Consider the following 71,294-nt stretch of genomic DNA (forward strand, 5'->3'; position numbering starts at 1 on the left):
TATTGTTAAAATCTCTGCAAAGAAGTATATTAGAAATCCAAATGTTGATCCCTCTTTCGAGGTAACATATATTGTTGAACAGTTGGGAAGACCAAAGAATGCTCAACAGATAACTCCAAATCAGTTACCAACTTCTTACAGTGGGAAGCAACCAAATATAGACTTGCCACCGCTTGTACCAATAATCGACAACAAGTTAGGTGTTAAGGTAAATTTATATAGACACAACAAAAAAAAGCTCCCCTTCTAAACTCTATATTTTATAGCCAATTTTTCTAACATAGTGACAACCCTTGAAAATGCATGGAACCAAAACTGATAATGACAATTTGGAGGTACCATTTGACCCAATGGAAATAGAAGGGAATAAGTAAGTTCGTTGCATTTTGTCCATATTGCTTGCAAATCCTAGTTCAAATATGCATTGTTGCTACTTATTCCAAAACTGGTATATACATTATTGTTCCTTAATATGCATTGCTTCAGATTCTTCCTATTTCACACTTGCAATCAGCTATTCCATAAGAAAACTACATATATGGCTGTCCTGTTCACGTTCTAACGGCATATTCCCCTTCCTTACATAATTGTGCAATACATAATTAATTAAGGCAACAATTATAAAATACTATCTGCTCCATTGTACCTCCAACATATTATGCATATTATTGCTCGCCCCTTAATAAGGTATTTAAAATTGAAGCGAAACACACGATGAGGGAACACCATCGGGAAAAAGACCATATATTTCATCAGAAGACAGCAGAATCTAACAAGAGGGCAAAGAGTAAAACTATCAAGAGCAAATGAACTCTTGTAAACAAGGTTAGTAAAGTATAAGCCTCAAACTCTGTATTCAATGCGTAATAAATTGTACACTAACACAATACTAAACTTGCAGGGATATCACATCACACTTCTGTTCTTTACCTTTGTATATAAAGATGGGTTAAGCCTCCACTCAAGAAAAGTGACAGACCCTTTTGGATCGCATCGTGTTACATACATGATGTGTATTTTGCAATACTGATAAAATACCTGCTACTATGGAAGCTTCAAAGGGAATTCTTTTCAAATATTAGTAGTTGTAAGAATACAAAGAATTCCCTTTAAATCTTCTATGTTCTTTTGTTGGGTTGTTTGGTTGGCATAAATACCTATACAAATGGTAAGCCACGCAGAGCATGCTTAGTTGGTGCCCTGAGTTCCATACCTAATAGAAACTGACGCCTGAATATATGCATGTATGTGTGTGTGTGTTTGTGTGTGTGCGCGCGCGCCACAAGAGTGTAGTGGAGCTTTTCCACCGTCAGACGAAGCATCGGCTTCTCGATACAAGACTGGGCCCAACCCATGGTTGGGCCCAGCCATGCATACGGAGCGCTCAGCACCTGAAACTTGCCACTTATTTTCGAATCCTTAAGCCCAATTTCAGCGTCTCAGTGATCCTAGCTTTACTGCTGTGTATGTATTTCATTCAACACCCCCAAAGAGAACTATCACTACTTCCAAAGTGTCCTGACAAGCAGTTTGTGCCTTGTTGCAATCCTAGGCTCTGTCCGTTGCTCGCTTCCTATTGCCTGTTGGCATCGCCACGCCACAGTTCGAGACTTCGAGGTCGTCCGGTTGGAGTCAGCAGCGCACATAGCCACGCAGGTGATTTTTTCACTGTAAATTGTGAAACCTGAAGTTCTGAACTGCCGGTTATGTCAATGTGATTTAGTTTTCACCTTGTGCAATTTATAAATGAGCCTTGAAAACATTCTTTTAAGAAGATTTGAAGTTACATGTAAAGATTGTTCTTTCAGCCTTTTTTTAAAAAGAAAATAAAATGGTAACCTACAGCTTCATCTGACCAACACCTCCCCTGAAAGATCCATATAAAGGCCTCGACCTCCTGAAGCTGTATATATTAGTTATTGCACACGATTGCGGAGGTGGTGCATCATGAACTATCTTTTGGTACTCGGCAGAATGGAGACCACCGTAGACTTGTATACTAAGTATCTTCTTTTGTGGTGCGTTGACTTTGACATGATTATCGAAGAACTCTATCAACTCTTCCTTCCTGAGATCCCTCAGTGCAGCAACCTGCAATCATAGAACTCAGTTACAAACCCCCCTCCAGTCACAAAAAAGAATCGCTTCATACACCGACACAATCTCCAAAATGTAACTTCCACCACTGATTTCTATTCTAATATATTTCTATAGTATATCAAAAGCAAAGTGTTATTGAATTAGCTTTCAAGACAAATATACCCATATCATTTTCAAATGTGCAATCTCAATATATAAATTGGATTGCACACAACCCGAGTCACTTATTTGTGACTGGAGGGAGTAATACACCAACAAGGGCAAATCAAAGAGCATGTACCTCTGCTTCCTTTCTATCAAATTTCAGAGTTCCCTCAGAAATCTCTCCCCAGAAAAATGCTGATTCCTCTCGTATGTTCTTGTATTTCTCCAGTTTCATATCGATAAGAGTGTTCACATTACTCTGCAGGGAGATCATACAATGCTTACAATGAAAATACAGAGCCATATTACGAAGCCACAGGATGCTGTAACAGAACAGAAGCAAATGGTTTTGCTAGCTAATGCCTGTGTTCATGTTCAGAACATCTTTGTTAGCACCTAACCTAACAATGTCCCTGGACGTGGTTCTACCTACTGATGCGGTTTGACACTTAGTTCCAAAACAAGACATCAATATCATGACAGAAGTCAGCTGCCACATTGATGCTCTCAAGGTCATGGGAATAAGATAGGTTAGATCACAATATCACATGACATCTACTCTTGTTCACCGCTGAGGTAGGAAAAGGATGAAAACAATGAATCTCATATCCTTAGGTTTAGATAGTTGGAAATGTGACATGTTTTCACATTGACTGAGAACAAGAATAGAGAACTCTTAGTAGTTGGGTGACTGACTGGCCATATGTTTGTATTTCTGGCTATTTCTTTGTCAGCACCATACAAGAATCAGGACCCTGTAGCAGCCAGGGAAGGGATTTTCAACTCTGATGACTGTGACAGTGATTTTTAGTGCTAATGGATGAGCATACGGTGGGACACACATCAATCTGTAGCTGCCAAATGTCCAGTGCTAACCAGGAAACAGGAACCAACATCTATTAAGATTGCAAAAAAAAAAAAAAAGAATATGCAGAAGAACTAGACCAAAGAAAAAGCCCTTGGAGATAGGTTAAAGTGTAAAACCATCAAGACAACCAAGATGAACAGAGAAGCACATCTAACCTTGAATTCTGCATCAGGCATTTCATAAAGGGTGGCTTCAAACATCTTAAGAAAAGCTTCAACTCTGGCATCAAGATTCCATGGATCCTGTCGAACCAAATTTATTTGAGAGTAACTATACATTTACAACCAAAGTACTCAAATTGCGAAGACGAAAGATTAGAAAAAAGAAACAGAAAATGGGCAAAAAGAGTATATTTACCTTCACTGTTGACTGGATTATAAATTGCAATCCACGGACACCTGAATCATTTCTGCACAAACATCAAAGCATTTTATGTCCAAACCCAATGTAAAAAATAAAAGAAGAAGATAAATTCTCAAACATTAATGAATCCCACTAAAGTCTCCAGTACCTTTGCCTAAGCAGCGCTATGTAGCCAAGTTGCTCAACCGATCGTAATTGATGAAAAGCTGGCTGCTTACCAACAAGAACAAGCAGCTGCAGTAGAACATTTTGTTTGACATTATCCTGATGAGTCTGCACTGGTGAAAATATTGTTATAGCATTATATTGTGTAACATAAACTAGTCAGATTAAAGGCAAAAAGAGCTGAGGAGAAACTAGAAGTTCATGAATTCATGATAACATGGTGCTGCACTGCTGACTCCATCTAGTTTAGCACTGTAATTACCCCTAAACAGTAATGTTCTTACTATCAGTGTCAGCCATTGTCAGATTCTGTTCTGTTCCAGTCTCTGTTTCCTTTTGTTTCTGACTTCTGGCAAACCAGTGATGCACACTGAGTTGATATCCCACTACAGAACCAATACTTCAACTACAATCGACATTCAAGATTTTTGCAAGATTTTTGCATACTACTATAATGTATTTAAAAAAATTCAAAGATTATTATAGCAAGCACACCATTGGTATCCCCAAGAGAAGAATGCTTCTGGAATACTGGTATTAATGCTTACAACTGCAGGCAGACAATCCTCTACTGTTGCAATCAGGGGCACCACATTAGATGGACATGTTTTGGCCCGTTTTAGTTTTTCAACAAAAAGCAAACATACACTCTATGGTTTTCAAGTATGATCAGCATCCAGTAGTATTCACATTCCACAGAGAAAGAAATGATTGCTCTTTCCGATTAGCCCCTGTGAAAACTCAGATAATAAAACCATAAGTGTGTTGGTACTGCAAGGCAATCTTATTTTAACACTTCATACAGAACCACCATTTCAGGTTTTGATAATTCTATCATTTCTAGAAACATATTCTTTATAAATCAAGGGATATTGAATTTAACCCATCTTGAGATTTCAGTAAATTTTTCAGAACATCTGAAGCATTTTGCAGTCTTCTTTGCCAATGTTTACCCCTCTTGTTCCTGTGCTTCACAACCAACTTCTGGTTTGTACCATTAGTTTTTTCTAGTTTTGGTGTTTATTTGTGTGCTGATATCATATTTCACAACATTTAATCTAACTTTCGTTCTGAAGCTTCTGCTAGGTCAAAATAGTATCTCGTCTTTAAATAAGTCAAACTGCCAAATTGCTACTATATGCAGATTCAACAGATGAACAGATGAAACAATAGAGAGAACGTTTTTCAGAGTGAATCACCAGTAGTTAACTGTCATTTTCACTGAATATCATCCGAGAGTAAACAAGTACAAAAGGCATACCTGAATATAATGCAGAAGAGCAGAATTTTCCTCTTGGTGATTTAAGCACATTGCTGGATAGTAGTATCTCAAACCCTTTTCAAGTTTTACAATTCGCTTGGCAAGATGCTGTGATGGTGATAATGGCTTGCAAACACTAATGGGTACATTAAATAAGATGTCTTCAACATGCTGGACAACACTTTTTGCTTCACTTGGTTCTATATTACCTGAAATCAATAGTATATGCAATCAATAATAACAACACTGCAGACCATTCTCTTGGTAAAGAAGCCAACAGAAAGGAAAAAAAAGTAGGACTATCAAATTAATTTTCTTGAGCAAGTATCAAAATATTCAACAAACCTGCAAAATAACACTCAATAAAAGTCTTTGCCAGCAAATGGGGCAAAAATTTCGCTAGATCGCTAGCTTCAAGATAAGAAAGTGCTGCAAGTTCCTCATCCCATGGCCATGCTTGTTCCTCCAATATCAACGAACAGTAATAAAAGACTTGCTGGTATGGCTGCTGGAATTTGAAATTCTCATAATCCTTTGTCATAATTTCCTGATGCAAAAAAGAAAAGGCCTTTAGTTCATGAAGTGCATAGAAATACAGCTCCAGCTTGCGATTACATCGCCCTGAGAGCCACAAGAGCTTGCAAGAGAATAATAAAAGAATGCATTACCAGGTGTTCTTTTTGATATTCTAACATCTACGGTAACAGAAGATATTGACCCAGTCAGAATTTCAGATGTGTGTTTCATTGGCAACAATCCACCAACAATTCCATTGTCCATAGCTATTCAGATCCATTTGCTTTACATGAAAATATATTGAAATATAGTAAACTAAAAAATCCTTATGGCATATTGTTCCACATGAACTCAGTCCCAGCCACCAATTTTCAACCTTTTACATCAATATTTTTTTTCTATTTGAAAGACAACATAGAGTGTTACATCATACTATGTAGAGTGAATCAAAACAAGACACTGAGAAAGCTCTTTGTTTCATCTTTGTAAGAGACAAACAGGGGACCAATAATAACATGGAATATCTCGCATGGACTCCATTCTAGCCTGATTTCTGGTCGATAATTATTGTTTATACATAAAAGTAATTTATTGATAGTAATGGGTGGCTGGTGAATTCTGCATTCCTCTTAGTGAGCAGTTTTTAGAGGCACCACATGATGCTTTTCCAAGTTACTCTGTCCAAGTCAAAATACTGCCAAGACACATCATCTGAACATACTAATATGATGTGTGTTTTATTATTCATCATCGATGAGAATTGAGAATATGTTAGTCTTACATCAATAAAGGTAGCTCTGCCACTGAATCATCTAGCTATTCTTGTATCTGCTAGTCTAGATAGCAACCATAAGAGAACAACTAGTGGTGGAAAAGGACCTGGACTGTCCATGTGCCTACTGGGCTTTCTTTGTTTGGGTTTCGAAAATTAGATATGATTGGATATATTGGATATCTATGTTAAGTATATATGATAACATATTATCCTGGTATGGTAACATATTATTCTAGCCTATATTGGCCCATAAGGACCGACTCTATATATTAACATCAAGTCTATTGGACACATGTGTTTCTTCTCTCCACAACTCCAGTCAAGTTAACATGGAATCAGAACAAGACTTAGGATTAGGCCTCCACTAATCCACTCAGATCCATTTTTTTCATCACCCTTGTCTGACACCATTGCGTCTGTCTCCACTACATCATCTGGACGCCGTCACGTCCGTCTCCTTGCGGTCGCCCGCCGTTGTCTCCACGTGCGCAGATCCGCCCGCTGCCTGTCTCCGCACACCTCCACACCGGACGCCACCGTCAAGCGTCCACCGTTGTTGCTCTCCAGTTCGCGGGCCACTGGACGCTGCTCTCCAGTTCGCGGGCCGCTGTCTGTCAAGCGTCCACCATCATTGCTCCCCAATTCGTGGGGTCGTTGTCTATCAAGCGTCCGCCGCCACCCATCAAGCGACTGTCGCCGCTTGCTGTCGGGATTTGCCTGCAGCCAGCTGCTGCTCTCCAGTTCGTCGTGGCCGCCCGTCTCCACATGCCCGGATCTCGCCGCCCGCCGCCGCACGTCTCCAGTCCGTTGTCTGCTGCCACCAGTTCACGGAGGATGTTGGGATCCGCTCGCTAGGCTGCTGCTGCTGGCATCCTCTCCAAGCTTGTTGGCAACTTCGCCCGTCAAGCCACCCGTCGCAGCATGACTCTGCCGCTGCATTTCATCTCTGTTGTGGTCACGTGCATGTTGTGTTGCACGTGTCCATAATCAGCTCGTCTCCACCGTCCCTGTCTCGCAACCCGTCGACGTCTCACACGTGCTGCTCTACAAAAAACAGGAAAGGGGGGTACATCTGTTGCTGCATTGTTCATCTACTGTGATGCTACTGTTTACATTGTTGTTGTTCATCTGCTATTCCTATTGTTGTTTGCTTCCAATATGTCACGATCAAGTGCAATTGCTATCCCTATTAAGCTTGATGGTCATATTTATTGAGAATTGGCTTTTTCTGTGAAAACTGTGTTGAGAGGTTATGCTCTGACATCTCATTTGACTGATATTCCACCTATTGATAAGTCAAAAGATGGTTCTGGTGTTGATGAAGTCAAGACTTGGCAGAATGATGATGGCCAGGTTATGAGTGCCATTGTCACTACAATGAAGGAGTCTTTGATCATGAGTCTGTAGCATCACAAGACAGCTAAGGAGATGTGGGACTATTTACAGTGTCAATATGTTCAGAATAGTTGTGCCTTCTTACATACTCTGATGACAGAACTTCATGGCCTTCAGCAAAATGATCTCTCCATAGATGAATACTACACTGCTTTTGATCGTTTGATAGGACCGTTGCTCTCCATAGTGCCTCAGTGTACTGGAGGGTGTTCATGCTGTTGTGATCAGAAGAATAAGTTCATTGAGAAGTTCCTTATGTATCAGTTCTCACTACGATCAGATTTTGAGTCTACTCGTATGCAGCTGCTCAACAAACCCACTACTCCATCCATTGCTAATGTATTATCTGTTTTGATTGCTGAAGAGACTCATCTTCGTTTGCTCAAGTCTGCTCTGGTGTCAGTACCTCATAGTGTACTTGCGGCCACTTAGAGGACCAGCACAGCTAGAGGCGGTTCCTCAGACAGTTGATGGTACATCTTGTCCTCGTTCGCTCAAGTCAACTGGTTGCTTACAAGCTGGTCACTACTGACGGTTCTATTCAGACAGTTGATGATGCATCTTGTCATATCACTCATCAGGGTGCACTTTCCACTTCTTGTTTTTCTGTACCTAATATTTCTTTTGTACCTCAATTATCCATGAATCTCCTCTCCGTAGGTTAAGTCACTGACCAAAACTGTTTTGTTGGATTTGACGCCTCATCTTGTTTTATTTAGGATCTTCGAAGCGGGAGTGTGAGTGGGATTGGCCGTCGTCGTAGCAGGTCTCCTGACCTCTACGTTTTGGACATTTTGTGTCTTCCTTCTTCCACCAGCTCCACCACTCGTGTGTCATCCGCTACATCGTCATCCGCTGCATCTTTTGCCATGTGGCATCATCGTTTGGTCACTTATGTGGATCGTGTCTGTCTACTTTGGTTTGTTAGGATCGTTTAGGTCGTACGTTCATTGAGTCCACTTTTCATTGTAAGGGTTGCAAGCTTGGTAAACAGCTCCAACTCCCATATTACAGTAATATTTCTCATTCTGCTAAAACTTTTGATCTTATTCATTCCGGTGTATGGGGTCCTCCACCTTTTTTTGAAGCAAAAGGTGGTCATAGCTATTATGTCATTTTTATTGATGACCATTCTCGATATACTTAGATTTATTTCATGAAACATCGCTCCCAGATGTGTTCTATATATCAATATTTTGCTCATATGATCCACACTCAGTTCTCTACTACCATTAAAGTATGTCGCTCTAGCTCTAGAGGAGTATATATTTCTTCTGTTCTTCGTCAGTTCCTCACCTCTGAGGGCACTCTTGCTCAGCTCTCATGCCCTGGGCTCATGCTCAAAATGGCATTGTTGAACGAAAGCATCGCCATCTTATAAAGACTGCTCGCACACTCCTCATTGCATCATTTGTTCCTTCTTATTTCTGAGGAGAAGCTATCTCTACAGCCGTTTATCTTATTAACCGGCAACCGTCTTCAAAGCTCGCTAGAAAATACCCAGGTGAGGCTCTTTTTAGTACTCCTAACTAGGATCATCTTCGGGTTTTCGGATATACTTGCTATGTCCTGCTTGCACCTCGTGAGCGAACTAAATTGTCTGTCCAGTCGGTTGAGTGTCTTTCTTAGATATATTCCTGAACATAAGAGTTATCGTTGTTATGATTCTTCCCCTTGTCGAATTTGTATTTCTCGTGATGTGACTTTTATTGAGGACCAGACACTTTATTCTATAATCCCTCAACTCAACCCTCATCCTCTCCCACAGAGTCCACTTCCTTTCTATGTCTTCCTCTTCCATTTGGTGATCATACCCTAGTTCCATCTCCTATGCCTTCTGCATTCACCTCTGATTTGGTTTTAGCTGCTCCATCTACTTCTGCTTTGGATTCCGCTCCTCCATATATTTCGCCTGTCATCCATGTCTATACTCGTCGGACCACAGTTCCTTCTAATCACCAATACAACCCCACCTCTTCGGCCAGTCCTAATGCTCCTGTCTTTACTGATTCTAATGTTGATGAGTTGCCTATAGGTCCTTGTTATAATCTGCGTGATCGTACTACTATTGAGGCTCCTGACAAGTTAGGGTTTCCCCGTGCGAGCGCAATTGTACCTGAGGAGCCATCTACTTATCAGGAGGTATCTAGTATTCCTGAGTGACAGTTTGCTATCTTTGAGGAGCTTGCTACCGTCTAAGGAGCTTGCTAAACTTGATCGTACAGGAACTTGGGATCTTTTCCCTTACCATCTCATGTAGTGCATATTATATGTAAGTGGGTGTTTAAGATTAAGAAAAAGTCAGATGGTTCGATTGAGAGATACAAAGCTCGCCTTGTTGCCAGAGTCTTTCAGCAGATCAAAGGTCGAGATTATGATGAGACATTTGCTCCTGTTGCTTACATGACCACAGTTCGTACCTTGATTGCAGTGGCTGCTACTCGTTCCTGGACTATTTCTCAGATGGATGTTAAGAATGATTTTCTTCATGGTGATTTGCATAAGGAAATTTATATGCAACCACCCTCAGGTGTTGATGCTCCTTTCGAATATGTATGTCATCTTCGTCGTGCTTTATATGGCCTCAAACAAGCTCCTCGTGCTTGGTTTGAGCGGTTTGTTTCTGTTATACAGGCTACTGGTTTTTCCTCTAATGATTATGATCCTGCTTTATTTATTCACCTATCTCCAAAAGGACGTATTTTGCTTCTCCTTTATGTTGATGATAATGTTAATTACAGGAGATGATGTTGAGCATGTTGCTCATGTGAAGAAGCAACTCAGTGAGCATTTTTCAGATGTCTGATTTAAGTCCTATTAGTTACTTCTTGGGGATTGAAATTATGACTTCTAAAAAAGGTTTCTATCTTTCTCAATCTAAATACATTTAGAATCTCATAGTTAGCTCTGGCATTACTGATAATCGGACAATTGCTACACCTATGGAGCTTCATTTGCAGCTTCGCTCTACTGATAGTACACCTCTTGAGAAACCCTCTCGATATCATCGTATTGTGGTAAGTCTTGTTTATCTCACTGTCACTAGACCTGATATTGCTCATGCAGTCCATATTTTGAGTCAATTTGTGAGTGCTCCTACTTCTGTGCATTTTGGCCATTTGCTTCGGGTATTACGTTATTTGAGGGGGACATCATCAAAATACTTGTTCTATGTCCGTTCTAGTCCGCTTTAGCTTTATGCTTACTCGGACTCTATTGGACGAGTGATCCGATGGATGTCGTTCTGTTACTGGTTATTATATTTTTCTTGGTACTTCTCCTCTTACATGGAAGTCTAACAGGTTGTTGTATCACGATCCAGTACAGAGGCATAACTTCAAGCTCTTGCCACTACCACTTCAGAGATTGTATGGCTTTACTGGTTGTTGGCTAATTTTGCCGTCTCTTGTGAAGCCCCCCCCCCCTCCCCCACACCTTTTCTATGTGATAATACTGGTGCTAAACAAATTGCAAATAATCCTATGAAGCATGAAGTCACAAAGCATATTGATGTTGATGCTTCCTTTACTCAGTCTCGCTGTTATCAGAAAACCATTACTCTTCAGTATGTGCCATCAGAGTTGCAAGTTATAGACTTCTTCACCAAAGCACAAACCCAAACGCATTATCGGCGTCATCTACTCAAACTTAGTGTTTTAGAGCCTCCTATACCACCTTGAGTTTGAAGGGGGTGTCAAGTATATATGGTAACATATTATCCCGGCATGGTAACATATTATTCTGACCCATATTAGCCCATGAGGACCGACTCTATATATACTAACATTAAGTCTATTGGACATGTTTCTTCGCTCCACAACTCTAGTCAAGGTAACAATCTACTGGGCCATCCCAATTTGTTAATTTGGACATTTGGATAATTATGAACTAGGACTTTGGACTGTCCATCAATCAAGCCCACACATGCTGCTATGTGCTTGAGTTCACATGGAAGATCGCCGAGCAAGGAAGAACAGCAGTGGAGAATGCGCATCTTTGTGATTCGTGGAGTAGGGCGGCGAACCTGCAACGGCCTTTTGTGGCAATCTTGCACCGCAAGCATGCATTTTCAGTGGTCGTGGAGGCATTGCAAATCAACAGCAGCACTGATGCGCGTACAAAATACGCATCCGGTGAGCAACAAGATCCTAACACCTATAACTCTATGCTCAACACTGTAACCAAAGAAAACGCACTCAACAGATTGAGCGGTTAGTTTGGTGCGTTCACAGGGGCGAGAAGAACGTAACAGACAACCAAAAGGACGAAGAGAGGAGTAGTCAGGAAGGCATCTACATAGACGCTCAAAAGGAATCCCAAAATTGAGAGCAGAGAAGGGTTGGATATTGACCAAGTATGGAGACTGCCTCAGCCCAAAAATGAGGTGAAACGAAAGAGGCAATCATAAGCGCGCAAGCTGTCTCAAGGAGATAACAATGCTTACGCTCAGCAACACCATTATGAGCATGGGCTCCAGGACAAAAGAACTAAGACAGCGTACCCCGTTCAGCAAGAAAGGTACGAAATTCGCCAGCAGAGTCAACATGAAAAACACAAATATGAGTGTCAAACTAAATACGAATCATAGTGGCAAAACGGCTATATATAGATAATACCTCTCTACGATAAGACATAAAATAAGTTTAAGTGTGGCAAGAAAAATCATCTATAAAGATCATATAGTACCTATGACCCTCTTTTGAAATGAAGGGAGCTGGACTCCATACATCTGAGTGAACAATATCAAAAGAACGTTGAGACATTTACTCACTATGAGGATAAGGAAGCTAAATCTGTTTAGCAACCTTACAACCTTGATAATCCAAAGACGCATCTTGTGAGACAGACCCTAAAAGATCACGATGAACTAATGAAGATACACGCGACCCACAAATATAATCAAAATGATGATGTCACTGCTGGAATGAGCCATAGTCGAGGAAGCAGAGAGGCCAATGGCGGCAGCGAAGGAAAAACGAAGTCAGTCAAGCTCTTAATCATGGCACCGAGGGCTAATACCAACCAGAGCACCCATACGACAATCCTGAACACAGCAAGAGTCATAATTTAGGATAACATGACAACCATGATCAGTAACCTAACCAACTGACATGAGCTGCATGGTGAGTTGGGGAACATGAGCAACAGAAGAAACGTTAAAAGAAGAAGTGCTAAGTGTGCCCCGACCAACAACAGAAAAGAAGTACCATCAGTAGTAACGACATGAATAAGAGAAACAAGAGGATGAAGCGAAGACAGATTGGAAGAATCATAAGTCATGAAAAGATGCTCCTGAGTCAAGAATTCAAGAAGAAGTACCTGATTGTGTAGAAGCTAATCTCTCAGTGATAAAAGAGAGAGTATCAGAACCAGCAGAACCTGTCGGTGTAGAGCTAGGCAACAAAACAACATCACAATCTTCTTCTGAGTGACAATCAAGGAGGCAGTCAAAGTAGAAGCACTAGAGGAACGTCGAAGGTGCTTCTTCTTTCGGTAGCAGATCGCCTCAACATGGCCCTTCTTGTTGCAATAGGCGCAGCGAGGGCGACCAGCACCACTTGAAGAAGTCGCAAGTGGCGAAGGGGTCGCATGAGTTGCAAACGACAGTGTAGTCGAAGACGTAGGCGCAGCAAGCGGATGAGCAGCCAACACTGAAATGGTAGCAATCCGTAAGAGCCTCCACAAGCGTGACACGAGGATGTCGAGCAAGCAACTGAGTCTGCTCAAACTCCGAACGAAGGCGAGTCAGAAACTCGTAGAGGTGTCGAAAGTCACATTCAACACGATGATCCAAGCAACACTGACAAAAGTGGCAACCATCAATAGAAAGAGTCCAACTAACGCCACACATTCGACATCTGAGCATTGAACGCATCAATTGTTGCATCACCCTGTTGAAGAGACTGCTCCTGACGAACAACAAACAGATATAGAGCATCTCCAGACGGCTCGTAGGTCTGACGAAGTTTGCACCAGAAAGTTCTGGTAGTAGAGAACTCAACTATCTCAAAAGAGAACATGTGCTCCACAATATCAATCAGAATAGACGTTGCACGAGCATCATCATCCATCCACTGAGCACAATCAGACAACCGATCACGGTACAGCTCCAAAGCTTCCTGATAAGAGAAGATAGCCTTCTCATAGGCAACGATGGCGACGTCAAAAGTTGGTTTGTCTTCATTGTCGACAGTCGGCTACAGGGATTCATCAGAAGCTCAAGAGAAGGCGAACAAGGAACATCGGCACAGGGAACACCCCGAAGACGAAGCCCACGCATGTGGACATGCATATGTTGCCCGTCTCGGTAGTTGGCACCATCAAGATCACTGAGCACCGAGGAACAACAACATCTTGAAGAAGTGACGAACGATGGTGAGAATCGATCGACGGCAAGAGCACAAAGGTAGAGACGAGCAACAGCGAGAGCGCGACAAGCGATGGCAAGAGCGCAAAGGAGAGCGGCGGTCGACGGCAAGAGCACAAAGATAGCAGCGAGCTGCTGCAATTTTACCCTTTTTGGCTTTTTCTTTTTGCTTTTTTTCTTCTTTTTTTTTATTCGGCTGTGTTACATAAGGCTCTATTTCAGAGCCGCTAAAACATAGCCAAGAGGAGGCAACACCGGTGGGCGATAAAGAAGCCGACCGCTGGAGGAGGCTAGCGAGGAGAAGGCCGATGGAGGACGGCGAGGAGCCGGCGGGCGGGCGCACGGCCGAGGCACGCAGGGGCGTTCGGGGTGAGGGCGACCGGCACGCATGCGGACAGAGGTGACTTGCGCACTTGTGGGCTGAGGTGGGCAAGAGGCCAGGCTGAGATGAGACGTCGCCGGGCGGAGGCTGGCGCGCGTAGGGCGCTCGAGGCACGGCAGGCGGGTGTCGGGTGGGCGGCAGCGTGGGTTAGCAAGCACATCAGGCGGCAACCAAAGAGGTGCGAGGGGCGGCAAAGCAGGGACGGGCGGATCCGGCTGTGGCAGGGCGGATCTGTCCAGGGCAGGGTAGATCGGGAGAAGAGGTGGTGGCCGGAACAAAGAGGAGGAAGAATGATCTACTGTAGCAGATCGATCTGGAGCTGACAAGAAGAGCTGGCGGGAACTAGATCTCAGGACGAGTTGTTGTGTCCTAAAAAACCTTAGCTCTAATACCATGTTAGGAATAGCAACCTGTATTCCTTGGAGGCCCTAGGTTAGTATATATACACATATACAAGTGATAATATACAAAGAGCCCCTTATAGTCTGGGGATATTACACAAAGCATTATATATATCTAAAAGTCCAGACTCCAAAAGGCATATAAATAACAATACAACTAGCAGGGAACTATTGACAATTACCTTTATCACAGAAAAACGGTCGAATTTAACTTCAAATTCTGGAATCTTGCCAATAACAGTCTCCAAAAGGGTTCTCATTTTGTCATTGTAACCAACCATAGTTACCTATAAGACAGCAAAAAAAATTGGATAATTAAGGAAAAACATGAAGTTCAGTACGACATACATTTCATATCATGTCATGAGGTCTGTCAATGTGATAGTAACACACTGAATAAAAAATAAAAAATAAAATTATCTATGATCAAGGTTTGCATACATGGAGAAGCATCAGGCTTGCACTCTAGTATTCTGCAGTTTAAGTGATGACATCTTGGCATTGCAAACCAGGTTATCAGAACTTATAGCGAATATAGTGAATAGAATGCCATTTGTACATTGTAAAAACACATCAAACAGCAAAAAACAGAGAAATATTCTTGTAATTTTGTAACTAATGAAAACTTCATACTTTGTGTGCATATTGTAAATTAAGATCCAATACTACTGAGGATTTGACATCTTAATATAGTAATCCCAGTACTCAAACTAGCGCACAGCAAAAGGTAATCGAAGTGATCTGCAGAAGGTTCGAAATGATTTTCCATGGCCAGTGATATATTATAAAAGCAATAGTAGGTTCATTCCATACTTCTAAGTATTATGATACAGGCACGTAACATCGAACAGATTTTATGAGAACTAAGACCAAGCCCAAGGGAATCCCTTCACGGGCAGATTCCCGTCGTGAAGGGATTCCCGTTCCCTTCAGCGCTCCCAACGGTTTCCCTTCACGGTTCCCTTCACGACGGGATTCCCAGGGTCATTCCCTTCAGGACAGGATTCTCTCTCCGTTCCCTTCGCGATTCCCCTCGAAGGGAAGCTGTTGGAGATGAGAGGAAATAAAGGGAATGGGAACGGGGAAGGGAATCGGGAAGGGAACGAAATGAAGGGAAAATGGTTGGAGATAGTCTAACAGGTGAATGCCTTCTTATAGTTATCGAAAAGAGTGTTAACTTGACCTTACTACAGCCCATGCTATAGGACATACAAGAAATTTAATTTTCAACTACGCGGAACATAACTGCAACCTTGTTGCAGGCTTGGATCTCAACACACACGCTCTATACAGGGATAATGTTGGTACACATCATATACTACAGAGAATCAGAGCTCATGCGATGTTAACAGCAAGAATATTGAGAAATCAACAAACAATCCTATATCCAGAATTTCACACTCTCCAATTTAACTGACATGGAACTTTGTACCCAAATGGAAAGTTGGAGCCTAATATTAATCGCGATCAATATGCAATCAAATAATGATGCCATACCATAACCAAGTCTGAGGAGTCAAGATCATAATGGTGTCTGGCTGGTACATATACACAACATGATAGAAGTTCGTACTGTTAGGAATAGTAATTTGTATTCAATAGTAGCCCTAGAGGCAATATATAGAGTACATGAAGAGTATAGGATAGGGACTCTAGTAACCTAACATATACGTAATGGATAAGAACTCTATATTCTTAACACACACCCCCAATGGAAGGCGTATGCAATAACGTTGCATTTGAAAGATGTGACAATAAAAGAATACCGTTGGTGAAAAGAATGCAATGACGAGTAGCAAGACAACAAATAAAGTTGCCACTAAAGCTAAAAAAGACCAAGACGACAAAAGAATGTGCTAGATGAAAAGTAGCAATAGACGACAAACGAAACGCTACAAAAACTATAGAAAGACCTAGATAGCATGGTTGCATCAAGAACGACAGAGAAAGAAAGAGACTAATTGACGAAAAAATATGTGGACTCGCACGGCATAGACGAACTCAAAGAGACTGAAACTTGGATGTGGACACAGCACCCAGTGACTAGGACTAAAGAAAAAGCCATCAAAAGAGAACAATCCTTCGTCCACATACGACAAAAGAGCATATACAACGGGCTAATGCAGATGTAGATGACTAGCACAGACAACAAGCTGAAAACAAGGCGCGGAGGAGGACCCAAGAACTGGGATAAAGTGAACATCAGCAGAGCATCAGCGCACAACAGCCACCAGTAAGCACAAGGACCACCGCCCAGCAACAAGAAAAAGGCCCATGAACCAAACCAATCGCTCCTCGGCATGCCCCCTCCCCGAGGCATTGAAGTTGATCCTCTCCTCGACCTTGAGGGCGTTAGATCTGACGTTTGTGGTGGAGAGGAGGAAGTCTGCGGGGTTGGCGCGAAGAAGCGGCATGCGTCCCTCGCAGGCGTAGCAACAAAGCACGAAGCAAATCTGGCTAGTCGTCGTCTCGTTGTCAACGGCGACAGCAGCGGGGCTGAGGAGCCGGTGGGGCGAGAGGTGGGGCGGTCTGGAGGCTTGGCAGCGGGGCGGATCTAGCGTAGCAAATGAGACAACGAGCCGCACATTAGGAGCAATAGGCTGGCGAAGGGATGGAAGGCGCGGGAGGCGGATCCGCTCGCCCGGATCTGGCGATGGGCGATCCTGCGGAGGGGGAGGACGGCGTGGAAGCGCATAAAGACGATGTCACGCAGGCGACCAGAGGAGGAGCCCCGGCACGGTAACCGGCCGGTGCGTCCCGAGGTGACAGGTCACGGAGGCGGGAGGCCGAGGGTAGGGCCTCCAGCCAGGTCAGAGGCGGATCTGGCCCGATCAGCCCCGGCGGCAGACAGGGAAGTCGGATCCAGCGCGGGCGTGTGTAAGAGGCAACACGCCGAGAGAAGGCTCGCCGCGCGTCGGGAGGCGGCCGAATCTGAACGACCCGCATCGGATCGAGGAGAACCGACAGATCCCAGGTGAACGCGGCCGGATCGGGAGGAGACTGGCAGCAGAGAAGAGCTAGAGGGAACCAGCGAAGCAAAAGAGCAGACAGGATGATGGGAGACAGGCCCAATCGGATCGGCTGCGGGGAGATGCGGGGAAGTTGCAACACGCAAGGGGAAACCCCCTAATTTTGGCTCTATATACCATATTAAGAATAACAACTTGTATTCAATAGTAACCTCTAGAAGCAATATATATAGTACATGAGGAGTACATAATAAAGATTCTAGTAACATAACCTATATGTAATAGATAAGGACTCTATACTCCTAACACATACTATAGACGATAGTTTGTGCAAGAAGCCAGCCAGGTTTGGCAAACTTCAAGCAACAACATAACTAGATTTTGGAAATAAAGGGGGGGGGGGGGCACCAACATACACAAAACGGACTATTAGGAGGACATTGAAACACATAAACTAGTTGGTGCAAGACCTGAATGGGGCCTTACATTACATGTGGAACCACTGGCCCAGAGCATAGCCTGAGAATGACATATATCAGAGACTCGATTGCTCGAAGGCCACTCGGAGGCCAGTGAACAACCCACAGATCCTACTACCAGTCTAATCTCACCCATGATTTTTTTTTTATTTTGGAATAAAAGGTCGATCCAAAATCTAAGAGTCGTTTATGTCTCACTTAGCTCAATAAGTAAAGGCCACATGTTCTGAGCTTCTGAGGCAAGTATAATACTTAATTATGTTAGCACTTAGCACCCAACAGTTACTTGGCAAACAAGCTATTTTCCACCAAATTTCTCAACAAATGTCATCAGCAGTGGTATTTGTATGAAACATGTCATGCCATATCACCTAAATGTAGGCTGTCCTGTGCTAATATCGACATTAGATCAAGTCCGTTCTTCAAATTAAAATGGATAGAAATCGTCTTGAGATTCATTTTGCATACTTTGGATCCTTGGGTGTAAGCACGAGATATACCATAACCCCCAAATTTAAGATTTGCCCACCCTATTGCAACCTATTGCATTATCAAACAACAGTAGAAAATGTTCCACATTCTTGTCAGGACATTGCAAGTGCAAGGACAAAGGGAAAAGATTAGTCTCTGCTGTCATGTCCAGCCCATTAGGGCCATTTAGATTGGTCCATCACATATGTTATGTGCATGAGTTACTGTTCACACGTGTAGCATGAGATCAGGGAGGTTAGGTAGATTAGTTAGTATATCCATCGGTATATTAGGATTCGAATTGATTTGTTTAGAGATAAATTTGATAGGAGATAAATTAGGAGTCATATTGAATTAGGACGGCTTAGAGATAAGTTTGGTAGGAGATAAGTTAGGAGTTGGAATTGATTTAGGATTGTATTTCCGTTCTCTATATAAAGGGGCAACCGCACATCATTGTAATCAAGCAAGAGAAGAATTAATCTAAGTCTCTCCTAATATTTTAAGTCTCTCATGTATAATCTAATCTCTCCCTTATGATCCTAGGATCATACCATATGCACTCCCTAGCATGATTCAAAACTTAAATTTACAACTAACCAGATCACAGGACCATTAAATTTTTATTTCCACACTTGGCAACAAATGCTTGAAAAAAAAACAAGTTTTCCGCTACTACTTTAAGAACTATGCAACGTGTTTTCAATCTGGATTAGTGTCAAAGGGGAAATTCATTGATTTCTCAAAATGAAATTTAAAACTAACCTGAAAACCAGTGTCATTTGGCTTAACAGCATAATAAAGGCCAGCAACTTGAGCATCATAAGCTGAAAGCAAAAGCAAAATTGGTGGGTTATTACAAAACATAAGCTGAAAGTCTGGACTACGCTAACTTCAAAAGCAGTTAAAAACTTCCATGATACACTTCTTTACTCAGGATAAAGCACATGTTGCAGAAAGTTTAAGCTTGGGAGATACTTCCTCCGTTCACAAAGTGTCGTTATGGACATCAACATGGTCCCCAAAACGCAACTTTACCCAATAATTTCTATTATAATATATATGTGTAAACTATAGCAAAACTATACGATTATGAAACTAATTTTTGCGGAAAATCTACTCATAGCATACTCAAATATCCAATCTCAATAGAAAAAAGTAATTGATGATCAAAATTTTGATAGGTTGACTGCACGCAAGCCAAAACATCACTTTACGTGACTGGAGGGGGTAAAAAGTCATAAAACACGTTTTAAAAATAGTATTCCACACCATCTAGGGACTGGGCATTCCAATTGTGCTACTCCCTCCATTCAACTTGACTAGGCGTGCATTTTTTGAGCTGGTGTCCAAGAGTACAAGGCACACACTGCTCCCCAAGCAATTTTTCTTGCTTTTAGTCACAAGTACCCCTATTGACTAGCTTGTTCATTAAATATACGTGCATGCATGCAACTAGCACCAGTGAGTTGGGGCGGCATAACAAAGGTGCCACGAAATCATGAACTAAAGAGTACTTAAGGTATTGCATAGGGACTATTTAATCATCTTAAGTGAAACATTGATCTATGTGATGAAGGAAAGAACGCCTAGTAAAGTTGGACAAGGGAGCATATCCTTATTAGTTATTGCTTTAGCTGGTCGTGCTTACCAGACTGCAAAGTTAGCTCGATACCAGGGTATACTGATATATACCTAGTATGAATTATTGTCTTGGCCAAGTGGATGCAAAAAGCTTTCCAATAAGAAAGACTTTTCCCAACATTCCCATTTATCTAATAGGGAAATTTGATAGTCATAGATGCTATGTCTATAATAAACGACATCCATGTCATCATAGGAAAAACATTGTAAGAATGCACTGGAACAAATTAATTAACCTTTGCCACGAGAATTACAAAAAAACATAAATCTCAGGTATTGATGCATACCATAATCATTCAAATAATCCATCAGCAACCTTGTGAATAAATCAGTAAGAACTGCTGATTCGGGTGAGCTATGGGACAGCGGACAGTGAAAATCCAGCTTGACATAAGCCTTGGGTGTGAAAAACATTGTATCTGGCTTGTACCACAATCTGGAAAACATTGTCTTCCTCAGCATACAAGGAAAACGTACCTGCATGTGCCAGAAAGATAAACCATAATAAATTTACAAAGATTAAATAAGTAGTCGAGCCTTTCAATGTGTACCTTTTCCTCAACTCTTTTTAATGAAAGATCACTTGGAATGAAGATGTTATGTTTTGGCAGGTGTAGACCTTCCTTCGGGGCTTTCTCTAACCATTTCTATAAAATAATTTATGATGTAAGACATATGTGTTTCTAACTCCAGTAATAAAGTACTATAATGTCCAAAAGTGCACCTGTATAGTGGAAGGATGGACAGCTTCAACAGAATGCGATGTACCATACCATGGCTCTATTAAGTTTGTGTGCCCTTCAAAGTTTTTTGATTCCCAGAATATTCTGCAACGAAGCATGGAAGATAATAACCTATTCAGTAAGTGTCATGACTCATGAAGCAATAGAGAGAAAAAGAGATAAACTTAAATAAAGGGAGCAAAAGTGAAATCTCTCCATTTCTTTTCTGGAGGAATGCCCTGAGACCTGAATTTGTGTGATGCCCTGAGAGCTTACCTTACATTCTCTGGAGTCAATTCATTTAAAATCTTCTGGATAGCATCTGGTGAAAACTTTGATGGCACGGATGATGCAATCAACCAATCTTCTGGTGGAAAAATCTGCAAAAAGAGAAAGACGAAGGAAAGCCATAATTAGTAGAGTTTTTTGGGAGAACATTAGGGGAGAGCCCTGCTGAATATACTTATACTAGAGTACTCTTTATATTAATAGAATAGTAAGTAATGCACAAGGTCTGTAAGAACAGAAGTACCAAGGAATGCATAATCAATGGTCAATACAATATACCATTCTTAAAAAGAAAAACAAGCACTGGGCACAACTTATGATATGAAACTACCATATTCCAATATTCAATATAGAATCCCATTGTCCAACATCTACATGATTTCATTGTGTCAACATGCCTACATATAACTCAAGAAAGAGCTTGCACACTTATGTTACGATGTGCCTAGACAACAAAACCATAGAGATCACGAAATTAACAATATGATGGAAACTGATGGTAGGATGAATGACTAACTGTCTCCACATAATATTTAAGTCCTTCAATAACATGTACGTTACAAAAAATACGATGTTACAGAGGTTTTCTATCATCAGTTAATCAACAAAACTGACTTCATAGCATGGAGCAATAGAATAAGATCTTCACTAGAGTGCAACAAGAAACAAGGTTTGAAAGAGCCAAGATACAATTTCAATAGTATTTAAAACTGCACTTAATTGCATCAGATGTTGCCAATTTTGAGTTTCCAACATGAATGTGCAAAAATCCAGGATGCAGGAGAGCTAGTAGTTGTGAAGATGAAAATGTATGACAAGCATGTGGAGTACCTGCATATTACAAGAAATATTAACAACATAATTGATAGGAGGGCTCTTGTCTTGGTAGTGGAATCCAGTCTCACAGATGGCTTGAAGCTTCACAGTCCCCCAAAAAAATAGTAATATAATCCATTAATACAGGAAAAAAGAAATGTAAGATTTGAAGCACAGTCAAAACTCAATTATCTACATCTTTCGCATTTTGACCAATGTAGCCGTACGATTTGATCGTTGACTTTTACTAGTTCACTCAATTTTACAAGTCAAAGAAGCTGTTCCAATTTTATTTAGTTTCACAAAATGGAATGTACTGGTGATAGGGAAAAAATGAGCCTTTTAAGGAAGCATCCATGTCTAACTGCAGCAGAATGTCAGGACAGCTAACTATGAAATAAGAACTACAAGTATTGAACAGCTCATAACATAGGTGTATACTTATATCTCATCAAACATTCAAGATCTTATATGCCAGGGGGGCGAGGGGTTCGGATTAGCGTGGTAGGCTGGCAGAAAAGTCACTTATAAATACTGATTGTCTAAATTTCTAAATATGGCACTATTCAGGGGAAATAAAGTATTTCTGATATAAATTTGCAAAGCTTCAGCTCATTGTTACATAAAAATGATAAGTGATCTTGGTGATGTATAACATTGGTTCTTGTTTAATAAAAATAGAATAGAAATTCTAAACCAAATTTACCTCATCAAAAATCCACTTTGGAGTTCCAGAGGTCTGCAGCAGTGTTATATATCTGAACAATAGTCCAACAATATCCTCCATGTGCTCTATCATCAGTAATCAAATATGTGATTTTCACTTACATTTCAACACACAAATATCACAATGTTCCTTCAGAAATTAGAACTCACCCTGCCCTACATCTGTGAGCTGTATTACAACAGAGAAGAAAGAAAATTCATAACTCCAATCCCTTTCACCAGCTTCCAAACTCATAGCCCATCCTGAATAATTTAGTAAAATTAGAAATTAATTGGTAAATTACTAAGAAAGATAAAAAAATAGAGTTCCCCTCTAGGTAAGGAACGAAAATGTCAACAAACAGGTTTTACACGTGAAAGAGATCTAGTAAACCAAGATCAACAAAGATAAAACTTCAGGTTCAAATATTTTTAGGAGAACCATACTGAGACAAATTTAATTAGAAATGTAATGTACAATAACATATGTAAAAAATAAAAAACAGAATTATGACACTGGGAACCCCATAAATGGAAAGGAGAAAGCAAATTAGAGATTGCTGTCTCCACGGAAGCCAGCCCTCAACAGGGTGGGGTGGGTGGATGTTAAAGGTTACTAAATTGCAGCAAAGAACTCCGACACATAACTTACCTAACTTTTTAAGTATGTAAAAAAGAGATCCTTCTCCTTCATGGCCAATCAGATGGCTGACATACTTGCAAGGCCCTTCTTTGTAATGCCGTATGTTGGGAGTGCTTGGCCATAGGATTCTCAAGGTGTGACCTTGTTTTATGGGAACAGCTTTAACAAGGATCTGCAAGTTGTCAACTATCACATAAACAACTGCACAAGTATTTGTCATTTCAAAAAAACAGGCACCCCATCCAACAGTGCGCCTGACTAATCAATTCATTTGCAGCAAATAGTAAACCTGGAGATGTTCACTGGTACATGGATGACCAGGAAATGAAAATAGCTTCCTCCCGACGTTTCTAATATCACAGAACTTATTTTCAACAAGGCTTTGCAAGTTGTCGAGACTCTCTGCACATACAACAGACATGGTAGGGGGGGGGGGAGATGTTAGATGTGGATTCCTTGTAAGGAAATGCAAAAAAAAAAAAAAGAGTAAAACAGTTTTATGGCGAACCTTTTCCATACACAACAAGTTGCATCAAGTTGGCTGAGTAGTGTGAATCATAGAATTTAAGAAGCTCAAGCCTTGTGTCTAGTCCTTTTTCCTTTGCTTTCACCTCCAGAGTATCCCAATTTCCTAAATCAATCAAAGGTCTAAGAATTAGTTCAAACTGTCTGATATTTCCAGCAAGTTGCAAAGCATATCATACCCTCTTTACATTAAAACTTCAGTAGTTTAAACACAAAGGGAAGACGCTTATGATGTTCGTAGGAGGTAAAAATCACACTGTTGACTGGAAAATGTAGCATAACTATATTAAAAATTAGAGGGCATTTTAACTGTTCTTCCGCACAGAGAAAAGATAGTCATTCAGTTATTCCCAAGGTATAAGAAGTTATTTATGTCATGAACTCCATTAATTTTGGTAGTAACAGCCAAAAAAAATCTTCAGGGAGCTTCTATTGTGCCATTACTAGTATCATTGAATTCAGAATCTTGGATTTAAAATTTAAAAAAAAAAGATTCTTGAAAAAACTATGTCATCTAATACTCATGAATGTAAAAATGAAGAGATATCACGTTTCTCAAAGAAATGTTAACAAAGGTAGAAAGCGAGCAGTGTATTTTTAACCTCATTGATGGCACATAAGATCAGAAAGGTAAAGGCACTGATACAAGGATTCAAATACCAACCAGTGCTGAACTTATGATATGGGTGATTCTTCGAGGAAAGATGCTTCTGAAGCTGAAAACACAATAGTAAAAAATTTATGAATACAAATAACATTACAAAATGTCGTATGATTACAACTAATTATATAATTATAATAAAATTGGATCTCCACGACTAACCCGTTTGTTTATTTAATATTTTAATGTAAGCTTGGAAACTGAAAGTACCTGACTCATTCGCCAAGGATCTGACAATAGGTTTTTCTGGTTTTCTGTAAGTACACAAAACAGAATAGTAGTAATTAGAATTTTGAAGCTGATTCTCTCAGTGGTTCCAAAAACAGAGAAGTAATATGTACCAGAGTCAACAGCTTTTATTTCCCGAAGTGTAGCATCTGGAGACATCAATGGTGTGATAAAAAATTGTGCAAACCTAAAATTAGATGACAGGAGCGCAACAAGTCAAATTTCAGAAAGCAATGAAAATGAAGGTAAAAAATAAAGCAATAGAATGTACCTATCCAAAGCATCATGCAGGCTATCATTGTTCACATCAAAATAAAAGTTCGTGTGTTCAGAAGATGTGAAAGCGTTGGTTGAACCACCATGCTACAAGAAAACACCCATTATCCAACAATCAATAACATAAAAAACACGCTACACCATAAATTTAGTGTTTGAATGTGTAAACAGATCATAATCCAGTCATAGAACTCTTTGTCTCCTGTCGATTTTACAAGAGTACTTGTTATGATCCTAAGATCATAAGGGGGATAAACATCCGCTGGGAGGATACTCGGGCGGCGGCGGCTGCCAGGGGAGGGATCAGACTACAGATTGGGGAGACTTAGATTAATTCTCATTGCTTGATTACAATGATGTGCGGCTTCCCCTTTATATAGAGAGAGGAAATTACAATCTAAATCAATTCCAACTCCTAACTTATCTCCTACCAAACTTATCTCTAGCAGTCCTAATTCAATTCCAACTCCTAACTTATCTCCTACTAAACTTATCTCCTAGCTTGATCTCCTGCCGTGGTGCTCCTTGGGCCCATATGAGCGGCCGGCTGGCCGCCATGACAGTACTTTCTTGCCTCCTGTCCAAACTTTGTTGTATTATTTAGATGAAACAAGCCTAACAAAGGTTCAATCAGAACAATCAGCCTCCCATCAATTTTTTGAGAGTCCAGACAGAAGGCTTTTCCAGGTGGTATTGATGGTTTCAGGGGCTCAACCTCAACATGGAAAAATTCCAGTAGCAACATGCTATGTGGTAGGGAGACCATAGTTCAGTCACTGCTGCAGCAGCAGATTACTCAGCTTTACAACTAGCGTACAAGATATGTTGATGGTGACCAAATATCATCTGGTACTCTTGGAGGGGACAAAACATGATATTATCCTTGGACCGTGTAATAGAAATGCAATCAATAACATGAGAAAGCAACTAGATTAGCTGTTCACTGCATATTGAACTATTGCAAGGCGCTCTTCTTTTAAAGAACGATATGTCTAAAATTAAGCAAGTTGGCATAACAAGTACACAACTGTGTATAAGTGTATATTCCTAGCCAAGAGATCAAACAAAGACTAAGTGGCATGGTTTTTAAGGTGTCGCCTAGGCAACAAGGCGCAACTCGGTTGCCACAGGGGCAAGGCGTCGCTTTACGCATATTCCTTCTTTGGCATGATTCCACCAGGGCAAGGCGTCGCCTTACGCGTATTCCTTCTTTGGCATGATTCCACCATCCCCCGCCCGCCCTTCTCTATCTCGATTCAGTGGTATGCCGATGTTGCCTGCCCTCCTCCAACTTGATTTCGCCATCACCTGCCCATCTCCAGCTGATTCCATTGTCTCCCGTCTTCTCTGGCCGCGCCACCCTCGCCAATCTTGCCGGTTTTGATCAGGAAATAGGTTGCATGAGCATGGAGGAGCGAAGTAGGTTGAGGAGAGTGGAGGAGTTGAGGTGGCATCGTTCAATGTGGCAGGGAGCATTGGAGCGATGGGAAGAAGCAAAGAGGCAGCGGTAGAAGGAAACCCTACGATGGCTGGTGGCTTGTGAAGCTGGAGAGGGTGGGTTAAGATGGCTGTAGGCCTTGGATGGGTTACGATGGGCTAGCTTAGGTTGAGTGAGTTTGCTAGGTTGAATGGACTCACCCCTAAATTGACTCATCTCTCATGTTTTTCCTTTTTTTCCTCTCCTATTTTTCCTCTGGTCTGGATACTCTCTATGTATATATGATGTCGCCTCGCCGCGCGCCTTTAGCGCCTAGGCGGCTGGAAGGGGGTGGATCGCCACGCCTTGTCTTACTGCCATGCTAAGTAGTCATTTGAATCATAGGTTTCGTTCATAAATTTTGGGTGTATTTGGTAAGTGGGATGAGGTTGGATAGGAGAAGGTCATCCACATTTTTAAGGCGTTTGGTTGGAGGACGGGTGGATGGGACCTTCCGACTTTTGGGAATATTCCTCAAATATGCTGGATGGAGTAATCCATTCATTTTGGCCGGATGAAGCCATCCATCTTGGCTAATCACAATCATTAGTAAAATAATTAGTGATAATTAGCGTGTTTTATTGCTAATTAGTATTTATTACTATGAGATTGATGGTTGTTAAGTGTTAGTGTGTTTATTAGTGCACTATTGGTGTGACGGTTAGAGTACGATTAGTTATAATTAGCATATTTTGTTGTTAATTAGTAATTACTACGATAAGATTAGCATTGATAAGTGTTAGTGTGTGTTGATTAGTGTATGGTTAACTATTATTATTTAAAATTAAGAGATATGATTTAGTTATTACTCTCATCCCATTCACCCTCATCCCTCCAACCAAACAGAAAAATAGCTCATCTCATCCACCCAACCAAACAAAAAATTGGATGGACATATTCAAAAAACAGAGACGGCCATATCCCACCCTTCCTTGCCCTCCAACCAAATGCACCCTCTGTGAAACTGCACTTTTGATTGAATTTTAGTAATGTGGATTTTGATTACGTTATTCAATTAGGATTTAAGGTAGTATTTATGTGAAAATGTTAACGTTCTTTTCAGAAAAAAAAACTGGTCTTCAGTTGTTCACATTTTCTGTTTTTGAGTTTGTTAGGGAGAAAAAACAGGTGGGAACGGTTTTCATAAACTCATTATTTGAGTTTTAGAATACCAATTTCCGCTATCCTGGTAATATATAATCTTGACAACAAGGTTTTCGACTGTTAGCCCTAAAACAATTAAAGCAAGGCCTGGCTTTAGTAAACTCATGGTCCAAACTACCCTTAAATATTTCGTCATGATTGCACTACTCAAGAGTCCAGCTGCTGCCTTTCCTGTTCTAAAGCACTTCCACTATGCTGACAAAGGAATGCCAGTGCAATCCAATAATAAATTATTGCCACAAACATATCGAGACCCACTACAGAGATCTCTTTGTAAACAGGAAAAAAAACAAAAAAATCCAATCCTGGCAAAATAAGACATACCTCTGCAATGTACTTTGAGTAACTGTCTTCTACTGGATATTTCTCGCTAGCATAGAAAAGCATATGCTCTGCAAAAGAAAAACGTAGTATAAAATTATGAAACAAAACAGAATTGCATTCAATTTTCCAAATCGAAGTATACATCTCTCGAACGTCACTCCGTACAGGCTTGAGTGCTCAAGTGGAATATGGCAAGTTTGAAAACGTCCAAGGCCCAGCTACAACAAAACATCCGCTGCAGTCCACTAAGCGAGTTCAGAATTCATATGCAGCAAGCAGAAACAGACCACTAACCGAGGAAGTGCGCGAGCCCCTCCAGCCCATCGGGATCGCAGAAGTACCCCACGGAAACATTCATCGACGCCGCCGCCTGCAAAACAAATCACAATCTCAATTCTCGAATCAAAACCCCCTAGCCATCGCAAAACCCCGCTCCAGCGATCGAAGTGGTAGACCTTGTCGGTGTCCGCGTCGCTGACGAGGAGGCATTCGAGGGAGTTGGGGAGCACGACACGGCGGTACCCGCGCTTGTCGTTGCGAGGCCTGGTGATCTCGACGTCCCCCGGCGCCGCCGTGGTTGACGGAGGCGCGGCGGCGTCGACCAGCCCGGCGGGAGCGTCCGTCTCGCGCGGCCTCGAATCCATCGCGGCGGCGGCGGCGGGTCGTCGCTGGGAGTCCACGACTGCCAGGCTTGGCGAGGAAGTTGGCAGCTGCCGGGTTGGTATGGTTTGGCTTGACTTGGCTTGGCTCGCCGCTGTTGGATTTGTAGGGGAGGGGAGGGGCTGACGAGACGACCTGCGAGGCTGCTACGCGGGTCTTGAGGAGTGAGAAATGGGCTGGGCTGAGCCGCTGAGCACGGCCGCGTGAACCAATCGGGAGGTGGCACGGTCCACGTGGTGCGGTCGCTCCGCGCACCCGGACAGCTTTCTGTTCAAAGTCCAATCCTCGTGCTAGCAGGTTTTTTGTGTACTTCTTGGGAGTCATCGAGTAAACGGATTTGGTTTAAGCAGGTTGGTTTGTCCAGATGAAGCCACGCTGCATTTACCGTGCAGTTCGGGATTGATGAAAACTCTGTGTAACCGATACGCTAAGTGTCAGACGTCTAGAATCAGTCGATTGCAGGCTGACAGCGTCAGTTTGTACCATAAGAAACAGGGGCGGATGGCTGTGCCCCTCTCTCTCCCTCCTTTTCTCTCCTTCCCCATGACTATACTTGTCGCGACTTTTTTTCATCCTCGTCTTCAGTCGGGCGAATCCGGCCATCCAAGGCTCGATCTACTCTCAGCGACGGTGGATCCGCCCTTTTGGGTTCGAATCCGGGCTCTGCCCCTTATAGCCGCCCCTGGGTTGACGGGCTCGGCTGGCCGCCATGTCTGTCGCTGGTCGCGTAGAGCCACATCTTCCCCTTGGTGGTCCTGGCGTGCTTCCTCGTCGGCTGCATCGCGCACGTCTCCATGGTCACCATGCATTTGTGCTCGTCGCGCGTGTGCGCGAGCTCCTCGTCGTTGGTGACCGACGCGAGCTCGTCCTCGAGGGGGTGGCTTTCTGCAGCCGGTTCGGCTCCTCCATGCCTGGATCCGTCGAGATCGGCCGAATGTTATGCCCGGCGTCGGATCTTCCACCCTGCCAACTGCGAGAGCACTTGGGCGGTTGCTCCTGCGCTCCGCCACCGTGTTACGCTGCGCTACGCCATCTGTGTTTGGCTGTGTTGTGCTACGTCTCTGTGCCATGACGCGCTGCGCCGCCTTGCTGTGTTGCGCGGCTGTGTGAGGTTCGACTTCGGTATGGGTTGGCGTCTTGGCGTCCCGGTGGCTACGCTGCTCCTCCCTTCCCCTACCCCCTCGGCCTGGGCTGCTCCCAGCTTATCCCCTCCTTCGCGGGGACTCCTGATGAGGCTACAGGGCCTCCGGCACAGGGGGCGCAGGGGGAGGTGTTGGGATGGTGCAACTTCGAGGTCTACCGGTTGTCAGGCATGGACTTTGGGATGGTAGAGTTGCGGGCAAAAGCTTTGCCCGGTTTCCTGCTGGTGTCGATAACGTTGGCGCCCTTAGGCGTCATCTTCTTCCTTAAGGTGTCATTAGGGCGACTCCGCCTCCCTTACAGCTTCTCTAGGTGAAAACCTTTCCCTTGTCGGCACATTGGGAAGCCCCATAGCCCTCCCTAAAATGCAAAACTCTCCCCAAAAAATTAGTCTGATTTTGAGATTCCTCTCAAAAGTTGTTTGTTGCAAAAATCTTCCTGAAAGTTAGTCTTGTTTTGAGATTCCGCCTAAAAGTTATTTTGTTGTAAAGGGCCATCCACAAATTCGGCCTGGTCTAAACTGCACCCCTGTGTGCACGTGTTTCGCTTCTCTGACCCATTTCCACCGACTTGGAAGTGGGGCTCGCCATGGCAGCCTAGCCGAGCTCAGTTCGACATGGAGCTGGTTAAGTCGCATATCCACTCGAGCTCGACTCGCTCGGCCACTCTGTTCACCGAGCCTGTCTCCATCTGTCGAGTGTGAGATGTGAACGGCAGGAGGAAGTGAAGGGACGACATCGGCTCCAATAGAGGTTCTCAGTGAGAAGTGACTTGAGGCTAAAGCCAGGTAAGCTATCATTCTTGCTCGGTTCTTTGCTGCTCAGGGGTCCCGCCTCTTCGTCCCTCCTCCCGTCTCAAATTGGCTCGGAGGTCAAGCTTGCGATGGGGTGCGACTTAATAATGTTGGCTATGCTGGACCGAGCCCGACTGGACTGCCTTGGCGAGCCACGCGTCCACATCAATGGGAATGGGTCAGAGAAGCAAAAAACATGTGCGCAGGGGTGCAATTTAGATCTAGTCGAATTTGTGAGTGATCTAGGACTAAAAATAAAGCTCGAGGCTCGCAAGTCAGCTCAAAATCGGCCTGGCTCGGCTCAGCTTGGTGGCTAAACGAGCTGAACCCGAGCCACCCTGCTAGCTCGCTTGACAAACGAGCTGAGCCCGAGCTACCTCGCGAGCCGCTCGATGACTTGTTCGGCCAAGCCCACCACCCACAAGCACAGCCGACCGTATCTTATTCTTTCCTACTGCAAGCCAGCCCAGCCCAAGCTTGCTCTCTACGGTGCCCACCCGGCGCTGCTATGTACAGCAAGGCTCGATCCTCTTCTCTGGGTGCGCCTCCTCCCATCAATGGCAGCAGGGGCACGGTAGCAGATCTCGGCGTGGCACAAGGCTGCCGCCCTACAAGGACGGCACGCGGCCACAAGCACGATGGGGACCAGTGCGGAAGAGAGGTGACAAAGGGAATGCTGATACTGGTGTTCTCAAGAGACTGACACTACCCGGGAGAGGACTAGGTGCTGGTGCTGGAGCCCGAGGAGCAACTGGCAGCTGTAGGCCTGATGCTTGAAAGAGAGATCCAAGACATCCAGAGATAAATGTGAACATACGGTTATTGTTCTCTCGATTAGCCTGAAGAGCTGCTAAGGTAGTCTGCTACTGCTGCTGGAGTGAGTGCAGGGCAGCAGCCGGCTAGGGATGTCGGCGGCGTGCAGCAACAGGGGTGGGCAACCGGATGAAGGGTGCAGCAGGGACGGCGGGCGGTAGTAGCGGCTGGCCAGGGCTCCGGCCAGCAGGAGCGACGGCTGACATCCATGCATTTATATAATAAAAAGGTAACAAATATGCATTTCTATAATATTAAGATTTATATTGTTGGCATCAATGTTATTATGTCAGAGACGAATTATCGGTTCAATAAAATTAGTTTAGAATTTTTAATATGCATGAGTTCTCTTAATCCAAAGTACTCATTCTCTAATCTTAATATGGATAAGCTTGTGAGACTCGTTAAGATCTATATTAAAGATTTCACAATAGTTTATTGTTTACTGATAAGATAATAACTTCAAAACTTCACTCTGAACATTCGGATGAGTGAAGAATATTGTGGATGATGTGATCTTAAAAAGGTTGCTAAAAAGATGGTTGAGACCGGAAAGAATAGAACTTTTTCACTGATTTATCACCTCGTTGAGTTAACTTTGATCCTTCATGTGGCAACAATATCAGTTGAGATGATCTTTTCAACGATGTCAATTATCAAGATAGATTTGCGCAAAAAAATGAGTGATGAATGGCTCAATGATACGTTACACTGATAAAGAAATATTTAGAAGCATTAGCAATAACAAAATCATAAAACAGTTTGAAGACATGAAAATACGTTAGATGTTAGTGCTCAAACTAAATTAGTGGAACGCTCTATTCACTTTTCTCTTCTAATATTCATTATTATTTGAAACTAGAAATAATTTTTTATATCGCTATTTTACCGTGTTTGTGTACAAATCTTTCCTCACGAAGATCGAAGAATATTGGGCTATTGTCACAATTGAAAAATATTATGCTTAATTTGTGGTATGCTCTTTTCTTGATATGTTTAGTATTTTTTACCGTTACGATTGTGTAAAATATTATTTTAAAGTTTGAATTAAACGATTATTTATTTAGCTTGTTAAACCCCTAATCTCAAAATTTTGTGCTAGATCCGTCAGTCATAAGAAGAGCCAAGAAACTCCTGAGCTTGACTTGGTAATTCCCTTTTCATTTATCGTTAACGAATGCCGAGCTCAGAGGACAAAACTACGCACACTATGATGCCGGAACCGTAGACCGTGAGCTACATACACTTGCTTAGAGCGCAGGAACGCTCCAAATTGCACCAGCTAATGACTAGGATAGGTTCACAGGAGCGAGGGCTCCTACCTGCAGGTCCACCGAGCGCTCAAGGAGCCCACCAGCCCATTGTAAGTCAGCAAGCAAGTCAGCTTATGGTCCAGTTTAGGCCATCTTCTTCTTCCTCGTCTCTGGTAATTCTTCGTTACATTATTGTCTCACTATACTAACTTGTTTTTAACGGACTATCGACAAACCAACTTCCTGCCTCCTCGCTACCCCGTTGGACCGCACACCCAAACCCTAGCTCATCGAGAGAAGAGCGGAGATACGAAAGTGGCGATAGGAGCAAGATGGAGCATGGTGGCGATGGTGGAAGAGCACGAAAGCGGTGCGTTAGGGTTTTAGGATCAGGAGGACGAATGACGAAGAAGGAGAAGGAGAGAAGCCGTTCGATTTGGTTTTGCACCAATCTCAAAGCTAATCTACCTCAGGCTTGCAGTTGTGCTCGACCGATATAGGAATGCGCCACAGGAGCTACTGACAAAAATGCAACCTTTTGTATAGTGCATCAACAGCCCACCCTGCCATGATTCCTGACGGCCTTCTCTGAAATTAACGACCATGTGGGCCAGTGTGCAGAACGATCTTACGATAGTGCTGCGCTGCATCGGAGATAACCACAATGTCAAGAACTCTGTAGGATAGATAGGTATCTCGGTATAAATCACCAGAATGTAGGTAATAATTGGAAGAATATAGGGATAAGAACAGAGAAAGGGATCCAGCTACTTACTTGCCGGTTCTTAAATGTTACTGAGGCTGAGTGCATATAGGACGGACTCATATGTAAACAGATCAGGATTGCGAAAATGCAGGCAGGATTTGTAGGAAAAGGCCAGGACCACCCCAAAAATCAGTAGCGCCACACCTGGCAGGCCAAGTGACATTGCAGTTCTTGTCTAGTAGATCAAGCGCCCATCTTCCCCGGCAGCTTTTTTTTTTCTGGGAAATTGTTAATCATACTCAATGTGCTCAATATTTGTGTCCGCGTCGATTATTTTTACATTCTTCAGGAAGGTACAAGTTGCTCGCTTTGCGTGCAATACATATCGTTTCCCCATTGAGTTGTAAGTATTCAGAGTAATGGCCAATGGAGCAGAGGCCTGGTTGATACCTGAAATTATCAGGAGAACCACCGGTCCTGCGTTGCTTACACATCCATAGCTCTACCAGAAGTCCAAGACACAGTTAGGTTGCGGGGGTTGAGGTCATGCCTTTGAGTCCGAGAACAACTGAAATGTGCGAAAAATGAACTGAAAACTAATGTGAGGCTAGAGCAATGTAACAGTAAAAACTAGTAAGATGACTTATATTAATAGTGTGGCTAGCCTCAGCACAATATTTTGTTATGATAATATTTAATAAATTATATTTTATCTAGACTCTTTATTTAGTATTTGATTTATATAAGAATTTGATTTTTTTTTCTAAGACTATATTTGATATGAATCCTTCTTTTTTCTATTCTAACCCCAATTTTTTATTATTTATTATATTTTATTTGAACTCTTTATTTAGATATTTTGTTTCTTAAACCGTATGGAAATCAAACGGGTAATTTTTCATATTTTTTAATTGGGGATATTTATTAACCGTATTTGATTTTTTTGAATTTTGCTATTTTTTAATCGTATTTGATATAGAGTATTTAATTTAATTTACTGTTAAATATTCATAATAACAAGTGATCTAAATCCTTTTCCTTTTTTCGATTAACTTGAAAATTTTGTGACTTAAGAGCAAACACATGACTTATTTTAATACTCAAATATTAATATAATAAATAGTGCCCAATCGATAGAACTACACGGCGACGAATGAAGAGCCCAAAACATTAGGTAATTAACAACCGGCAGAAATCCCCAATCCACATAATCAGACCAGTTCATGGAACCAGAAGGGCAAAACAGTAAAACAAACACAGGTCCAGGACTCCAGGTGCTCCTGCTCATACGACAACACAGACAAAACGCTCACAATTCACAACGGCGCCAATCCTAACGGAACCCGGACTGCAGGAGCCTCATCATGCCAGCACGGCCGCGGCCAGGGAGAGCACGGACGCGGCGAGGGTCACGGCGACGGTCTTGGAAGCGGCGTTGCCGTGCGGCGGCGGCGCCGCGGCAGCGCCGCCGGAGGGCTTGGAGCCGGAGGCCGGGGCGGGCGCCATGGAGGGGGCCTCGGAAGGGGCAGCAGAGGCGGCGGCGACGCGGATGTCGACCTTCTGCCCCGCGGCGCAGTGGCCCGGGAAGCCGCAGAGGAAGTAGTGGTGGCCGGTGGTGTTGAGGACGATCGAGTCGTTGCCCGTGGACCAGGTGGCGATCGACTTCGTCGCGTCGCAGTTCTTGTAGTCCGCCTTGCTCACCGCCATCACGTTGTGGAACTGCTTCAGGTACGTGAACACTGCAAGCCGTCACAACGAAACAAGGTCACAATGAAGAAAGTGGTCAGGCACAGCCACTTTCAACAGCTGACGAATAAAACCAGTAGTGCACACACAGCAAGGCATCCTGCACGATCAGTAAATCTTCTGAAGAAGCCAGTGCGATATTTGCAAAAGAGATAAATCTGACATCACCTGAAAGCGTGATAAAACTTGTACAGCTTATTGAATTTATGAGATTGGATGGACAGATTGTTAAACTAATAAGCTATGCACTTGATCATATTAATGTCCTACTGCCAAGGGCCCCTGGGACATATAAAACGTGAGTATCCTCATGGACAAACTTTTGGTTGCTGGGGACTGAGAAACAGAATAAATTATCGAGCTTAATTCGTATCAGAAAGGATCCTACCAACCCAGTCAATCACAATCGCTGCATCCGTGACGCCTTTACTTAAAGCGCTAAATATAATTCCACACTATCTGGCTATCTGCATCTATGAAACAGGCCACAAGTTTACTCTCCATCCACCTCTTAACGGACAGATTGTTCGGATATGATCGACAACAACAATTGGTCTTAACTATACTTTTACTTTTGCATAAAAGGTAATTAACCTTGGTTTAACAAAAGGAAAATTCAGAGAGGGCTGATGTGTAGCTATCATACAGAGATTCAATCCTAGAACCACTTAAGAGGTAAACAGGTAAAAAGGTAAAAACCCGGACTTGAATGGCACTCAGTGGAAGAAATGATATGATCGCCATGCCAACTTTAGAGCTCATGGGCCTACCCCAACATGTTATCCGCATTGCAAACATGATACTTTGGCAGCTCTATCATCCACAGTGGTCATCGTAGACCCTCTTTCTGGATGGGCTATACACATTTGAAGTCCTTTCATTACTATAGCTAAAGATGATATACACGCCGTCATCATTCGGACCCACTGACGGCCAGATCCACCAACCAGCAAAGGAATTGCTGGTTAGTGAAGAGCAGAACCATGAATGAATCACAGAATGAGAGAGCATGCATCGATGAGTTGTCAACAGGACCCAGCATTTTTTGACAAGTTGCAAAAGCCAAAAGGGATTTCAGGCAGGTGTGGAGAGGAACACATCATGGCACCTGACTAGCCAAGTAGCTATTGAAGGAAGGGGGTGGATGGTCCGGTCCAAGGAAGTACTGCATTGGTGAATGGAGATGGGGAGTGGAACCATGATCGATCAAAGCATGATATCGATGTTAACCATCTTCAGATGGGAGGCTTGCATAGACTAGAGATTAGACTTACGAGATCTAACTAAAAAGATGATATGAAAATAATAATGATAATAAATGTACTAGTAATAGTAATAAAATAAAAGTAATAACGATATAGCAAGGCTGATACATAAGTTATGGGGTATAGACTACAAACCTTCCCATTTTAATTCCACGGTGTGATCCAGGTAGGGCTGTAGGCTTTGGAGGAAGTAGCCACCAAGTCAGTTTGCATCAATGGTGGACTTGCTCTTGGAGGCAGTCACACCAGAAGATGATGCCGCACCAGTATGTCTCAATGCCTTATTAGTTATAACAGACACAGTGAGCTCGTCTAAAGGTGCAAAAGGGGCTCGTATCTCCGCCGACCAAGTTGTGAGGGAAATAGTTGTTTGGTTGGTTAGCACGCGAGTTAAGTTATGTAGGACTTGTCTATTGTTTTTTTTTGCCTTTTGGTGTAGATGTTATTCTGTTCGGTTTGTGGTCGTATTGTCGTCTCAGAGTTGTAAGCCGGTTTTTTCTCTGAAACCGTGCTTTTGTTAAAGTTTTTGGATTCAGTTTTCTTTATAAACTGGATCAATTCTCTTTTCTTCTTTATATATATGCTCGACTCGAGCTCTAACTCACCATGATCTTTCAAAAAAATGGGCCGTATAGAGATCTGATGCTGCATGGTTCATTTGTGGCAATTCTAACATGGGTTGCCTTCTAGTCTGAAAAAAAATGGATTGTCATCTCAACGCAAAGGCACAGTTAGGCGAAGCCTATCATCTTATCTACCTTCCCGAACTGAGTTGACCTTGGCATTAAGGTGACTCGGAACAAGTGACAGAAGTGTTGCAAACATTCTGTCATTGGAGAACCGTGGAGAATTGCTGTAGTAATAGAAACTGAATCGAATGAACAACGGCAGTCAGGAGCTAGAACTCTAAAGAGCTAAGTGCACACTTTAACATATGTAGATCTAGACGGCTCATATGGTTGTGATTATATAGTGCACAAGACGTAAAATTAAATTACTAATAATTGATTTTTTTTCCCGGATGCTAGTACACTCGGCTACGCTACTGTAGTTTCGCCCCGGCCGCAGTGATGAATTAAAACCGTTTTCTATGTTCATCATGTGCCGGTTTTTTTTTCTTTGATCCGTACCTCATAATGGTTTGACGGATATAAAATTAGACCATTGATGGAAAGCACAAGCTAAAAATAAGTTTCCACTAGATCGCAACTTCCTTCCGCTGGGGTCCTGCAAAAGCGCCTTCATTTTTTCCCGGAAGGACAGAGTTCCTTCAAATAATCACCAGACATGTCTAATTGCCGCTTTTCCAAAAGCAAGAAAAGTAGTAGAGGACTAGGCAACAAAGCAAGCAGAGACTTTTAGAGCTAAAAACAGCATTATGGCTCGCCTAAGCGTGCCCGGCAAATTTCCGTCGTCGGTTCCACTTCCACCTGCTCTATGCTAACTTCACGCAGGAAAGAAAGCAAAGCGACCTTGGTGTGGAGTGTATGTCATTGTACGCAATGTGACATCACTAACTGGGCGCATTTAGCTGAACAGAGACAAAAGGCACTGCAGGTGTTTGGTTCAAGAGCAGCTTTTCGCTCTACTTTTTACAGCTTCGCAGGAACAGCTTGCTGCTTGCGAGGACTACAGGGAAGAGAACAGGGGAAGGCAGGACGAGACAGGGCAGAAAAGCTGGCGATACCGGACGCTGGAGGAGGGCTGCAGCGGATAGAAAAGGCACAGCAGGTGAGTTTGAGTGGAATATGATTATCTGTGTTTTTAGTAAGATATTTAATTTTCTGTTTGTTTAGGATAGATGGAGTTACTTTTCTGTTTAGAAAGTAAAATTAGAATAGTTAGGATGAGTCATTCATATTTATATACATTACATAAGTATTTAGATGAATTTATGCATGTTTGAATTTAAATTAAATTAAAAAGAGAATATCACATGAAATGATAAAAATATAGCATTACAAATAAACATACTTTTTCACCAAATAAACTAAGGTTTGAAATATTTTTATAAATTAAGTACATCACATTAGAAAATATTAGTGATTTTTTTTAGATTTTTGAAAATTTATTTGAGGCAATAAAAATTACTAAAAATTATAAAAGTAGGCTTTTTTAGAACTTTAATTAAATATTAGCTTATGTTTTTATAAAACCAATTAAAACGGGTTACTAATACACTCTAATTTACTTATGAAAATGTTTAAATTTTTTGACCACTCTTATACTCCTAAATAGAGAGTTAAATAAAAATCACGAACGCGCACATACACAGCACGAACGGGCTAGCGAACTGGATGGCTAGTTCTGGCTGTTTTCGCTCATCCAGGATATCAGAGAATATTTCTCCATACAAAGTGTCCCATCCAACCCATCTAACAAATCAAACACCACGAAAATTGAATTGTCATCTTTCGGATGGGTTCATCCATCTATTCAAACACACCCTAGGTTTTCTAGGAACACAAATATTTCACTTAAGCATGCAAATGTATGCTTTATTACAATCATTTATTTACATTAAGATTCATGCTGAAGTATATCTGAAAAAATAGAGTAGATACGATTACTAAATAGTAGAATGAATAGACGATCCAGATAAACCACACGTACGTAAGCATATATAGAGTTACATTTCTATAAAATATATATAAAAAATATAAAATAAACGAGAGAATTAACCTTTATATAAGTACCAAATTAAAAAATAGATATCTAGATAGACCATACATACCTAAGCGCTCGCCCCTCCGCCGTCCCGCCGAGGTCACGTTAGTTAGGGGTGCCCGACCGCCGTGGGGTCCCAGGCCTGGCAACAACTTACCACCGGCGGGGGCGTGCGTCACGCTGCGAAAAGTGCCGGAACGGCCTGCCGGGGCCGGGGCGTGGCCGACGCGGACCACCAGGGGAGGGCAAAGGCGTCTCGTCTCGGTCGTCTTCGTCTTCTGGAAGCCTCTGCTGCTGCTCGGTAGCCTGGCCCACTACTGCACTGGCACTAGCTTTCTTCTCCAAGGTGCAAGCAACCAGAACGAACCTGTGCGACGCCGTGTTTGCTAACGCTCCGTCACATCAGCCATCACGAGTAGCATTAGTCCTCGATACCAACCTGTGCAACGGATCATTAACCTCATGGGAGTACTACACCTACACGTAGGATTTTGTAGGTACTGCCGCGCCGGCTGCAGTCGTACTAGCCGATAAAACCGGCCTAGCTAGAGCTAGCTAGTATGACGCCGGGTGCTTACGCGGGGTAATAAATAAGGCCTTGGCTCGAGTCACCGGATCGGGGTGCGTGCGCACGGTGATCGCGCCCGCCGTGCCGGATCCGGAGCCTTCGGTGCCGCACAAGGTGCGTGCTGCTAGGACGTGTGTCCACACGCGAGCAAGCTTTGCTCGGAATTGGGAGGTGGGGTCCGCTTCCAATTCCTAAACGAGTGCTGATTAATAGCATTAGTTGCTAGTGGTTTCTCTATTTATAAGTAAAAAACTGAACCAAATAATTTGTTTTTGAAAATATTTTAAAAAAAATAAAACTGCTATTATTACTATAAAATAAAAATAATTTAATAATAGTTTTTATTCAAAAAAGTATATTGTACTTTTTTGCATAAAAACTAATTTAAAAATAGTTTTTTCTAAATAATTTTTCAACAACAGATTGTAAAAACAGCCTTTGGAAAAATGACGGCCAACCAAACAGACAGCCTGAAACTGACAAAGCACGCTCTATAGTGCGGTACATGCTACTTTGGTGTGTTTGGGTTGAGAAGAGGATAGTGAAATGCTTGCTGTGTGGCTTCCACCACTCGCTGTGAAACTTTCGCGAAATTATTGGTAGCCCATGTGGTGCTTACAGACCTACGGACGGTCACACTGTTGCGGTGCTCCGGGTTTCAGTTCATGGCCAGAAAATTTTCACGACTTTTCGGTTGATTGGTTCATTTTATGAAGGCTAATTTCAAGCCGGGAACGAGTGAATATTTCCAGAAGCTCAAACGAGTTAAAGGAAAGGTCTCTTCTAATGGACCCCGGAAGTCTGAAAAAAATATGCCTAGCAAGAGAAACAGAGTGCTTGTTTGAGGGCGGGGGGAGGTTTGAGACGTACCAACGGTGTCGCCGACATGGAACTTCTTCGAGGCGGCCCAGGCGGCGTAGTTGGGGTTGCCCATGACGGTCCACCCGGTCTTGTCGCCGTACACGGCTGCCGCCGCCGCCCCCGCGCATATCACCGCCGCCGCCAGCGCCGCCACGGCCACGGCCGACACCCTCCTCGCCGCAACTATGGAAGGGGCAGCAGCAAGACCGACACACGAGCTAGAAGAAGACAGATGGGACTTGGCCGAGCTCGTTCCTCTCCCCTGTTCTTCCTGCTCACTCTGGCGGTAGGAAGGAGAGTGAGAGTAGTGCTGCAGTGGCACTACTGACCGGCCGGTTAAATAAAGCTCCACGGCTTTTCCAGCCCCGCAGGCCACAGCGCAGCAGGTTCCAGGAAATACCCCTGCGGCGAGCTTTTGGCGAGGCGGGTTTTTTTACGTGCGCATGGTGTAATTTCTGGCGCCCGATTTTGTTGCCCCCCGCTTGACCAGGGTCCGCGCTCTTCTACTGGCAGGCGCGGGTAGGCATGTCAACGGGGAATATTACTGCGGGGAATGGGTAACCATCTCCGTCCCCGACCGGGGGAAATTTCTCCCGTCCCCGTCCCCGCTCGCGGGGAAAAAAATTCCCCTATCCCCGCCCCCGCGCGGGGAATGGGTACCCGATGGGGTCCCCGTCCCCGCTATCGAGAAGGAATTTTGGGCTGGGCCAATTGTAGTTAGGTAGAAATTTTTGGGCTGGGCCGATTGAAGTTAAATAAATTCAGCTCAATAAAAATAAAACTTAATATTCGGGGCCCCGCGGGGAAACGGGGATGGAGGATGGGGAATCATCCCCGCCCCGCCATACCCGACGGGGGGGATTTTTTCCCATTAAACTCCCCGTGGGGAAAAAAATGATCCCATCCCCGTCCCCTAATAGGGGAATTCCCCGTCGGGGAACGGGGAACGGGGCCCCGTTGACATCCCTAGGCGCGGGTCGCGCTGTTCACGGCCGCTTGCTTCATCCGCGCGAATCTGCACATGGGGCGCAGAAGCAACGGCCGCGCGAACGAGTGGATGCCGAGATTGCAGCCCTCCGTTGCGCCGAGCAGCTGAGGCGTGATATTCCGTAGGGCCGTAGATGCGTGGCGCGAGTGTCGATCTAATCGGTGACGGGCCCTGATCGGTCGAGCCTGCACGTCCCAGCTCCCGCACAAGCCTGCACGTCCCAGCTCCGGAGACGCGGGAGGACGGACACGGACGATTGATTCGTGAACCGGCGCTGCGTGCGAGTTGTTGACGCTCGGCAATGATAGCATCGTGAGTGTTCAGCTGCTCAGGGCTCGCCGGCTCGCCGCTGCAAGCCAAGCCTTCGGGGAACGAGGAGTGCGTCCGATCCGAGCCAGAGCCCAAAACAGTTGAGCCCTTCCGGCCCAGGCGATCCAATGCCATCTCAGGCCCGTCTCTGAAACAACCACGTTTTCCTTCGACCAGGCCTGTGAAAACGTGAGTTCGTGTGTCGATAACGTTCCAGCCCAAGCTCGCGCCACGCGATTCACGAACTTTTTTATTTTTATGTTTTTTAAATAAAAATTCAAAACACTATCAACAATCATAAAAAATCTGAAAAAAGTATGTTGCGAGGAGGATGCTATCATCTAGTTTTCTAAAAAATTCAACTATAATAAGATATAAAAAAGACAAATTTAGGATCCTAATTTTTTTTCTCATTATACAAATTATATTTTTATCTAATTTTTTTTTAAAATGTAGATGATAGCATCATCTACATTACATATTTTTTCAGTATTTTAATGACTATATCAATATTATTTTGAATTTTAAGAACATTAATATTTTTAAACCTGCCGAGAGGTAGCATGTAGATTTGCAAATTTTCAAAACCGACCCATATATTTATAATTTTATTATTTAAAAACTAAAACAAAACCACGATTCACGATAAACCCTTCCCTTCTCCCTACCTCTCCTTATCCACACGCACCCTCCGCTCCTCTCTGCCTTCCCTTCGCTCCGCGCTGCGGATCGCTCCTCCCACGCCACCAGCGCGCATGGCGCTCCACGCCGTCTCCCCCGCGGCGGCCTCATCCCTGCCGCGCGCCCTCTCCGGCCGCCTCCCGCAGCGCGCAGGTTCGGCTCCTCCTCATCGGCTCATCCCAATCCACCTGCCTGCCTGCTACTCCCCCGCCTTCCGCCCCGCGCAGAATTCGAGTCTGTAGTTTAGTGGTAGCAAGCGGAACGACGAGGATGTGTCACTCCGGAATGCACAATGTGGTGGCCGTGGAACTGGAACGTCCTGTGAGGCTGTGACTACTGCTCACTGTACTCAAGTGTATTGCGATTTAGTCGTCGGGGCTATAATGTAAACGTGCCGATTTCCCAGTCGTAAGCCTGCTGAATTTGAGGTCGAATGGGAACCATTTCAAGCGTAGCACAGTGTTTAAGACATTGAGGACTTTACTGTATGCAGCAGTTTTAGATTCAGAAGCACATTCCTAATAGGTTTTATGGTATGCCGCACTACATGGCTGTTGCGATAGTGGCGTGAAAATGTGAAATGATTAAGTTCACAAATTTTACAAAAATACCGAGAAAATTTGTTTTGAGAGGAGCTAATTGTTAATTTTGTAAACTGACTACAGTGGATAATACTAGGATATTACCACTCGATAGTCATAGGAACTCCTTAGGTTCCCGGTTTAAATATTTTGACTTCAAATTAGTAATGTGGATAGGTCTCACCAGGAAATGTTCTATCTTGTAGGCTGTGGTTGTCTTGCCAAGCAATCGGTCTTGATGAGCTCCTCCGCAAACTTCACCAGACTTCAGGTTGGAACAGTAGGCTTTGTTAGCAGACCTCTGGTTCTTCGACACTTAGACAAGAGGCGAGTGGTTGCAGATTTTGAAATATTCATTTCATTTATGTACCTCACTCCTTTAGATTGATCTTCATTGGTTTGTGGTTCTCATGTTATCAGAGCAGTTTTGGCGCATGCCACTATTGAAGAAATCGAAGCAGAAAAATCTATAATCGAAGACCAAGCTGTAAGTAACAATAAACTCTGTATTGAAAAGGCCTTTTGCCTGTTCAAGTTTTGTACCTTTAGTTTTAACTTGCTGAAGATATGTGTCTTCAGAAAGAAAAGATGGAGAAGGCAATCGAAACAGTCCAAAGTAACTTCGATACTGTGAGGACAGGGCGTGCAAACCCGGCCATGTTTGACAGGATTGAGGTTTGATGACCCGTCCATGTTACTTTTCCTGTCAAAAAAATCCTGCTAGTATAGTTCTTTCAGTTCAGTTACAGTAAACATAAAATCCTGATCTGAACTGGTATCAGCAGAGAAAAGTTGTATGCCCAATACTACTCCCTCCGGTCATAAATACATGTTGCTTTGGATAAAACACGGTCTCCAATGTATAGTTTTGACTATTTTCTATTACAATATATTTATAAAATCCAATGAATTTATGATATTATGAAAGATTTTTTTCAAGACAAATCTACCCATGATTAAGGTTTCCAAGCTAAATATTTTGAAAGCTATTGTTAGTTAAAGTTTTAAAAGTTCGACTGAACCTTTTCCAAAATGATATGTATTTATGACCGGAAGGAGTATAACACATAGATTTGGAAACATCAGACTGTTCTGTTCAACTAAGATTAAATAAGAGTTTCTTGTAGGTCGAGTATTATGGAACTCCAGTGAACTTGAAGAGTATTGCACAAATAAGCACTCCAGATGCAACTTCTCTTCTTATCCAGCCATACGACAAGTCTAGGTAAGCTATCTATCCTTCCCAGTGCAGAGTTGATGTCGAATCTTTCATCCTATGTGTTCACTCCCATATCCTATGCAGCCTTAAACTTATCGAGAAAACAATAGTTGCTGCAAATCTTGGTGTATCAACAAGCAATGATGGAGAAATTATACGAGCTACTGTTCCACCATTGACATCTGATCGCAGAAAGGTTCTTATTTGGAATCATTTATGTAATACATGTGTCACTTGCTATGTCGTCAGGATATCTGTCCTACAAATTATAGAAAGGGATTTCCACAGATACCAAAATAATATGCATGTAACTATGCACACTACAGGTTAATTAAAACACCCAGAATTTTCTAAGTGCCACCATATAATCCAAATATCACGACTATATATCATATTGCAATAAGTGGAAAAACTCTCTATTTAATATATAAATTGGTCAATAAAGGAAGATATTTTGCTTTTCATAATAACAGTAACTACCTTGCGTTCATGCTAATAGGAGTAGTTTCGTAATTTGTATCCATAACCAGTCAGAGGCCAATATGAAAAGCATACTGCAAAAACCCATTTTTTATATTAAATGGTCTCTGAATCTTACGGAATCACCAACCAGTACCTTTTCTGATAAATAGTATCAGCTCTAAGCAAATTTGTCTGGCTGGCCCAGGCTTAGGTTCAGCACTGGGTATGCTTGGAAAAATTAGGCTCGACTCAGAACCAGGCATGCTATAAAAATGGTGTATGGTCCACGGCTCGGCAAGGGTTTTGCTCAGGTCTAGGTAGTTTTATATAGTTGTAAATGTTTTGTTTTACCTCAAATAAGTAGTAAACATTGTGTTTATTGGTCTTGCACTGATGAAAGTTCGTGTCACCTTGTTACCCATCTGAATTCTGAATTTTTCTGCAGGAGTTAGCAAAAACTGTAGCTAAGTTAGCTGAAGATGGCAAGGTATAGTTTAAAGTTTTACCTGCTCACCTTTTGCCCCATGTTTTCACCAGAAATGTTAGTTTTTAGCTTTCTACTGGGACTTTTTTCACTATCTCTGCCTTTTACTTGAGGTCATACTAGGAATTCCTACCAGGTATTTCCCTCATGAAAGATCATTTGTTTTGTTGTCCTGTTTGGATTATATTTTCAAGAACGTTTGTCTGTTTGGATCATAATAAGTTTTGAATGTGATATTTACAGATGTTCTTTTTACAGGTTGCTATAAGAAACATAAGAAGAGATGCAATTAAAGCTTACGATAAACTGCAGAAGGTCTGCTCTTCTCAGCTGGTATTAGTTTGTGGGGGCTATTGTACCTTAGTGATGAAATTAATCTCTTCCGTTTGCTTATGCAGGAAAAGAAACTTTCTGAAGATAACGTGAAGGATTTATCAGCCGATCTACAAGTGAGGATGCTTTAACTTTTCCTCCTGTTGCTGTACTGTGATTCCCAACGATGCAGTGGGGCCTTGCGTAACATCTTATACAAATTCTGCAGAAAGTCACGGACGAGTACATGAAAAAGATTGAATCCATCCAAAAGCAGAAGGAACAGGTACGTTTATCTAGTCGTTGACCTTTTTCAACTTAAGATTCTGTATCTGGTTTCTTGGTTCTACAAGTCCTGTCGTAAGCATGATTATTGGCAAGTTGCCACATTTGATGATAAGTATATTATATTAAACTGAACTTCTGAGTTCTGACTAAAATAACTTCCATTGATGCTGAAACAAGAACTAGTAGTATTATGTTTGAGTTGTTTGTTCATTGCTCAAGAACCCCAGGAAGTGAATCAGAATTGTTTGGATGATTTTTTTCAGGAACTGATGAAAATTTAGGTCTCGAACTGATTGTATAACTGGTTAGTTACATCTATTCCTGTGAAATGTGATCCCCTGCCTGTGTTGAAGAAATCAACCATGCCGCTACATCGTGGTAAATTTTGCGGACACAGTTTTTATTTTTTGAAGCAATTTCGTCTCTTGATGGTTGGCGTTGCGCTCGGGATGCGGCCTTTTGGGTTGGAGCCTTGCTGAAACTGGTGGATGCAAGTTCAGACCACGTTGTTGCGCCCCTCGTTTCCCTTTTTTGTAATGCCAGTAAATAGACTCTCATCACCGTCTTGTCCGACTGCTAGGTTGTCAATACTATATTTCTCACCGTATGAGTCAAATGTTCTGTCAAATTTGCTACGGCTTACTCTCAAGTCACAGTTTCTTCTACGAACTCGTGCAAATTTGACAGACACGTGGGCCCCTGGGCGACTCTATGCCACTTGACTCCGGTTTGCAGATCTGATCTGTTCGTAATCTGCGTAGGGAATCACACCTAATGCTTTGGTAGATATTTTCATGGTCCCCTATGCAAAAGAAAGGGTGTTCTGTGCGCCACGACCGGTTCAGGGTTCACCGGATACCGGCTGTATCCAGGCGCGTCGGCGAGGGATCGACACGTCTCGCGTCGACAGGGACAGGCTGCGACGATTTCGGACGCGGATGCCGCTCCAGCGCGGGCCCCGCCAGGGCTGGATTCTCAGGCTGGCGTGGCAGGCTGTGGGCCCGCGCCGCGGTGGCCAGGTGGCCCCCTGCATGTCCCGTCGAAGGCTATTCTCCAACAGCAGAGGCAGCAGTGGAGTCCGTGACTCGGTGAGACTGCGACAACGCCGATGGTGACTGTGGTAATAACGAGGCATATCCATCCTACTGCAGTACTGCTAGCAGTGGCATGAACAGGTTGGCTTTTTGTCGCGCTCTCGAGAGCTGTAGTGATTGATCGTGTGATGCGGCCGTCAGTATATCAATGCAATAATAGCAACAGCAATCATGCAGTCATTTTCCATGTCGCCATGTTTCTCTGCGTTCATAAAAATTAGGTTAATCGCGCAACGTTCATAAAAAGATCTGAAGGAGTACTGTTGCGCAGAAGATGCTATCATCCACCTTTCTAAAAAAAATTCAACTGTAATGAGATATAAAAGAGCGCATATGCCATTCATCGTTTTTTTAATATACTTTAGGATGGAAAATTTCCGGTATTAGTAATTTCATTAAAGGGTAAAATACGACAATCATAAAAAGTTGATTACACCCCCCCCCCCCTCGAAAATACTACCAAATGGACAGGAAACAAATTTCGTATGCATTATATATGAACAATGTGCATCTCTATATTTGTCTGAATATGTGGGTATCTCAAATCACTTATCACAACCTCTTTTTCTTTACAAGGATCTATAGTTGCATCAATGCAAGTGGGGCTAGACAACCAAACCATGCAGGGGCGAATTTAGGGGGTTACTCGTACCTTTTTTTCAACCAATGTAGCCTCTGAGCCTCTCAACAATTTTTTTTTACCATGGACGAGAGAGATGAAAAAGAAAAGACAGAGGGAGAAGAAGATGAAGACGATGATGAAGAATAGGGAGTGAAAAAGGTGGATGAATCCCTACGTGGCTCTTCTGCATCCGCCAATGAAATTTATGTATACATGGATGTTCCATTTTCGTTAATTTCATATACGCATGCACAAGAGAGCAAGCAATTGCAGTTAAGATTTTTAAAGCTTTAGTTGATAAGAATACTCAAGCACCAACAAGACATTTTGAAGCATCCGGTTGTTGGATTTGATCTTGGCCCTATGCATTGATGTGATCCCTAACGTGATTGAGAAAGAGGGAGAGTTTGTTCCCTCTCCAGCACTCTAATCGGGAGCCACAATCAACAAATGGCGGCGGCCTTCACCTTATTCTCTATGCCTTCTTAGGATCAGATTAGAAGTTGTGGAGGGGTGGTCAAGCCAGACATGGGAATTGCGATCGCACGTTGCACGGGACTCCCCGTTTTTGGTTTTTATAGCACAGCATAAAGTGGGACCGCAACCATTTGTTGGTTGGGGCTCCCGATCAGAGCGCTGGGGAGGGAACGGACTCCCCCTCTTTCTCGATCATGTTAGGGATCACTTCAATGCGTAAGGCTGAGATCAATTCTAACATTGTCTCACTTGATCGTAAGGCTAGCATCATAAGTCCATTTTCAATAAAATAACGTACCAAGACAAAGCATTACAGCGACTGATTAAATACCATTGAAACCCAAATACCTATAGTATTTACTATCTCAAAATGGAAGTTCGTTATTCCTAATGAGAGTTGGTTTGCATTATAGTCCTCTTAACTAGAATAATAAGCTTTTTAATAACCTCATGTCAGCAATATGATCACGAAAGATGTGAGGTGGTAAGTCTTTAGTGAGCGGTTTCGCAAGCATTGACTTTATACTTATATGCTTAACACTTATTATTTGATCTTAGATTCTATCTTTCACAACATGATACTTAATGTCGACGTGTTTGGTAGCACCACTTGACTTGTTGTTCCTTGTATAAAAAACTACAAGTTAATTATCGCAGTACAATGTAAGTGGCTTTGAAATGCTATCCATCACTCTTAATCTCACGATAAAATTCTTTAGCCATACAACCTACCCAGTAGCCCCATAACATGCTATAAATTCAGCTTGCATCGTTGACGATGCCATAAGTGTCTGTTTGGAGTATTTCTATGAGATAGCTCCTCCAGCGAAGGTGAAGATATAACTTGATGTGAATTTCTTAGTATCCACACACCCCATATAAGGAACTGTCTAGATAGTATTCTAATTAATCACTAAATTGATAATTTGCATAATCATGACTACATTGATTAACTAGAATACCACCCTGTTAGTCCCGTCACGTGTTTTATGTCAAGATCGAAATACATACCTTTGAATTGCTCCTCCACAGATGCCAAATACGTTTAGCCTTTTCTGAGTTTGGAATTTCTCCCCTTATATTGAGTTCCTCATTATCATAAGTGATATGCGGTTAGACCGCTCCCACTTCTCAGAAAGTGCATCATAAGTTTTCTTTAATTCATCATAAGTTTTCACGCCAATGACGGGAATAGTGGAAGAGTCAATCCTGAGTGCTTAGTCAAGGTCCAAAATGGCAAGGACAACAGTCACCTTTGCTTTCCAAGCGAAAAAGTTATTTCCCATAAATTATAACGGTAACAGAAGAAGCGTTAAGAACAGAAGAGAAAAATTGAACCAGATTAAAAATTTATCATAAAAAAATAATTTACATGAAAATAACCCTACGTTGATCTGATTAAAATCATATAAAAATTAAAACTCTAATCCGCATCACCGTTAGCAGAAAACGAAAAAGAATTTGAATGAACATATAAAATGGCGAATAATTACAATCAACTTTAGTCATAAAGTAATTATAAACCTACACAAAATGATCGTAAAATTCTCCGAAAAAATCTTCGTGTTAGTTCCAATTCGTCCAGAGAATTAATCGTACTTTTGTACATTAATCATCATTAATTTTGAATCATAATGTAGTGCATAAATGAATAAAAGCACTAGATAACCACAAAAAATTCTAAATAAATGCAAAAACCCAAAGACTTAAAGGAAACAGTCCAACCGGCCTATTCAATCAATTAGCCCACGCGGCACACGCGCGCTAACCTGACCCAATAGCGCAACACCGGCGTGGCCACCCGAGCCTGTGCGATCTCGGCCATTCATCGTGACACGATGGCTCTCTAGCAATTTTGCACAAACAAAAATGTCACGCCGGCCGAAAACCCTGAACCTAACATCATTTCGCCCGCCCTCATTTCGTAGCATCGAGAGAGACCCGACAACGACAAGCTGCCGTTGAAAGGATAGAGAGAGCGGAGCGAGAAGAAACGACGCTGCCATGGGACACCTCGCTGAAGCACACGTGTGACTGCAGTTGTGCGTGTCTCTGTCGAGCATGTCTTAGGTGGTTTCGTAAAGGTGGCGTGTGCGCCCGGCAGAGAGGAGAGGAGATGTGCTTCGGCGGATCTACAACGCTCGTAAGAAGAAGATAGTGGCGCGAGGAGGTCACTGCCAGAGAAACCACACCCAACCGAGAAAAAAAGAAAGGACATCCCATCGGAGAAGAAGCGCAAGAGGCTCCGGCGATCGTGACCGCGAAGAGATGCGCCAACAAATGTAAGTCCTCCCCTTCTTCTCTACTTGTTCTAGAGTTTTTGAGTTGGGACATAATTTTAAGGTTTGATTTGAGGATTTATGGTTTTGAAATTGAGGAAAAGTGAGATTAGGGTTATAGGAAGGATGATTTTAAGGTTTGATTTGAGGATTTATGGTTTTGAAATTGAGGAAAAGTGAGATTAGGGTTATAGGAAGGAAGGAAAAAAGGTTTAGCGAAATTTGTTAATTTCCTCTACTCATATGCTAAATCTGAGCCTGATTAACCTCCGAGCCCCTCAAAACATAACATTACTAAAAACACGATTAATAAGTTCTAAAGAGAAGCCAATTTAAACTAAACATGGCTAATTAAGTCTAATATACATCAATTATGATCAAACATGGGTCATATCACAACAGCCATAAGCATAAAGTCATAAACAAAATATAAAAGATAAGGATCCGAGCCGAATTAACCTTGAAAATAACATGGCAATGCATATTAGATTCATGGCAATGCTACTACTGCGATCAATCTGCATAGCGCGTCTGCCATCCTAGTAGCATTGAAGCGTGAAAAATAACATGGCAATGCACTGGCCACTGGGATTGGACACAAGCGACATAGCAAGGTCACATACTCACATGGAAGAACCAAAAACCCCAAGGAAAACGTGGAAAAACTCGCTCAAGAGTCGGAAGAGCTCTTTTCGCAAAATAAAAAGAGAGAGAGGAAGAGCTTTCAACAAGGTTTTTCCGTCTTGGCTCCTGAGAGCCATTCCAGAAAACGAAAGAAAAAACTCGGACACCTGCTTCTAGGGTGGGGAAGGAAACTGTGTCATTGCAGGGGAAGCCGAGAAGGGGGGCAAAAAAAAAAAAAAAACACCTGCTTCTACGCCGGATCTCTCAAGACGAAAGTGCAGCTGATGACCTAAAGAACCGATCAAACGTCGCGATGCCACTATGCCAGTCAGAATAAGAAAAACTCGAAACTCAAGAAGCGAGGTGGAAGCGACCGAGAGACGAAGGATTAATGACCGGCCGGCGCGATCTCACCAGCGGGTGGCGGCCGCTCCCCCGGCGAGCTCTGGATCTTAAAAAATGAAGCACAATACATGCCGGCGCCCGGCGATGGTGGCGACGGCAACCCGATACGCGGTGGCGGAGCAGAATCGTCTCACCAGAGCGCGTCTTGGGTTGAGCCCTTATATAAGCCACTCCGGTTGGCCCTGTTCCTTTTCGGCTGAAAGCCTTTGACGTGTAGCCAGTGGGCGTACTGTTTGCAGAAAGGCAGGGCCTGGTCCCACTCCCACGAGCGTGTGGGCCCAGTAGTACGCTGTCATGTCAGACAAGGGCTTATCTATAAAGTACTCCCTCCGTTTTTAACTAATTAATATTTTTATTAAAATTTTATTTTCAAATACTACTTGGCAATTCACGCTTTCTGATATATTGTTAAGTATTTCAAAATAAAGGAAGGACCAGCCATTTATTACTGATTTGATTGGACCGCCGATGTTGATGCGCATTCGGTGACCACCTAACTAGCCGCGCACAGAAGATCCTAGCCCTGTCGCGCGGCTCGACACGCCACAGCCAATGGGCCCCAGCGCAGGTCCCGCGGGCAGGTACAGCAGCCACCCGGGCGCGGCGACCCCACACGCAATCACCTCCGACACAATGGCGGGCCCCGCGGAGCGGGCTGGACCGAATGATGGGGCGTGGTGGGGCCTGCGGTATACGGTTGCGACATGTGCTCGGCCGTGGTGGGGATGGACGGCGACCGTGCGATCCAGCCACGTCTGCTCCGCTCCCATTGGACGGCGCGGTTGGACTTTGTAAGGTAAAATAAAATAATTTAAATGTTTTTTTATAGTATTAATAATAAAATGACTTAATTTTAGACTCTTTAACTCTCGACAACTTCAACTTTAAAATTTTTTATAACTACGAATAACCCGTTGTAAGAATTTTTAGTGTTGGAGTTTTGACAAACAGATCATAAGTAGATAGGGATCCTTTGTTGCCACGCCGACGTGGACTGGTTTAGTGACAGGCTAGTAAAAAACGCACGTGCTTCCTGGCCGGCTCGTTGCTTCTCAGCTTCACCTTTCGACTGTGGGAAAGAATCTCGATGCACCGTTGGTGGCAAACGTGATCGAGAAATTTGGTTCTTTTCATCGTTCGATTCTTTTCTTCTGATTCTTTTCGAGTCCTGATCTAGAACATGCAAGAATCATAGACCGCCGAAAGCTGGCTTCGCTGTTGTGTGAGCAGGGAATTGTCACTTTCGATAATTTTGGAAAGCTAAATACAGGATCGGTCGCAACTGTTTCTACAGTACGCCAGCACTCCACTTCAAAACGCCACGCAACGCCGAGGGGACGAACGCGAGCATAAAGACAAACACGACTCGAGCCCGATCACGTGGCGAGCCCGAGGCGGCGAACACAGGACATGTTTGTTCGTAGCCACAGTTGCTACAGCTTTGCTATGGCTAAGGTTAATCTGGTTTTACTAATTTAAGCAGCCGTTTGTTTGGTGATCACAGGCTAGTCATAATAATTTTTTCTTTGAATTGGTCCTGCATGTCATAGATAAAATGGGTTATGGCAAGATTCTATTAAATAGCCTAAAGTATGTCGCTGATTTTATTCGTCATAACTTTGGCAAAAACATTTAGCAAGTTTAGACATTTTTAGCTTGTGAACCAAATATGCCCGTATTGTGTCGCCCGTCGGTTCAGATGGGGCCGCGCAAGTGATGTGTTTGGGGTCGCGTTTGCGTGCTCAGCAGTGATGTCAACATTTTTGTCGATTGGGATGGGATCCTTTTCGGAAGAGCTGAAGATTATCCAAGCAGCGGCGGTCGCGTGATGCTCCGACCGGGAGACCGGGACACGAACCACAAATATCCGGCAAGGTGAATCCGCTTGTGACCGAGATTGCCCATGCTGGAGAAGAGAAGTCAGTTCGTTCTAGTAGTACACGCATGGAGTAGATATATCGGTTCAGAGATTAAAATTTCGCTAAAATTTTGATGAAATTTAGTGAATTTTGGGAATTTCGACATAAACAAAATATAAAATTTTGAAATTTTTTTACTAACATGTGAGACCCGGTGCAAAGGACCAAAAATGGCCAAAACTAGAGCACAGGACCATAGATGACTAAAATTTTGACGAGATTTGACAAATTTCGATCTTTTTGTTGGCATTTAGTCCTGGTTTAGGTGGTAGCCACAAGTGTGGTACTGTGTTCGACCATGAGAAATATCCAAGGTTCACTGTCGCAGTAGTATGCTCTTCTTTCTTACTCCTTCAAAACATGTTCGTTCAAAACTTAGGTGTGCATATTTGATCCTGGGATCAAGTCTAGCATAAGTCCCAAGAGCTTCTTCAAACCTGAAGACTCATAAAAAACTATCAGCTGCTCTTTCCTCATCTACAGTACTAGAGGGTGAACCGAGGGTGACTCCCAGGTTTCGCTGCCGATCTGTTGCTTCCCTCTCCCTCCGGCGCTGTCGGAGGATTAACTCCAGTCGCATGGATCCTCAGAGATCCCTTTTTAGAGATTCGGTCGAGGGATGATCCTGAATACGCTCGTCGGAGAAATAAATGGGAATGAATGCAACGGCCGGTGGTGGGGGATTGACCTAGTGCAGGAAGAACTAAATGCACTGGAATTTAGACAGGTTTGGGCCACACGGGGGCGTAATACCCTACTCCTGTATGGATACTATAACTGTCCTGAGGAAGTCCCTCAAGAATGTTGCTGGTTACCAGAATGTTGGTCTATCTAAGAGCTTGGGGCTCTTTGTTCTTCGGCTGGGACTGGGTTCAGCCTTCCTCACTGTGGTCTCTTGCGCTGTGTTCTTCGTGTCGGTTCTTGGTCTCTGTTTTTCTATTCTTTTGTCTCTTCTTTTTTTCTTTTCGCCTCTCTTGCTTCTGTGCGGCCGGCTACTTTAAGTACTCACCGGCCGCGACATGCCCCGAACGGAAGGAGGGGGCTCGAGTTCCGAGATGCCATAAATGGAAAGGGCGTCATCATTTCCTCTGGACGAAGTGACCGGGGGTGGAAAATGCGTCGCACGCCCGGTCATCCGTCACCATAAATGCCCTGACAACGGGCGCCGTGGAGAGGGCCCACCGGGCAGCCGCAGAGCAACCGGCGTGCCCGCCCTGTCTTGTTCTCCTGCCACAGCAGCGCGGCAGACGGAACACCTTGGTCCTTACGACGTTATCCCGAGACAAGCCGGATAGCACGGGACTGGACCCGTGCAATTAATAGCCCCACGCCTCTCTGCCAAAACATGGCAGGAACTGACGCTGAGCGCGGCGGGAGCAGTTGGAGGCGACAGGCCACGCACACTCATTAAATGCGGCCTCGGGCCTTTAACTGGTTGACACCTCATCGGCGGGCCCCTCGGGGGCCTTTCTGGGTCGTCGGGGTACCGAGTGCTCGGGCGGTACTGTTCACATCCCTGAGCACTCTCTCTTGAGAATGCCTATCCTTGTCCTCAGGGTGCTGAGTAATCGGGGGTACTGTTCACCTCCCCGAGCACTCTCTCCCGAGCGCTCTTGTACGGACCTTGGGGGAACTGAGTGCTCGGGGGCTGCCGTATGCAGCCCCAAGCACTCTCTCCCGAGCACTCTTGTACGGATCCTTGGGGAACCGAGTGCTCAGGGGCCGCCGCACGTAGCCCCGATCACTCTCTCCCGGAACTTAGCTCTTCTGATCGTCGGGGGACTAAGGTCCTCGGGGGTGACCGGACACCTCCCCGAGCACTTTCTTCTCGGTACTCGGATTCCGTGGATCATCGGGTTACTGGGGTGCTCGGGGGCCACCGACTGTGGCCCGGAGCACCTTCTCCCGGGACTTGACCTTTTCTCATCCTATAAGAGAGACCTCGCGGGATGGCACCATGTGGCGGATGGCTGGCCTGGCCTCAGGATTCGGGGACCCCCGGTTCCTGATACACCGACAGGCGTCCTTGCCAGCGTTAGGGGAAGAGGGAGGTCGATTCCTCAACGTGCGATTGTAGATACTCCCTAGTATTTAGGTTAGGTAGGTTTATCCCGGTGGTGACCATGGCGTCTCTACCTAGGGTTCTAATCCTCTTCGACATCTTCGGCAACGGCGATAATGTTGGTGCCATCTCTGACGACAATCGAAGGAGGTTAGTATTGCTATGTCTTCCTGCAAATGGGATGGATCTTTTAGTGATCCCCATGTTTGAGTTTTGCTTCCAACTTGACGACTTTGTCGTTGGTGTTAGAGTTTCCTTCTGAGCGGGTCGTGGTAGAGTATATGTGGCGAGCCATTGCAGATCTATCTCTGGGCTACTGCTCTTCGTTGAATCAATACCTCAAATAAATTCTCAAAAATCTAGAAAATTCACTAATATTCCTCTCATGTGATGCAATAATTTATAAAAATATTTTCAGCCCTAGATTATTTGGTGAAAAAGTGAGTTCTTTTGTAATGCTCTATTATATGTATTTTATTATTTCATGTGATATTCTCTTTTTAATTCAATTTGAATAAAAACATATTGATACATAAAATCCAAAAAATTAAAAATTCACTAATATTTTTCTCATGTGATGAATGATAGGTTGACTACTACTAAAATGATAAAATCAGACACTTAAGAAGCATATAACCTAGGAATCATGTATATATATTTACATTCATCTTTTCAAAGTAGGGAGTGATATGATAAGTTTTAATATTTATCAATTAAATATGATAACTAATATATTTGAAATTTAAAGAAACAGATAAGGAGCATGCAGATGGGGATGTCATCTCTCAAAGCATGAAGAGAGAAAAGGAAGAAATGAAACACAGAGAATGACAAGAAGAAGCTTAATATTAATATGAGAGGTTATCCATCATTTTTAGCTTGGTGCTGACAACAGATTAAATGGAGCATGTTTCAATCAATCTGAGAACCAAGGTTTTGTGCATGTGTTATTCAAATTGAATTAAAAAGAGAATATCACATGCAATGATAAAATACATATAAATGAAGCATTACAAACACTTAATATTAATATGAGAACCTAGGTTTCATGCATGTTAAAAAAAATTATTCAAATTGAATTAAAAAGAGAATATCACATAAAATAATAAAAATATATATAAATGAAGCATTACCAAGGAACTCACTTTTTCACCAGATAACATAGAGTTGTAAATATTTTTTATAAATTAGTACATCTCATGAGAAGAATATTAGTGATTTTTATAGATTTTTGGGAATTTATTTGAGGTATTAAAAATTGCTAGAATTTATAAAATTATACTTATTTAGAGAATTTTAATTAAATATTGGCTTAGACTTTTTGGATCAAACCAATTAAAACGAATTACTAGTGAGCTCTAGTTTTCTCATGAAAATATTTAGAATTTTTATACTATTTTTATACTCTAAATAAAATCATGAGTTAAATAAAAAACTTAAACACATACGTACACACAACTTGCTAGCTTCTGATGGCACAACACTGGGTAGCAGCTGTATTCGGTACCTGAGATGTCGAATACGATAAACAATGTCGTATTCGTCACCAAGTCATTTTTGGCACTGAGGTGTTGAATACGCCATTGTGCACCATATTCGGCATATCAGGTGCCAAATACTACCGAGCCCATGCTTTTTCGGTGCCTCGGGTGTTGAAATTGGGTTTTCAAAATTTAAGGTGTCGAATATATATGCTAATATGTTATCTATTTTGATAAATACAGTATCATATGTTATCTATTTTTAGATTTTTCGTGAATTCGATGGGCACCCGACGGGTTTGGTTTACATTTGAGCTGGTACTTAGATTCAGTAGAGTTATGGCTCGCAGGTTTCGGATGGAACATGATTTTATTCAATCTAGATTTAACCCGACCCATTACCAGCCTAAGCGCACCCAATCATTTCAGCTCAGTTAGGCTACTTCACTAGTCACTACTCCTCCACTGGCTGCCAAAAGGTAAAGCAAGGCAGGGCCGTACCGCAGTATATAGGGACCTTGTGCAAAATTAAAATTACACTCTCAGAAAAGAAGATATCTTTTCTCGAATACAATTGTATGTGTACTGTTAAAAACAGAATTAATGTTATATGTTATCAATATTTATAAAAAAGAGGAATATTTGAGAAATTCATAAAAAATATAATAATATCCAATCTAGAAGAGTTATGGTTTGTGAATAGTCTATTTATATTCTATATGCTATACTATAGTGTTCAATTTGAACGGATGATTAAATTTCAGTTGCACCTAAAGGCTAAAACATACTTAGTACTAGTCGTATAGTTCTATCTAATCTTCACAAAAAATTTATGAGACGTAGCTGTTCATAGTGAGATAAATGGCCAAGTTAATACGCTGTTGACCTAATTAATAATTTAAAATTATAGAAATTAATTTTAGTAAGATAGGATTGATGGTCATATGAGGTCCCTTGCAGGGTGGAGGCCCTGTACGGTCGCCCACCCTGCACTTGCTAATCGACGGCCCTGAAGCAAGGGTACGACCAGCAGTAACCGGAGCGTTGCCTCTTTGGGGCTGCCTGCTTGTGCTGTAGCAGCCTGCGAGCAGAGCGAAGAGGGAGCAGTGACGCCAATCCGGCTGTCAGACGGACAGGGCCCGTCGTCGGGGAATCCGATGCGTAGGATATGCTACTGCGGATGGAGGTGCCTGTGGGCGGTGGTCAGGTGACTGCGTGGTGGGGAAGTGGGGCCGTGGCTGGGTATGGGTCCCATCTGGAAGAAATCGATCGAGTTCCTGAGCTGACGGTGCCGATGCACCTGCGCTGGTTCTTCCTCGCACGAGGAACTGACCAGACTTCGGCTGTATCCATCACTTGCCTTGGCGGTATCAAGCTAAGGCCACCGATTTGGCGATTTCCGCACACCGGCGAGGAATCGACACGCCTCACGCCGACAGGGATAGGGCTGCGAGCCTGCGACAACCACGGACTGGCTTCTCCGGTTGGCGTGGCAGGACGAGGGCCCACGCCGACGCGGCTGTAGCCAGGTGCATGTCCTGTCCTGTATTTCTCCCGTAGCAGGCTAGCAGCTCTGCTCTGAGTCAGTGACAACACCGAGGCACATCCATAAACAGATCAGCTTTTTGGTGTGCACTTGGGCAGGAATTGTTGTACGATGTGGCATGGAGTCAGCCTACATACCAACACAAAACAGCAACAGAGACTATGCAATCAATTTCCATGGCACCATGCATCAATTTCCATGGCACCATGCATGTGTCTTTACATAACATTAGGTTAATCATGGAAGTAACGTACGTGCGCTGATTAGACCGTGCTTAACACCTTCTAGCAGCAATGAAATCAAACAGCATACAAGCATCCCAGCACGTACCTCCACCAAGATGGGAAGGCATCATCACAATAACGCACAATGATTGGGCGCTAGTACGATACCTTAGAAAGATCATGGGGGAGAACTCCAAGAAACAAGAGGAAAAGAAGCACTCGATCGAAAGCCGGACGAGCTTTCAACAATGGCGTTTCCTCGAGGACATTGGTTTCAGAAAAGAAAACAAAACGAAACAAGCATGTGCTGGCACAACACAAATCGATAGGAAAACCCTGTGCCGTCGTAGGAGAGGGAAAAAAGAAGAAGCTGTACCCCTGCATCGGATGCATGGATGCAGAATATGCAACCAACCTGCTGAATGGCAGATCAGACTTTCGCGATACCAGAATGAAGAACTCAGAACCAAGGTAAGATATGGCACGAAGGAAAAAAAAGGAGACCGGGAGATAAAGAATGACCGGCGGGAGCGATCTCACCGGTGGATGGATGCCCGGCGGCCGCTCGGTCGCCGTCAGGTCGCTTCCATCTCCATTATCCAATCCGGCTGCCGAAGCTTAGGCGAGCTCCGAGTCTTGACGCGCGGGCGATGATGGCGAGACGACGATGATGGCAGAAGTGAAAACCACTCGATTCGTGGATGTTTTTATATAAGCCACTGCTCTAGTTGGCATGTCCCCTTTCGGCCGCTGCGTGTCGCTGCACCTTACAAGTAGGGAGTAGGTGCCGCACTGGTTGCACTGTTTGGGGGAGAGCGAAAGGACAGGCCGGATCCCAAGTGTGTGTATGGCCCAGGCATACGATGTCATGCCAGATACCGGGCCTAGCATTATGGTAGTCCCGCGCATATAAGAAGTACCCTATATAGAACACCAAAAAATATTAATGTTATTATAAACAAATACGAGTAAGTGGGAGCGTTCACGTGATCGGACATGTACAAAGTCACACGAACACAAGCGGAGACGGTTGTTTGAAAGGCCTTATGTCTGAGAGTAAAGTTTAACTTTTAAGTATGCAGACGTTTGTGTTTCCACCGCACGTCTCAGCAACCGTCTAATTAGGACTTCCTTCTATCGTGGGTCTGCTTGTCACTCCCACGGCAAATCAGAGGCACTGCGAGCAAGCGGGGTGGGCCCACTTGCTATGGTGCTCTGCTCACATCCGCGCCAGCGCCAGTTGAAATGAGATATGATCCTGAGTAACTAGTGGCGGCGACGATAATAATGAGGTGTGTCGCATGGTGGGTAGTGCTGCTGGTGGCGACCAACTTTATTGGCAGTCATGGCAATCACCTCCCAGCGTCGATGTCGTGGCCCGATGATCAGTTCTCATTGGTTCCAACTGAATTTTGTGCCAGCAATAGCGGTGGGGTGTGCGGTTGCACGGGAGGCTTCTCTCCTCCCTCGCCGGCCTCTCCCTTACACCCGTGCCCTCTCCCCCTCCCTCTCCACATCGGGCCATGGCCCCGCCAAGTAGGATCTGCTGAGGTGAGGTCGATCGGGAGCACGCTGAGGCAGAGGCTGAGATGGGGGGTGATGGTGCCCGAAGTGCTTACCATTATAGCTTCGCACGACGACCTTTCGAAACAAAGTATATGATTTGAGGGACGTGACAATGCTTCCAACGTTGACAGCTCCTTTCCCTTCTTTGCTCTACTGAATTGTTTTTGCATTTTGTACAAATTTGCCTATATATTGCTTTAAATTTGCCAAAAAAAAAATCAAATTGCTCCTTTCCCTTCTTTGCTCTACCGACCAAGGCAAGGTCGGCCGGGAACGCGCTGAGGCGGAGGCTGAGATAGGGGTGATGGCGCCCGAAGTGCTCGCCGTTGTAGTTTCGCACGATGACCTTCCCAAACAGAGCGTAGGACTTGAGGGACGCGACAACATCTCCAACCTCGATTGCTCCTTTCCCTTCTTTGCTCTACCGGTTTGCTTTTGCATTTTGTACAAATTTGTCCATATATTGCTTTAGATTTGCCAAGAAAAATAAATCAACTTACGTTTGAGGTTTGTTTGCTGTTTTACCAAACTGCTCGTACACTTCTACAAATTCGCCAAGCAAAATACATCAAATTATTTTTTCCATTTTATTTGCAGCTATTCTAATTGCACTTCTCATAATCAACTATTTAGGTACAAATCTTGTGTTGATTTTGGCTTTTTATAATCTTAAACCTAAGCTTTATTGCTTTAACCAAAACACAAAAAAACTTACCTAGCCGAATGAACAGGGAAAGAATATATGGATATTTACTATTTCTTTTGTTTGTTTTGTCGTATATTAAAATGAGATCTGAAAATAATGTGTTTGAAGCTCGGGTGTTAAGTAGCCAAAAGCATATATAAGTGAGTCGAGCTTTCCAACCATTTTTTATCCAAATGGGATGTGCATGCCATATAACTATATCATACACGTGCATTATTTAGTTGCGTCCAAAAATCTTTTATGAAAATTTGAAGAAAGGCGACTGGGGTCGTCGTGTTCCTGCAGAAGTTGGACCATAACCATTGACGGCGAAATTGGACAGACCACACACCTAGCAGCGCGCACAAGATCCTAGCTACAGCCCTTCCCCGCGAAACCTGTTCGCTGGTCCACCGCCAGGCCCGCCCACCTGTCCCCACGGCGTGGACCCCAAGGGCCCGATGATGGCCCGCGGTGGGGCCCGTGACCGCCGCGATAAAGATCTTGAGCGCGGTGGTTGGCTCGACGCCGGCGGCCCCACGAGTGCTCCGCTCCGCTCCCCACTGGACGGCGCGGGTGAGGGGTCTCGGTCGCCGGTCGGAGACCGGAGCAGACAAGGTGCCCGCCGCGTAATCATGGTGCCTGTGCGGTCCTGGATTAGCGGCTCGAGGCAGGGATCCTTGTTTGCCGTGCCGACGTGGACCTTCTTTGTACTCCACTACGTACATGGATAGACTAGTAAGAAAAAAAAAACTACACGTGCTTCGTGTCTAGCCTGCAGCTTTCTCACGACCGCTCCGTACCACGAGAACGAAAATATCTCACCAGGGATGCTTAGCTGTGCAGAGTTTTGAGCCATCAGTGTAGATAGACGTGATTGAGAAGTTTGAGCTTTTTCTTTGAGATCCTTTGTCCAGAGCGAGGGAATAACATAGACCACACGTTTCAAAGTCCAAACACCTATGTGTATAAGTTATAGATATAGGGTGCGTAGATGTGCGTGTATAGTGTATGGCGTGAGCGAGATAAGTCTAGCGGTGACATTGATGTTTTCGTCAGCTCGGATAAGACGCCACGGAAGTCGATAGCAGAGCTGATGTGGTGGTGTAGTCCAAGTAGCAGTTGCGTGATGCTCCATGGGATCAGGGACTACGATAAAAAAAAAGATGGTGTTATATATTCATGTGTCTATTTTTAAAAAAAAAAATTGAGATGACAAACGTCCGATTCTAATCCAAATGTCTACAACCGAGCGGGTACTTCTCATTTTTTATCAGTTTCTTTCTCTTAGCACGGACTATTCTTTCTCCCACCATGTTATGATGCTCTCTTGTGCCGCCCCCTCTTACCGTCTCTAGCGATATCCTCATTATTAGATCCATGCCTGCCTCTGAGCTAACCTCTTTGTTTTTATCACCTCCGCCGTCAACGTCACCTATCACCTGCCTGCCGCCAGCAGCACCACCACCGTCGCCTCACGCCCTCACCGCATACCATTTACACCGATCTTACTACCACTCCAACCTCTCTCTAACTCTTGAGCTCCTTGGTGACATTCACACGGCCACATGTTCACACCGTCAGACTGAACTTCTTACAATTTTCAAACGTGTGGTCACTAGAAAGTGTGCAAAAGAAATCAGTCCGCTTGCGACCTTGCCCAAGCTGGGAGAAAGAGAAGTTGGCTCAGCCTTCCTAGTACACGCGAGCAGATGCTACGAACCCAGGCGTTCCACGTCGTTTTGGATGCAGTCCTAGCTTGTGCTAGTCGCACTAGCACATTTTGTCTTTCTCCTCCAGCCACAGTGGTCGCATCTGCATTGTAGTACTAGCTACGCTGCTACAGTAAGAATTCAAGAAAAAAACTAGTGAGTACACCCTACACCGTAAGAATATCCTCGGAATGCTGGCCCTTTACTACAGTAGAATTCAAGAAAAAAACTAGTGGGTACACCCTACTCCGTTGCTGCTGTGGGCCCCAAATGCCTCGGTCTCGGGTTTTATACATCTTGCTGCGCGTGGGCCTAGCCTAGCTTCAACGGTGGACCCGTCCTCCGAGGATCTTGTGCGCAAGAGTCTGCGTATAAGAAAAGATTTTTTGGGAGATCGGCAACAATCTTTTTTTTCCCGAAGGACAGACTTATATTAATAAAGTAGCCTAATACATCTCCATTTTGCAACAAAGACTATAGGAAAAATAAAAAATACAGTGAATTCCTTGTGGGTCATCAACAACAACGAGCTTTGCTTCTCCGATCATCGCCGTCATAGATGACCTCCGACACTGGAGTTAGCTCCACTATTGTCCCGACAAAAGGCTCCAAACCTTAAAAACTGTCGCATCATCTAACGTCATAGTTCCATATGACGCATCTAAACCACTGAACAAACATTGACCGTCACCTCGTCGGAAGGGGAAAAGGACCTGGCGCTACATCCTTCAAGCAGGAGGAGTGGCCTAGAAGTATATCTGCGACAGCTCACCGTATATGCACCAGCCAAAGCCGCCCAAAAAATCCATTTTGCTACCGGGGACAAAGTCGTTGGCTTGAAATCGGAACCCAAACATGGGGATTGATAAAAGTTGCATCTCCTTCGCCAAAATATAGAGCAAAATTAACCTCTTTTGACCATCACCAGAAATGACACTGTCGCCATCACCAGAGTTGGCGAACACCGACCCACACGACGCCTCCACAACAACCAAACCTTACCATAACCTACCTAAACTTAAGGTAGAAGGAGTGGATATGTACATTGGCTACCGATCTCGTAGCTCCCCTCCACCTGCGGTGCCAGAACTGTCGCCGGAGGTGACGAGGAGCCGACGAAGTCGACACTAAAAGTCAAATCACCCTTCAGTCGCCCTCTTTAAACTGTAGCAAAGGGGAAGGGAGGCTATGCCGAGACGGGCAACAATCTAGTTAGCCTGAATTAATATTTTTGTTTGGTGTGGTTAGTTTCGTTAACATGCTACTACAACTGACTGAACTGAGGTGTAAAGTACTCCCTCCGCTGATCCAAAATATAAGTTATTATAGATTTTTCTCAAATACACCAAATATAAGTCTATTATAACTCTAGTACACATTTTTCTTTCACTCTTCTATACCTACCTCCTACTTAAATATACTGTAATCAATGCAATAAACTTGTCACCTTACTTAACTCTATCAATAATTAATGGGTAATTGGGTCATTGTACCCCTCATCTTAATTCTTGTGCCCAAATTCAATGAAATTATATTTGGGATCAAATAGAGTAAATAGGAAGGGTGAATTAGGTTGTTTTTGAGCTCGTTCCAGCAGCTTCTTCCTACCAAGATTGTCACGATCCCGATATGTATATTAGACTCCTAGATCCCACAGACCCAACATGATACATATCCCTTCATGGATCCAAAATTTATAGAATCATGATCATAGGTGTACGATCTAGTAGAATACCATACATCTAAGAGTGTAATATCCATGATTAGTTCTATCAGTTTAATTTGACATATTTTTACTCTTCACATGTTGTAATATGCCAAATAATGTTATAATTAATGTATATGACATTTTAAATGATTGTGTTGTGATTAAATAATGTTTTAAATTAATTTTGTGATTAAATAATATTTTAAATTAATTTTAATTAAAATTGACCTTAATAATTACACTCAAATTTGCAAAAATTAATTAAACTTACCAAAATCAACATTTTAGACTTTTATTTTAAACATATTTCAATAATTATATAAAATATATGTTTTTTAAAAATCTGGTAAAATCATGATTCTAATATTCGAATCCAATCCTGTCAAGCAAAAGTGATACTACCTAGGATCTTTATTCTACGCTCTGCTCCATATTTTAACCTCGTCAAATCGGGGATCTGGGTTCAGAAGAATGGGTTGAACAGCTTGAGCCACACGGTTGCACACACCATTATTGCCAGGAGAAGGAAACACTCTAGCCTTTGAACAGCTTGGAGTAGTAGGCGTAGCAAGTGCCAAAGAAAGAGGCCTGTAGCCTTGTGCCGACGGCTAAGTCTATTTAGGTATAGATAGGTAGGCCACTTTTGGTGCCAACAAAAACGACAGCATGAGATGATGGGAGGAGACGTCGACGTGCCATGCCACCACCGTTTACCGAGGTGAGAAAGAAATGGCCCCGGCCGAATGACTGAATGATTGTGCCATGAGTGGTCCCTTCCTGATCCAGAAAGAGAAAAAAGACAAGCATGCACACAAAGACAAAGGCCTAGGGGAAAGTACTAGCAGTATATATAGAGTGGCGCACAGGCACACCAGCGACGAAACAGTGCCACTGCCTGCATCATTGCAGTGCTTGCTTGCTTGCTTTCTCGCTTGCATGGATTCCATGGATTCGTCTGAGGCGAGGCGAGGCGAGAGTTTGTATCGACTGGATTGTTTGCCGGGGTTTTGCTCTCCTTTGCCGCGCTTCAGCGTCCCTGTCATCAGCAGCAATTCGAAGCACGGCTGATGGTTCAGCTCACCCAGGTCATCGTTTTCCCCTTTCCCGCCTTGACCGCATCCTCGCTTTTCACCATGGGGAGGCAGGCGGGGGCATTCGATTCCATCACGGGCCCGTGCGCCATGCCGCTGCCGTGGATCTTCTGCCGACGCATGCACTCGACGATGCAATACTGCCAGCTGCGGCGCCGGGAGTCTACCCCTACCGGTAAGGCGGCAGCGATTGCCGGAGCAGGGTTGCCTATTTGGGGCGCCGCCGCCCCTGCTGCACCCAGCCTGCCGCACGACCTTTGGAGGTGGAAGAGAGAACAGCGACGGACCCGATCCGATGCGGCTGCGGAAGGAGGTGGGCGGGCATGCGTGATGCATGTGGGGGAAGTGCCGCACGGAAAAAATTCTATCTAGCGGTGTTGTAGTACGAGACGTCTGTAGTACCATTTAGATGGTCGTCATCAGGTTATAATGTGAATATCAAATATTTGAATCTCATCCACATGCAAAATTATTATACATATTTATTACTTAACATATATTATTAGCGTTTAGTGGATCTTTTGAGATCCATATTAAAGATATATGATGGTTATCTAAACAGAAGAACGTAGTAGCACCGTTATATAGAATTTTTCTTCGGTGCCGCAGCTGTTTCAGGCGCCTACCATTTTAGTAATCCATTCCTTCTTCCAGAGTTTAGAGACAGTTTCTTTAAGCCGGTTTCCCGAAGAAAAGGACTTCCTTTTTACTACCACGCCTACCATGTTGCCTGATTATCAGCATACGTCAACACTAACACAAACCTGCAACTTAAAACGTCCTGAAAGTGAGAGGCACAGGCAGCTCACACACCTGCTAAAAAGGATGCAGAAGCGTTGGCATCTTTCACAATCAAAGGCAATAATCTGCGTAATGACAGGGACCGCCAGACCAATGTGTGCATCTCCAGAAACCGCAGAAGATTTGTGACGACCTGCTCATGAGTGCAGGATAGCAGATGGGCCGCTCAACGCTCATGCTGGTAAAGCTACTGGCGCTCGACCATCCAGCGGAGCAGGCAATTCAATCACATGTCATCACCAGCTGGAGCACTGGATCTAGACAAACAAAACAAAAGCTTCGGGATCATACAGACCCAACACCTCCGTGCCCACTTGTGACAGGTAACGTCGACACCAAAAAAGCCTGCTTGCGCTGGAGATGGTGAGAGGCCCCGGTGTTGCTTCCAGATACTTCTCAACCTGCACGTTGCATGGTGATCAGCACAGACACGTGTGTTCAGCCACAGCTTCAACACATCTATTCATCCTTATGATACGTGGAATTCACGCGTCCATCCACAGATTTTGTAGCAAATGCAAGCAATCAGCTAGACTCCACATGCACCGCACTTTCAGATGAGCATTGCAGTCATCACAGAGACCAGAATTGGAGATTTGCATCCACAATTTGTCACTTCACATTCATTCATTTCTTTTTCCAAAGCTACTTACAACAACACACCCAAAAGGTAGGTCATGCCACACCCCAATCACGGCTGGCTCCTACTTGGGATATTTTGCTTCCTCGCTCCTAGTTTGGCTAAAACAATCCAAGCAGAGTATTGACAGATATAATGGGAACAACACTGCATCACAAAGTTACCTTATCCTGAATTCTAACTTCCTTCAGTTAAGAGAACAAAAAAGAGCAAAGCTAGAGTCAGCTTTGGACATCCATGCATAAAAACGGCTAAAAGAGATTCTATGCACCTCCAGCCTTCTACCATGAGAGGATAGCCAACTACACAAAAGTATCACTCCCATCAACCATTCTGAATACTTAAGTTTGCAAAGCTTCTGCATGCATGGATGGAATGGGCGCATCCTCCTTCTTGACAGCAGCGACCAAGCGGGATCTTCGAGCCACCGCCGCCGCCACTGTTGTTGCGGTTGCTGCTCCTCTTCTGCCCAAGAGATGGCTGCCGTCCGTGCTTCTCCCGAATTAGCAGTTAGCTCGCCGATTCAGATTAGCGCTCCCTGAGCCTCCGATGTGTGGGCGTCCAGATTGTTTACTTTCCTGATGAACAAAGGGATTTCTGTTGTTAGATAAAAGAACTGAACTGTATGCTGAGATCCTGTAACTATGAAGATACAAGTCCATTACCTGCTGCTGGCTTCTGATCACTTGAGGGTTTTACAGGCATCGGCATTGCCCCGAAAGTGAATTGTGCAGCTGACATGTGAGAGTGTGGCACACCACCTGCAGACTGAGCTGCTGCTGCAAGATGCATAAAACCACCGGATGAAGGGTGAAGCGCCTTCATGTTATTGCTGGCGGCAGCTGCAAGAACGTTCCCTGAATCAGCTGGGATCATGACAAAGGAAATCGACATAGAACCAGAGCAGAGGGAGAGCATTGCGGACGAACCTGACATGGGGTTCTGCTGGTGCGGCACCTGCTGCTGCGTCTTGTCAGCCGAACGCTTTTGGTAGAGGCCAGCGCCACCAGCTCCTGGAGCTTGCGGAGTGAACGTGTTGGATATGTAGAAGTGACCTTGTGGAATGGGTTGCTGTTTCAACGATGGTGGCATATGTGACTGCTGCTTACTCCCCGGATTTGAAGCAGGTGAAAGGTTAGGCTGTTGGCCAAGGATTGATGGCATAGCCATACTGTAGTGATTCGAGGGAGTTGACTTGGACCCAGACGTCGACCCAGGATTCTTTGCTGACTGTTGTTGTGGTGATGGCAATTGGACAGGCTGCTGAACACCCTTTGCACTTCCAGTAGCAGGTGGACTGCCACCAGTACTTTTGGACACTGAATTGGATGGTGAACCGGAAGCAACAGGAGCATTTGAAGATCGAGATAGATCCCCTCCTCCAGTAGAAATATTAGTTACAGAAGCCCCCATCTTGGACGAACTCATGCTTAAACTCTGCGATTGGTGACTGGGAGTGGAGAGAGCCTGCATAGGAACTTTTGCTTGTTGCTGATGGGGATTGCTGTTCTTCATCACAATCAAATTAGAGGGTGGAGCTGCAGGGGGAGTCACAGCAGCAGATGAAGCTGTCACTCTTGCTGAGGATGCCTTCAACTGAGGAGATTGAACTCCCCCTTGGGAAGCACTTGATGGGTACATCATATTCTGAAAGTTAGCCATGTTCAGACGGTCTGGATATCCTCCTGCATTACTTGGTGTACTTGGTGCAGCAGATCTGGGGCGATTCAGATGGTGCTGCTGCATCAATTGCTGCTGCTGCCTCGGGTTAAGCTGAAGGAAATGCTGCTGCTGCTGCTGAGAAATGGTGGAGGAAGCTGCAGCTGGCATAGATGCAGGGGTGGAAGAACTTGTGGATTTGTTTCCTATACCAAAGGCATTTGGAGATTCTGCTCCAATAAGGCTCAAGGTGCGGGATGAGCTCTCATTAGTGTTGCCACCAAGGAAAGGAGGCATGTAAGACTTGCTTTCTGTCCTGGAGAAGGAAAGCGAATGCTGTTGTGAATCACCCGGGTACTTAGTAGATGCCGATTTCTTTCTCTCGCTGTCTCCAGCACTGGGTGTGGAGGATGAATCCCCAGCCACAGATTTCATTTCTCCAGTGATCTGATGCTGGGGCTTATGCTGTGACGCTTGAACAGATTGAGCTGCAGCAAAATTAAGCTGAGGATAACCATGCCGTGCTGCTTCTTGATGGCTCTGGAACATTGCATGGTTCTGTGCCAATGAAGAAAAGTCAAGCCCAGTTGGGGCAGATCCAGGAGGACCAATGGAGCCGAAGGGCATCACGAAAGGCTGAGATGACGCAAGATCAATTCTCACACCCTGGCCTCGACTGACTTGTGGCTGGTGGTGGTGGTGGTGGTGGTGGTGATCACTTGACTTCTTCTCACTTTGACTGCCAGCAGCTGGAGCAGCTGGCATCAATGCAAAGTTCGGAAGATGAACTGGAACAGCAAAATTATTATCATACCCGCCCTTCTGAGGGTGAGATGGCTTGTCGTCACTCGATGGGCCATCTTGCCCAGTCTTGTCGCCATCCTGTCGGTGTGCGAGGCCAGGTAGTAGTATGGGGTGCTGATTGCCACTGGAATAATTCTGGGAATTACTGGCAGCAGCAGCTGCATTAACATTTTGTGCATATCCCTGTAGCCCCTGCGATTGTTGTGGCTGATGCTTCTGAGATGAAGTGGACAAGCTTGGCATGGGGGTCTTCTGAAGACTTTGTTGCTGCGCACCTTGCTGCTGTGATGGGTGCAACATGTGAGAAGAGTACACATGCCCATTGAAGAATGGAACACCTGGGCCTGGTGGTGCCATGCCTCGATATGATGGAGGCCCTCCGGCATGGGCAGCAACCTGGAACGGGTAGGCACCATTCTGTAAGATAGCCAAGAACTGGGCATCAGCCGGTTGCAAGTTGGCAAAGCTCAAGTTCATGGCTGCAGCACCAGGATTTGCTGCTGAAGTATGGGCATTGGCAGATGATGGTGGCATTGCATTACTGGCTCCAGACGATTTTGCATCCCCTACTCTATTGGCAGCACTTGCAGCTGCCACCGCTGCAGCATGTTGCTGATTGAATGGAAAGATGAATGCTGGGCCTTGCTGTAAAAGGGAAGAGCAGGGCACATTTTGTAAGAAACAACTGAAAAATCCATAATAAGTACATAATTAAATTTCCTGGATGTACATACCAGCATGTTCGGCATGGGGGTAGAATGCTGTTGTGTTTCATGAGCAGGGGGTTGCTTCCTTTGGCTTGATTCAGCACCACTAGCATTTCCCAAAGCCGCCTTATCCTTTGAGTGGCTCCCCTGGAATGGGGATGTAGCCATTGATGGAGCCTTTGCTTCTTGCAGTGGAGTGTGGGCCCTAACAGGGTAGCTCCCCTGCATTGGGTTGACAAGCAGGGAGGCAGCGTCCGTCGGTGGCACAACACCCATGTTGAATGGTCTTGGACCAAAGAATGGTGCCGATCTGTTGGCAGCAGCTGCTGCCGCCGCCGCTGGCGGCCAGAAAGAGTTCATCTTAGCAAGTCGCTGGTGGTACTGGATCAGTTGCGCAACGTAATAATGTGTAGCACAGCGCTTTGTTTGTTTTGGCGGAGGAAGCAATGCAGCATGCTGCAATATAAAAGACTATAAGTCTTGAGGGAAAAAAAATCAAATGCTAACCCGCAGCTTGACCGAAGTGAGACTACACACCTGTAATCCGCTTGAAGAGCTTGGCTTGACGTCCATAGGATGATGAAGGCCAGCTGCCGATAGTCCCGGGACTGGACCAAGGTAACTGCCAAGATACAACACAGCAAGCTTCAGAAACCAATCCATTGAGCAGCCGAGTGTAGCAGCAGGTAACAAAACTCACCCAAACGGTGGGAAACTCCCCAGCCAGCCTCCAACAGGTATTGGCATAGGTGGTGTAACAGCAGGCATAGCTGAAACACAAGAAAACCAGATCAAAAAAAGGAAACACCTTTCCAAAATCAAGAACCAAATGCATATAGCACATCAAAACACTTACCAGATTTCTCATGCTTGATCTCAGACTTTGAGGACTTCGGCTGCTGCATCGGTGGTGGCTGCCGTCGTTCTGATGTCGATTTTTCGTCACCAAGGCTGGGCTTCTCCAAATCCAACTGCAGCGTGAGCTTCTTTGGGGCGAGCTCATCGGACGGAATTCTTTGCACCTTTTGCTCCTCCAAATCAATCTCCAGCCCTCTCCGAGTCCTTTCACCATCTTTCTTTTCAGAATTCCCTCTCCCCAACTAGAATGTAACCAGGAAAAATGAAAAAAAAAAGATCAATCAGAATCCAATATCCAATGCTCCAGCTGATGATGCCAATAAAAATTTTGGGGAAACTGAAGTGTCCACCATGTCCATCTCAGAATCCAGTCCCTTCTTATCCGCGTCAGGGTCGGAGGCGCCA

At 43.9% G+C, this 71,294-nt stretch overlaps 4 protein-coding genes across 10 annotated transcripts in view; 1 reads left to right on the forward strand and 3 right to left on the reverse strand.

The window, feature by feature from the left end:
• Positions 1-1,747: 1,747 nt before the first annotated feature.
• LOC133890949 (insulin-degrading enzyme-like 1, peroxisomal) lies at positions 1,748-28,925 on the reverse strand. 5 transcript variants are annotated; one of them, XM_062331604.1, is made up of 26 exons: positions 28,585-28,920; positions 28,424-28,499; positions 28,130-28,197; positions 25,160-25,251; positions 25,002-25,075; positions 24,871-24,914; positions 24,664-24,715; positions 23,983-24,105; positions 23,764-23,876; positions 23,484-23,646; positions 23,003-23,095; positions 22,833-22,918; positions 22,142-22,228; positions 21,299-21,402; positions 21,025-21,127; positions 20,852-20,947; positions 20,588-20,777; positions 19,422-19,483; positions 14,920-15,024; positions 5,247-5,448; positions 4,902-5,110; positions 3,624-3,748; positions 3,470-3,521; positions 3,268-3,354; positions 2,381-2,503; positions 1,748-2,091 (listed from the first exon to the last, which is right to left on the reverse strand). In XM_062331604.1, exons 1-26 carry the CDS (start codon positions 28,771-28,773, stop codon positions 1,840-1,842), a joined length of 2,970 nt encoding a protein of 989 aa, XP_062187588.1. In that variant the 5' UTR covers positions 28,774-28,920; the 3' UTR covers positions 1,748-1,839. The 5 variants fall into 5 exon arrangements, 4 of the variants coding, with proteins under 4 accessions (XP_062187588.1, XP_062187589.1, XP_062187590.1 ...); XM_062331605.1 differs by lacking the exon at positions 14,920-15,024; XM_062331606.1 differs by lacking the exons at positions 28,424-28,499; positions 28,585-28,920 and adding an exon at positions 28,272-28,358.
• Positions 28,926-34,652: 5,727 nt separating this feature from the next.
• On the reverse strand, positions 34,653-41,031 carry LOC133891320 (blue copper protein-like; the record flags this gene model as incomplete). Its single annotated transcript, XM_062332038.1, has 2 exons — positions 34,653-35,233; positions 40,611-41,031. Coding segments are annotated over 2 exons (798 nt in total), but the record flags the coding sequence as incomplete, so codon positions are not given.
• Positions 41,032-42,544: 1,513 nt separating this feature from the next.
• Positions 42,545-46,590, forward strand: LOC133890648 (ribosome-recycling factor, chloroplastic-like). Of its 3 annotated transcripts, none has more exons than XM_062331119.1 (12): positions 42,545-42,732; positions 43,367-43,487; positions 43,581-43,647; positions 43,740-43,835; positions 44,288-44,385; positions 44,464-44,575; positions 45,287-45,328; positions 45,584-45,640; positions 45,724-45,774; positions 45,867-45,923; positions 46,189-46,229; positions 46,339-46,590. In XM_062331119.1, the coding sequence occupies exons 1-11, from the start codon at positions 42,654-42,656 to the stop codon at positions 46,204-46,206; spliced, it is 798 nt and encodes a 265-aa protein (XP_062187103.1). In that variant the 5' UTR covers positions 42,545-42,653; the 3' UTR covers positions 46,207-46,229; positions 46,339-46,590. The 3 variants fall into 3 exon arrangements, with proteins under 3 accessions (XP_062187103.1, XP_062187102.1, XP_062187101.1); XM_062331118.1 differs by having other exon boundaries at positions 42,546-42,732; positions 46,323-46,590; XM_062331117.1 differs by having other exon boundaries at positions 42,546-42,732; positions 46,189-46,590.
• A 20,226-nt stretch (positions 46,591-66,816) lies between these two features.
• Positions 66,817-71,294, reverse strand: part of LOC133890170 (protein TIME FOR COFFEE-like) — a 6,863-nt gene continuing 2,385 nt past the window's right edge. Inside the window, exons 6-13 of the mRNA XM_062330628.1 lie at positions 71,240-71,294; positions 70,888-71,131; positions 70,732-70,801; positions 70,569-70,653; positions 70,059-70,487; positions 67,791-69,969; positions 67,527-67,703; positions 66,817-67,439 (exon numbers count right to left, since the gene is read on the reverse strand). The exon at positions 71,240-71,294 is cut by the window's right edge and continues 35 nt beyond it. Coding sequence (XP_062186612.1) covers positions 67,432-67,439; positions 67,527-67,703; positions 67,791-69,969; positions 70,059-70,487; positions 70,569-70,653; positions 70,732-70,801; positions 70,888-71,131; positions 71,240-71,294 — 3,247 coding nt within the window. The 3' untranslated portion in view covers positions 66,817-67,431. The remainder of the gene's footprint in view (positions 67,440-67,526; positions 67,704-67,790; positions 69,970-70,058; positions 70,488-70,568; positions 70,654-70,731; positions 70,802-70,887; positions 71,132-71,239) is intronic.

Source organism: Phragmites australis, chromosome 14 (genome assembly GCF_958298935.1).
Source record: "Phragmites australis chromosome 14, lpPhrAust1.1, whole genome shotgun sequence".
Classification (NCBI taxonomy): domain Eukaryota; kingdom Viridiplantae; phylum Streptophyta; class Magnoliopsida; order Poales; family Poaceae; genus Phragmites; species Phragmites australis.

Coding starts and splice junctions, on each gene's coding strand:
- LOC133890648 (XM_062331119.1), top strand. CDS start 42,654: ATGGCGCTCCACGCCGTCTCCCCCGCGGCGGCCTCATCCCTGCCGCGC. Junction 43,648..43,739: donor CTATAATCGAAGACCAAGCT/GTAAGTAACAAT, acceptor ATGTGTCTTCAG/AAAGAAAAGATGGAGAAGGC. Junction 43,836..44,287: donor CCATGTTTGACAGGATTGAG/GTTTGATGACCC, acceptor AGTTTCTTGTAG/GTCGAGTATTATGGAACTCC.
- LOC133890949 (XM_062331604.1), bottom strand. CDS start 28,773: ATGGATTCGAGGCCGCGCGAGACGGACGCTCCCGCCGGGCTGGTCGAC. Junction 25,076..25,159: donor CTGCATGATGCTTTGGATAG/GTACATTCTATT, acceptor ATCTAATTTTAG/GTTTGCACAATTTTTTATCA. Junction 23,096..23,483: donor TTACATACTTAAAAAGTTAG/GTAAGTTATGTG, acceptor TAAATTATTCAG/GATGGGCTATGAGTTTGGAA.